At 44.7% G+C, this 72,089-nt stretch overlaps 1 protein-coding gene across 1 annotated transcript; it reads left to right on the top strand.

Moving 5' to 3' along the window:
- Positions 1 to 50,271: 50,271 nt before the first annotated feature.
- LOC124092698 (phospholipase A and acyltransferase 4) lies at positions 50,272 to 69,033 on the top strand (the record flags this gene model as incomplete). Its single annotated transcript, XM_046444509.1, has 4 exons — positions 50,272 to 50,343; positions 54,304 to 54,400; positions 67,167 to 67,435; positions 68,820 to 69,033. Coding segments are annotated over 4 exons (558 nt in total), but the record flags the coding sequence as incomplete, so codon positions are not given.
- Between the last annotated feature and the right edge of the window lie 3,056 nt (positions 69,034 to 72,089).

The raw sequence follows: 72,089 nt of genomic DNA, 5'->3' as shown, positions 1-72,089 counted from the left end.
ATGTTGGGTTAGTGTCCTTAGAAGAAGAAGAGGAAGAGCGACCAGAGCTGTCTTTCCCTCCCTCTGCCATGTGCAGCCTTACTGAAAAGTGGGCCAACTGCCTGCCAAGAAAAACGTCTCTGGACACCATGTCTGCCTCACCTTGATCTTGGATTTCCCAGCTGCTGTGGCTTCAATTTAGTTTGTCCCTTAGAAATCCATGTTGTAACACAATTCCCCTTAAGTGGTATTAATTTTAAGGATTAATCCATTCATGTGGTTAAATAATTACTAGATGAGTGGGTTGGTGGTCTAGAGGGTTGTCTCAGGATGGGTTTCCTATAAAAAGCCACCTTGGCTCTGTCTTAGGTGCTCCTTGTCTCTTTCTGTGTGATTCCTGCAATGCCTCAGGACTCTGCCAGCAGGAAATCCATCTCCAGGTGTAGACTGTTGACCTTGGACCACACCATGAGCCAAAACTTCTTTTCTTTATCACTTACCCAGTCTGTGGTGTTTCATTTTTAACAACAGAGAACAGACTAAAATACCAGCCTCCAGAGCTAAACTGTGCACAGTAGAAGTCTGTGGTTTAAGCCACACCAACTGCAGCCTGCTGTCACAGTCTGTGCTGGCACACACAGGCTCCTGGCCCTTCAACTTTTCTGCTTCCTTCCTCTTCAAGGTTATTTTTATTTAAGTGGTGTGAGGACACACACAGGACAGCAAGGAGACTGACCTGAATGACGGGTAAGAAGGGAAACCACCGGGTCAGCCAGGGCTGGTACCTCATGGGCTTGAGTTGTGTGGAAGAGTCTTGACCTTGAGTGTGACCCTGTCACTAGTGCCCACCTGCCTTCCTCTGGCCACTCTTGATGCAAACAGTGATTGGAGTCATTCCTTCCCTCTGCTCTCCATGTCTCGTTTCTGCCTGTCTCTTCCACCTCCTCAGAGCTCCTGCTTCCTCACCACATCTGCTGGCACTGCCTCTCGTCTCTGATCCCTCATTCCCCTCTGCTCTGCTTTCTGCCTCAGCTCAACACCACTGTTCTCTGCTACCTGCTCCCACACTAGTTCCTGGGAGTATCTGTTTGGCCAAGTGCGACACACAGCTTGGCCTGCCCATTGGCTGCCCTTTCATCACATGGCCCACTGGGCAAATCGGCTCTGCCCAATGGGGTCCATCACATAATTCCCACATGGCCACGAAGCAGTTTCACTTGCAGAGGATTGCAGGTCAGGCCAGGTCCGTGACTGAAGGTCCTGGTTCAGGTGCAGTGGAGAATGATATGTGGGGGCAATCCTGGCTCCAACTTTGGCCCCTCAAGAACTGCAGAGAGCTTGGATCTTGCACCAGAGGAGATCCATTGTCTGGAATTAGCAACTGGAGCTCACATTACTCATAAGATCTGATTCCCCCATATGACACTGTTATTTGTAAAATTTAAAAAAATGTGGGAATCAAACCTTTTACTAATTTTTTCATGGATAAATTGCCCATTTTCTTAGTATCAGGATTGGGCAGTGAGTAGCAAAGTGCTATGTCCTTTCCAGCCCATCTCCCATGGCCAGGCTTCTCTGTCTGTGCCTCTGGTGTGGGGGAAAGGAGACCAGCTCCTGTGACTACTGTGTTTGCAGAACCAGTTCTGTCGTTTTTTTCTTCTTTTTCTGCAGTTCTGGGGGTTGAATCCAGGGCCTTTCACATGCTAAGCAAGCACTCTGCTACTGAGTTATTAGTAAAACCATCTTTTAGAGCAATTTCCATCACACACACACACACACACACATACACACACACTTATTAAACAGGTGATCACCAAGAAGTCACTGGGCCACTCATGCATCCTGTCCTGAAAGCTGAATGAAGACACAGTCCTCTCTCCTTCTGGGTGCTGTATCCATATCTTACATGAAAGCTTCACTCAGTGCAAGATGCTGTCTTCAAAATCAGCATTGAGCAACTGGAAATCCAGTCAGAGGCTGGCCACAACAGGTGCATTCAGGTGCCAGTCCCAAAGGCACAGGCTCCAAAGGCCTCCCTCATGTTGCATCACCTCAGAGCTGGGCAGAGTCTCTACAATATTCTAGCCAATTCACATCTTATAAGTAGTAGTAATTTCACCTGGGAGAGGGAGGTGATTTCCAACCTCCAACTGTGCTGTGTATAGAGTCCTTAATTTTTCCAAGGAAAGTCCATCTCCAACATTCAATTTACTAACTGGAAAAACATCTGGTGAACAGATGTTGTTATCATCTGGATAAGCAATGCTCCCACCCCAAAGCTCCTGTGTCAATGCAGGGAAGACTAGATGATTAGATTGCGAAAGCTGTCTGTTCTCTTATTGTCTAATTTTTTGAGTTCTTTGTATACTCTGGATATTAGGGCTCTATCTGAAGTGTGAGGAGTAAAGATTTGTTCCCAGGATGTAGGCTCTCTATTTACCTCTCTTATTGTATCTTTTGCTGAGAAAAAACTTTTTAGTTTGAGTAAGTCCCATTTGTTGATTCTAGTTATTAACTTTTGTGCTATGGGTGTCCTATTGAGGAATTTGGAGCCCGACCCCACAGTATGTAGATCGTAGCCAACTTTCTCTTCTATCAGACGGCGTGTCTCTGATTTGATATCAAGCTCCTTGATCCATTTTGAATTCACTTTTGTGCATGGCGAGAGAAAGGGATTCAGTTTCATTTTGTTGCATATGGATTTCCAGTTTTCCCAGCACCATTTGTTGAAGATGCTATCCTTCCTCCATTGCATGCTTTTAGCCCCTTTATCAAATATAAGGTAGTTGTAGTTTTGTGGATTGGTTTCTGTGTCCTCTATTCTGTACCATTGGTCCCCCGCCTGTTTTGGTACCAGTACCATGCTGTTTTTGTTACTATTGCTCTGTAGTATAGTTTGAAGTCTGGTATCGCTATACCACCTGATTCACACTTCCTGCTTAGCATTGTTTTTGCTATTCTGGGTCTTTTGTTTTTCCATATGAATTTCATGATCGCTTTCTCTATTTCTACAAGAAATGCCGTTGGGATTTTGATTGGCATTGCATTAAACCTATAGAGAACTTTTGGTAATATCGCCATTTTGATGATGTTAGTTCTGCCTATCCATGAACAGGGTATATTTTTCCATCTTCTAAGATCTTCTTCTATTTCTCTCTTTAGGGTTCTGTAGTTTTCATTGTATAAGTCTTTCACCTCTTTTGTTAGGTTGATTCCCAAGTATTTTATTTTTTTTGAAGATATTGTGAATGGAGTGGTTGTCCTCATTTCCATTTCAGAGGATTTGTCGCTGATATACAGGAATGCCTTTGATTTATGCGTGTTGATTTTATATCCTGCCACTTTGCTGAATTCATTTATTAGCTCTAATAGTTTCTTTGTAGACCCTTTTGGGTCTGCTAGGTATAGAATCATGTCATCTGCAAATAGTGATAATTTAAGTTCTTCTTTTCCTATTTTTATGCCAATCAACAAATGGGCCAAGGACCTGAACAGACACTTCTCAGAGGAGGACATACAATCAATCAACAAGTACATGAAAAAATGCTCACCATCTCTAGCAGTCAGAGAAATGCAAATCAAAACCACCCTAAGATACCATCTCACTCCAGTTAGATTGGCAGCCATTATGAAGTCAAACAACAACAAGTGCTGGCGAGGATGTGGGGAAAAGGGTACACTTGTACATTGCTGGTGGGACTGCAAATTGGTGCAGCCAATTTGGAAAGCAGTATGGAGATTTCTTGGAAAGCTGGGAATGGAGCCACCATTTGACCCAGCTATTCCCCTTCTCGGTCTATTCCCTAAAGACCTAAAAAGAGCATGCTACAGGGACACTGGTACATCGATGTTCATAGCAGCAGAATTCACAATAGCTAGACTGTGGAACCACCTAGATGCCCTTCAATGGATGAATGGATAAAAAAAAATGTGGCATTTATACACAATGGAGTATTACTCTGCATTAAAAAATGACAAAATCATAGAATTTACAGGGAAATGGATGGCATTAGAGCAGATTATGCTAAGTGAAGCTAGCCAATCCCTAAAAAACAAATGCCAAATGTCTTCTTTGATATAAGGAGAGTAACTAAGAACAGAGTAGGGTCGAAGAGCATGAGAAGAAGATTAACATTAAACAGGGATGAGAGGTGGGAGGGAAAGGGAGAGAGAAGGGAAAATGCATGGAAATGGAAGGAGACCCTCAGAGTTATACAAAAGTACATACAAGAGGAATTGAGGGGAAGGGGAAAAATAATATAAGGGGGACAAACGAATGTCAGTAGAGGGAGCAGAGAGAGAAGAGGGGAGGGGAGGGGAGGGGAGGGGAGGGGGGATAGTAAAGGATAGGAAAGGCAGCAGAATACAACAGACACTAGTATGGCAATATGTAAATCAATGGATGTGTAACTGATGTGATTCTGCAATCTGTATATGGGGTAAAAATGGGAGCTCATAACCCACTTGAATCAAATTGTGAAATATGATATATCAAGAACTATGTAATGTTTTGAACAGCCAACAATAAAAAATTTAAAAAAAAAAAAAAGATTGCGAAAGCTGTCACTTCTTCCCACTATACCAGTATGAGTGGATGGACTGTGTTGTAGCCATAGGCAGGAGGGGTGAGGCTGGAGAGGGTGGGTCACTGGAGTCATGTGCTGGAAGACTTCTTCTTCCCTGCGGCCCGTCCTTCCTCTCTCTCTCGGCCTCCTGGCTGCCATGAATGGAGCAGAGCTCTTCCCCATGCCCTCTGCCATCGCGTTCTCCTCTTCATGGTTCCAGAGCAGAGGAGTCAGCCCACCCCGGGCTAAACCTCTGAACCATGAGCCACAGCAAACTTTCCCTCCTCTGAGTTGTTCTGACCAAGTATTTTGATCACAGTGACACAACGCTGACTAAGACAGAAGTTATTACCAAGAAGTGAGGTTGTCGCTGTAACCAGCATGACCATGTGGTCAGCAGCCTTCAGAACTGGTTCACAGGAGTTTGGGATAGTTTATAGATACAGGCTGGAAAAGCTTCAGAGTGTGGTAGAAAGACTCTGGTGGGAGCTCAGAAGACCCTCAGGAGGGACAGATGGATACATTTACAGACTCCGGAAAGTTGCTAGATTTAGATGCTCCTTTAACCCTGGGGGAGGGGTAGAGAGAAAGGAAAGGGACTGAGAACTGTTGCTGCAGTCTGGCTGGGCACAAATCACCAGCCACTCAAGCAGGAACAAACTTTATTTCTGAACTCCACCAGCACACTCCACACACGCTCCCTGGGAACTCTCCCGAACACCACCCACGCAGCTCCTCCAGGAACACACCACATACCAACCAGAACTCTCACCACCCAAACTTCACCAACCAACGCAAACTCTTCAGGAATTCCCTCAAGAGCTCAACCGTAATTCAACAGGAACACCACGAGAACTCAAATTCATCATCTTAATGGCTCTCTGGGGTCACCTCTCAACCACTACTCCTGGCAAAAATGCCATGCATCATACCGACTGGGCTGTGGCCCTCAGCATCTCCCCCCTTCTGTTTAATTAAACACCAAGCATGTGGCTTAGGGACCTTGCCTGTCTTAGGTTTTTCAATACTACATATGGTCCTTACCTGTCATCAGATGAGCTGACCTCAAGGCGTCAGCCTCCTGTCTTAGGTTGGTACCACTGCAATTGGATCTTACCCATCACTGACTACCGGTCCAGCATACAGCCATACTTCTGGATAGGCCTATGCACCAGTGGAGGGGTAAGGTTCTTTGCCTCACCTCTGTTGGCCCCCAAATTTTAGACCATCACAAGCAGAAGGGAGGAGGATGCAAAATGCCACGACACCAAGCCAAAAGACGGCTCCTTTGGAAAAATTGTACCACCGGTGACACCATCAGCAAAGATACTCCAGCACTACTACAATTCGCTGCACCAACAGATAGTTCACAATGCATACAAGTGATACATAGTCCAGGCAAGTTCTGCAAGCAGTTCAAAGCAGAGGAATCCATTAATGTGTCCATTTCTTCCCAAATGTAAAGTAAATCGACAGTAAGTAAATCGACACCTTGATTGAGCATCACTTGTTGAGTTACATTATTCATTGATGCATCAGTTTATATAGTTTGTTGTGATAGCTATTGCAGATGATGTAGTTTGGTTTTATCTTTGTCTTCACCGGCACTGGGATGAAGATAGGAATTCTGGCAATGATGGCTAAAAAAAAAAAAATTATGTAACATTCCAACAGGTACTAAGAAAACAATTTTCTGAACAATTTACATTATCCTGAACAGAATTATTAAATATAATGAAAAAGAAAGGTGAAAGTAAACAAACAGATTTGTTAACCTCCTTTTTTGTTCACATATTAAAACAATCCTCAACAGCAGTTTACCCAATTTAAATTAAACCATTTAAATCACATGAATAAAAAAATATTTGGATCCATTTTTTATGAGTGCTCCTCATATATGATATATGGACATACTCACATACAGACATACAACACAAAACAGAAGAGTGCACACATAGCACAATACTTACAACACATAACATAATAGTAAAGGCCTTGTAGCTTTTCACAGGTGAAATCTCCATTGCAATGTTTAAAAATTCCACAGTCAAAAAATAGAACTGATCAGAAAAACATTAATCTAGGTCTGTATGAGCTCAAAAAATAAAATGGAACTTCATGATGTGGGAAAAGGCAATAATAAAATATATATTGAAAAAAGCATCCTGGTTACCTCCTGGGTTTGACTCTTCTTTTGATACTCATCCTTCTTCCTATAACTTGCATATGGGTCTGAAGGTATTCCCACAAGTAAGCCCCAAGGTTTTTTTACATTTGAAATAGGCTCTAATGGTGTTCATTATTCATTAGCCTCCAGGTGTGGGAGAACCACTGTTGCAGATGTAAGGATATCAGCTGTTATGGATTTGAGCCAAGTCATCTTCTTTTTGGTCTGTAGAAATCGCTTTAGTTAGTCTCTCTGGAATCGAAATCAGCTGCTGTTCTCCCTGTGGAAACACACAAACAGACCTCCGACTCCAGACAATCATTGGGTCAGGACCTTTCCATTGTCCTGTTAGAATATCCTTCCAAAGTACCTTAGGCTTAGGTACATTTTTTGGACACATATGCCTTTCTGCAGCACTAAGCCCTGAAGAATCCAAATTTTAAAAGTTTAGAGTAAAAAGGGTTATTTTAAGTTTAGCTTTGGGGGATATATACCCCTTCCCAATTCCCTATTTTTGCTTTAATAAGTACATTTTAATAGTTTGATGAGCTCTTTCAACTATGCCTCGTCCCTGTGGATTGTATGGGATTCCTGTTATATGAGTAGTGCCAAATGATGAGCAAAATTGCTTAAAAGAGTTATAAGTATAACCAGGGCCATTATCTGTTTTTAACTGTTTTGGAACACCCACAGTGGCAAAATTTTATAAGCAATGAGCTATAATATCTTTAGTTTTTTCTCCGGCATGAAGGGATCCCATCAAAAATCCGGAAGAAGTATCAACTGTAACATGGAAATATTTTAATTTTCCAAATTCTGGCAAGTGTGTAACATCCATCTGCCAAATATGGTTAGGTATCAGTCCTCTAGATTTGACTCCAAGATTAACTTGTGGCAAAAAGGTCACACAATTTTGACATTGTTTTATTATTTATCTAGCTTGTTCCTTAGATATTTTAAAATGCTTTTTTAAAGTATTTGCATTGACATGGAAGGATTTATGAAAATTTGTAGCTTCTTCTAGCATAGAAAAAATATGTATGTCATGTGTAGTTTTATCTGCTAAATCATTGCCCAAACTAAGGGCTCCAGGCAAACCTGTATGTGCCCTGATATGTCCTATAAAGAATGGATCTTTTCTGTCCCAGATTAGATTTTGTATAGTGGAAAACAAAGAGAAAACAGTAGAGGAAGGGGAGATCCTACAAGCATCTTCAAGGGATACTATAGCATTAACTATATACTGACTATCAGAAAATAAATTAAATACAGAATCTTTAAACATCACAAAAGCTTGTAATACTGCATTAAGCTCTACCTTTTGAGCTGATTGTTTAGGTACTAAAAATGTAAAAGTTTGATCAGGGATACCTACTGCTGCTGCACCATTATTTGACCCATCAGTGAATATATTTGGAGCATTCATGATAGGGGTTTTTCTTGTCATTTTTGGAAAAAATACAGAATGCGAAGACCAAAAAGACAGCAAAGGATTAGATGGTAAGTAATTATCAAATGAAACATTAGATTTACACATGATTATTGCCCAAGTATTTAACTCATTAGCTAACTCATCAAATTGATCCATAGTATATGGAGTAAAAATTTTATTGGGAGAAATTCCAAACACTCCCTTTGCTGCTTTTATTCCTTTGAGTATCAATTGTCCTACAGCCTCAGGATACCTAGTAAGAATAGTGTTAGGAGAATAAGATAAATGTATCCATAATAATGGACCTTCATGCCAAAATACTCCTGTAGGAATATTTTTTGTTGGTAGTACAATAAATAATAAAGGCAAACTTATATCAATTCTATCCAAATGCATATTTTCCATATATGTTTCAATGATTTTTAATGCCTTTCTTGCTTCAGGCGTTAACATTCAGAGTAAATTTGGATCTGATGGACCTTTTAGGATATCAAATAAAGGTCCCAACTCTCCTGTTGGTATGCCTAGATAAGGCCTTATCCAATTTATGTCTCCTAATAACTTTTGAAAGTCATTAAGTGATTTGAGTTGATCTACTTGTATTTGAATTTTTGGTGGATGGACCATGGTTGAGGATAATAGAACTCCTAAATAATTAAATGGAAAATTTAATTGTACTTTATCTATTGCTATCTCTAGATTATAAGTTTTTAATAAGTTTGTAAGTGTGACATAACATTCTAGCAATGTGTTTTTATCTTTGTGTGCTAATAATACATCATCCATATAGTGAAATATTTGTAGTTCAGGATTTTGATTTCTAAGTGGCTGGATTGCTTTGTTAACATAGATTTGACACATAGTTGGGCTGTTAGCCATCCCTTGAGGGAGTACTTTCCATTCATATCTCTGATCAGGACCTTCATGATTCAGTGCAGGGATAGTAAATGCAAAACTTGGACTATCCTCAGGATGAATTGGAATTGAAAAAAAAACAATCTTTAATATCTATAACTTTTTGGCAAAGCACACAATTGAGGAATCCCCAATTGAGCAGGTCCCATAATAACCATCTCATTATTAATGGCTCTTAAATCTTGTAATAATCTCCATTTACCAGATTTCTTTTTAATGACAAAAATGGGAGTATTATGGGGAGATATGGAAGGTTGTATATGTCCCTCCGCTAATTGTTGTTTGACCAGGTCATGGGCTGCTTGTATCTTTTCTTTAGTCAGGGGCCACTGAAGAACCCATACTGGCTTTTCTGATTTCCAAGTAATTTTTATTGTCTCAGTGATCCCTTCTGAAAACCCAATCCATGTCTATATATTCCTTGATCTATTTGAATTGGTGCTGCTATACCTTGTTCTTGTTCTCCTAATCTTTTTTCTTTCCTAAAACCTTGTCTAGCCCTAATAGTGGGCGCATTTGGATTGATGTTATTTGTTAATGTCAAACCTAATTGTTCTAGGAAATCTCGTCCCCATAAATTTATAGGAAGATGATCCAATACATATGGCTGTATAGTTCCTTCACATCCTTCAGGATCCTTCCAATCTAATACCATTGCACTTCTATGGGGATTAGTCGCCACTCCTAGGCCTCGAAGTGTTTGAGTGGCTTGTTGTAATGGCCAATGTTTCGGCCATTCTTGACGAGATATGATGTTAAGGTCTGCACCTGTGTCCAGTAGCCCATTAAATTCATGTCCTTGAATATTTAGTTTTAGCATTGGGTGAGAATATAAATTTAAAGACAGCATAGCCCAATCTACACCTATGGAGCCTAATCCCCTGGAACCTCTTTCTATCGTACGGCTGGAAAATTTATCATGCAGGCTGGGTATTATTAATAACTGTGCTATTCTATCTCCTGGTGAAATTACTGATATACCTCTTGGAGAACTAGCTATAATTCTTATTTCACCTTCATAATCGGGATCAATTACCCCAGGACTTATCATAAGTCCTTTTAGAGTAGAAGAACTGTGTCCCAATAATAAGTCTACTGTTCCTTGGGAAGGAGGCCCTTTTACCCCTGTGGGAATGATTTGAACTCCCATCTCTGGAGTTAGTACTGCTCTGGCAAAGGCACAGATATCCAACCCTGTGCTCCCTCTGGTTTGTCTAGTGAGGGATCTGATGGACAATGTGTCCTGGGCACTACCCTGATGGTGTCGCTGGGTTCCTCCAGTGCCCCGTATATTTGTGGTCATGGGCCCTGGAGCATTGGGCCTCCCTGTCCATTTTTTGGCAATGGAGCCCGATGCTTTTCTCCATGATATTGTGGGTAAACACCTGGTCTTGTCCATCTTTTGAAAACGGAGTACCCTCTATGGTGGTTTGAGAACGGCATTCATTAACCCAATGTCTCCCTCTATGGCATCGTGGGCAAATATCCGGTATTCTACTCCTTTAATACCTAGCTTTGTTAAACCCTCCTCCTATGGGGCAACTCCTTTTAAAATGTCCTGTTTGTTCACAACTGTAGAATGTTTTTGGCCTGGCATCTAAAGCCTGTTGTACTGCAGCTGCCAAGACTTGCCCTTGTCCATTAATGTCTCTACATAATTTAACATATGTGTTTAAATATCCATGTTTCCATGGTCTAATGGCCTCCTTGCACCATCTGTTTGCTTGCTCAAAGGCTAGCTGTTTAATTAATGTCATTGCTTGTTCTGTGTCCCCAAAAACTCTTGTAGCTGTTTGAATAGCCTATGTAGGAATTCAACATAAGGTTCATTAGCTCCTTGTATTATCTTAGATAATGATCTTGTAAATCTCCATGTCCTTATAAAGTCTTCCATGCCCTAACTGCATCTGCAGCAATTTGTGAATATATAGCAGGATCATATTCAATTTGTTGCCGTTGACTCTCATAGATTTCTTTGAGGGTAACCGGCTACTGCATTTCGCCTAGCCGTCTCCATGCAAAATTCCTCATTGGCAACCTTCCATAACAAATATTGCTCTCCATTTAGCACAGCTTTACACCTGCTAGCCCAGTCTGCTGGCGTCATGTCCAAGTTGGTAATGGATTCGACCATGCTTACAGTGAAGGGTGCTTCGGGACCATAGGTTGTTACAGCCTCCTTTAACTGCTTCACTGTTTTGAAATCTAAAGCATGGTGAATTCACTGCCCTCCTGCCTGCTCAAGTACAGGTCATGCTAATCTTTGTGGTCCTGTCTCAGGATCCCATCTATCAACTACAGGGGTTGGGGGCCCCATAGCATATGTTGTCTCTATAGATGGAGCTGTTGGTTGGACACTTATGCCCTCTGGTGATAGAAAGGTGTTAGTAGCAGCCTCCTGTTGTAATTTTTTTCCCTGATAGTTCTTCCTCCTTTAAATTTTCTTCCTCCGTCTGACTAGCTCAAGAGACCTTCTCTTTTACTTGATCTAAAATGTCTTTCTCCATGGTCTGAACCTCTAACAATTTACTTAACACTCTTTCAGTTTGTTTTTTACTAATTTCTAATCTACTATAAAGATAACACAACCCAACAAGATAACACAAAACAAAACCAAAACAGAATGAAACAAAAATGGAACAAAAAATCATTGTATCAATTTTCCTATTTTCTTGAAATGTGTTTTCGTGGTATATCTCTATCTCTTCCTCAGGGCCGAACAACTTCAAACCTTGAGCCAACCATTTTTCCCAGTTTTCCTGAGAAAGTTCTAGGGATAGGCAGATTGAAACAAAAACAAAACAAACCAAAACAAGAACACATTGTTTTTTGAAATGGTCACCCATTCTCTCGCCTTCCCTCAGGGGCGAGCAATTTCACTTACCTCCGAGCTTCAGGCGTTCCCCACACGGGCCACCAAATGCCTCAGTCTGGCTGGGGACAAATCACGAGCCACTCAAGCCAAGAACAAACTTTATTTCTGAACTCCACCTGCACACTCCACACAAGCTCCCCGGGAACTCTCCCAAACGCCACCCACGCGGCTCTTCCAGGAACACACCACACACCAACCGAAACTCCCACCACCCGAACTTCTCCAACTAACTCGAACTCTTCAGGAATCCCCACGAGAGCTCAACCAGAACTCAACAGGAACTCTGCGAGAACTGAAAACTCATCATCTTAATGGCTCGCTGGCATCACCTCTCAACCACTACTTCTGGCAAAAATGCCATGCGTCATCCCGACTCGGCTGTGGACCTCAGCAAACTGTCATGGTGGAGTGCAAAGGTCAGGAGAACAGAGGACCTGGGGGAGGGGGACAGTGAGGTCCATCTCTACTGGAGGCTCCATAGCTGCTTCTAACATGAGATTTCTGTGGCTGCTTCAAGGAGTCACTGTTGCTTGGTGTCTGCTCCTCAAAGAAAGTCTACAGTTAATGGCATCAGTTTTTTCTGTGATCATGAGAAGTTCCACCTGCAAAATAAGTTCCTTCACCCTCCCAGGACCTGGAGGCCCAATTCACTGTCCTGGTCCCAGGGAATGAGGGCCTGGCCTCTTCTGCTCTCCCCTCCCTTCTGTTCACTACACACTTCTCAATCCTGGGGTCTCCATTTCCTGAATTACGGTCACTTCTCAGAGCTGGACTAGTCTGGGCTCATCCTGACAATGGGCCTATGGAATCCTCTGGAGTCAGCTCCTGGGTCAGGACGTTTGTTCCTGATATGGGGTGGGCAGCAGAGCATTTGTGCCTGCATTCCTGGGTCAGAGATCTGAGTCAGCCTGGGTCCTGTCTTCCAGTCTGGGTTTCACCTGAGCTTCTCACCTGAAGAGGGAGGACCAAGGCAGAAGCTGAGGGGAGACAGAGGAGGCCTCAGCCACAGGCAAGTGCACCTTGAGTCTCCTGTGCACTGCTCACAGGTGCAGTCTGGAAACTTCTACCTCAGCCCACCTCTGACCTGATCTCCAGTTCTTATCTACCTCTCTCCCTGGATATTTAATGGGGCACCTCAAACATCCCATAAGCTGTGTGAGTTCTTTTGTCTTTCCTTTCTCATTTCCCCTCCCTCGTGGCTAAAGGATGACCTAAACCTAGCAACTTTCCAGAATCCACGAACATGTCCATCTATCCCTTCAGAAATTCTCCATGTTTGGGGGATATCTGAATCAGAAAGGAGGAAAGTCACATTGACTGAGCACCTCTTGGGTGGTTAGGTCAAGTGCAAGCTCTGTGACCTTGAGAAAAGTGCAGGACCCTCAGAGCTCACTTCCTTCACCTCTAACAAGTGGCACTGAGCCATTTCAGGTGGTGCATCCTACTCAGAAGAGATGTCAGTCCCGACTGGAGAGCTTTAGGGAAGATGAGATGCAGGCCCCTGAAGGAAGAGGTTGTCAGAGTGGAGGTGGGGGTCAGACTTGTGGGGGTTCCCTTAGCATTTCCTTGCAGCCCTCCCCTTAGAGAAAATTTTGGCACCAACACATGGCTCCCTTTATGGACTCCCTCATGTTTTTCTCCCTGGGCAGCTCCTGCCAGCCTCCTTGAGACTCTTTCAGAGGGTAGAATGCTCAGTCCCTTTGCATGTCCCTCCTGCCCAAAAGGGCAAGAGGCTAATTTCCTCTGAAAATGTTGCCTGGTTTGGCAAGTTTCATTTAGGGAAGTTTATTCCATGGGCAGACAGTTGGCTCTGTGCTGAAGGAGGCAGTCTCTATAAGCCATCTTTACCTCTGAACAGCAGATGCTTTTCTAGTAACCATACTGAACCCTGGGAAAAGTTTTCCTGGAGAAAATAAAAGCTTAACAATCAGCACAACTGAAAGAGTAGAAAGAGTAGAAAGGACCACTCACTAGTGATATTAGAGTTAGTCACAAGATGTGAGTTGGCTAAAGATCTTATGTGTTAATTTTTATTACTGAACAATCATCTGAGAAAAATAATGTGGAGGAGGAAAGATTTATTCTGGCTCATGGTTTCAGTCTGTGGATACCTTGCTCCACTCCTGGGGTCTGAGTGAGCAGAACATCATGGCAGAAGCTTAGAGCAGGGGAAACCTCATCACTCATGGCACCCAGGAAGGAGAGAGGGACAGAGGGATGGCAGATGAATAGATATAAAAAGAAAGCAGAGGGTCCAGGGACAAGAAATGCCCTTTGAGGGAGCGCCCCACTGATCTACCTCCTTCAACCAGGTCTCATCTGCTGTGGTCTCTGTTGCCTCCCAGGAGTCCATTCAGTCACCACAGGATTAATCCATTGATGAAGTCAGAACCTCGTGACCTAATCACTTGCTCAAAGCTCCTCCTCTGAGCATAGCTGCATCAAGGTCCAAAACTTCAGCCCATGAGTTTGGGGGAGACACTTCATATCCAAATCATAGGATTGTGCCCCTAGCCCTCAAAGGCCCATATCCATCTCACAATTCAAAAGGCATTCATTTCATTTCTAAAAGTCACCAGAATCTCCACGATTCCAGCATTGCTCAAAAGTCCAAGTCCAAAGTCATCTAAGACCAAAAACAAACTCATATCTGTTACTCCCCTATAATAATAAAAATGTCACATACCTCTAACATACAACAGGTCAGAGTGGATACTCCCATTCCAAAAGGGAGGAATGGTAGCATAGGGGGAAGGGATGGTACCAAAGCAAGGTCAAAACCCAGCAGGGCAACATTAAACCCTGTGGCTCCAGGTTCAGCATCTGCAGCACACTGTGGGGAGGTGTGAACTGGAAAGGGCTTCAGCAGCTGCAGACCTTGCCTGCTACAGACCACATAGGCTCCCCCTTGGACTGGCCCTGCTCACTGCCTGCAGCTTTCCTAGCCAGATGTTCACATTCCTGGCATGTCAAATTTCTTGGGGACTGTTTTAGTCAGCTTTGTGTTGCTGTGACTGAAATATTTGACAAAAACAACTTAGAGGAGGAACAATTTCTTTTCCCTCATTCCTCAGAGGTTTAGTGCCTGGTGGCTGACTCCATTGCGCTGGGCCAAGGAGAGGCAGGACATCATGGCAAAGGGGTGTGGTGGAAGAGTGCTGCTCCATTCATGGCAGCCAGCAAGCAGAGAGAGCAGGGAGAAGGGGCTACAGGGAAGAGTAGCCCTTCCAAGGCACGCCCCCAGTGACCTACCTACTCACCATGCCCCTCCTGTCTTCAGTTACCACTCAGTTCATTTAAACTAGACTAGACTGATTAGGTTACAGCTCTCACAATCCAATCATTTCACCTCTGAACATTCCTGCTTGGATAGAGGAGCCTTTGAAGGACACCTTATATCAAACCATAGCATTTTACCCCAGTCCCCAAAGGTTGCATCCATCTCACAATGCAAAATGCATTTAGTCTACCTCCAAGAGCCCCAGAGTCCTATCAGTTCCATTGCCCCAAAGTCCAAGTTCAATGTCTCCTCTGAGACTGAAGGCAAACTGTTGGTTTTGAGCCCCGTAAAAAGTCAAAAGCAAGTTACGTATATCCAATATACAGAAGCACAGAGTAAGCATTCTCATTCCAAAGGGGAGGAATAGAGACACGGAAAGAAGGAATGGGACCAGAACAAGACTGAAGCCCAGCTGGGCTAACAGCCCCTCAGATGTGTGGTGGGATATGGTCTCTAAATGGCTTGGGCAAACCTGCCCCTTTGGCCTGCCTGGTGGCAGCCTCCGTGGGCTTTCTTTTAGCCTGGCATACCAAACTTCTTGGGGTTTGTTTAGTCGGCTTGGCTTTGCTGTGATAAACGTATCTGACACAAACAACTTAGAGGAGCAACAGCTAATTTTGGCTATTTCATGGTGTCTCCAAGGCATCATTTCTCAGCAGAAGCATCATTTCTCGGAAAACAGTCCATGTGTCTGTTAATCCCTGGCGTTTCCATTCCAGCTTTGGTTTCACTTTCAGAGCTTTGCCCATCAACCTCTCGGAGGCAGCCTGCTGTACTTTGCCTGGTTCCCAGGGCTTCCTTTGAAATCTCTGCGGAAACCTCCATGACCCCTTAACATGAGCATCTTGAACTCCTGCAGAAGCAGCACCACTTGCAAGAGCACACGAAAGGGAAAGAAGAAGAAATGGGGACAGACCTTAATGAATCAGCTCGGCTTAATCCAGCAGAGAGAGGAGTGGCACATTTTCAACAGAGAAAATGGCAACTGGTTACAACAGGGGTCTGAGTTCTACGGGGTTTAGTTCAACTTAATCATAGCAGAATACATCAGCGGGGCAGTCAGGGAAACCACAGTAGAACCAGAAATTGGTAGACCCAGAGTCCATTGTTTTTATCCTCTTCCTGGGCCCATTGTCCTCCCTTTTCCCTCTTGGGTTTGGGGGTTTTGGATTGGGTTTTTTTTTGGGGGGGGGGGGGGGTTTCATATCCTCCATTCCAGATTCTGAAAGGGGATAGTGAATAGGGGCATCGATGTCACATCTGGCTGCCTCCTGCTGAGAAGGGGCAAAGTCGGGGGACCCCCTTTCAGTGTTCTAGGTGAAAACACAGAGATCCTTTGGCTGAGGCTGAAGAGGGGTGTATATGGAAGGAGCCTCAAGTTCCTTGTAGGCTGAGACTCCTTGTTGTGGTTTCAGAGAGTCAGAGTGGGGGTGCAGAAAGGAATGGGTTTGACATGTTCCTGGGAGGCAGGCTGAGCTCAGTGGGTCACCTTACTAAAAAGCTGTTTCTGTATAAAATTAGGAATACAGGAAGAAAGATGAATATTAAGGGGGAGATAAGAGGGACTAACCAGGAGGTCCATCGATTGTCTCTGCTGCTCCAGGAGGTCCTGGGGCTGCTTAGTCTCATCTGTTACCAATCCTGGTCAGTTTACATAGAAGCAGCATGCTTCCCTGACAAGTTTTGTAGGGCAACAGATGCCAGGGAGTGCAATTATATAAAGCCACTACTGAGCCAGCCACCTCTTGGAGATCTTCAATAACTTGCTCTGATCACTTTTTATAGTAATGAATTGAGGTTCCAAATCTCGTGGCTCTGGTGCCGATCCCAGCCCACTGCTTTCCTTCTCTTCCTTGGACCCATTTTCCTCCCTTGTTCTCCCTGGGGATTGTTGTTTTCCATGTCCTACAACATGGATGATGCCAAGGTCTGCTGCCAGCTTGTGCAGTGGCTGAACTCCCTGGGATAGAGGCTGCAGCAGCCTCTGAGTGTCTGGGTGTCGGAATACAGTGAGACAACTTCCTAGCTCCACCCCAATGCAAGCAGGGTACCCCCCTGATTCCCTCTCAAAGGAATTTCCCTCTGTGAGAAACACACTCCCATGTCCACGCCCAAAGAATGGACTAAGAGACACCATAATGGCAAAAATCTAGGCTTTACCTTAATGACAGTCTTGCAATCAGATGCCTGGTACTCAGGGACTCTTTATCCCTAGAGCACAAGATGCCTCCCCCAGTTCCTCATTGACTCAGGGCCGTGGGGCGCACCATCTTCCTGAACATCACCTTGGTTTTGTGGTCTCCTACTGGGTTATTTAAAGAAATGCACCCTTAGTTGCCCCCACTGCCCTTTGTTCCCTTGTGGAGGGAAAACTCTCCAGGACTGAGGGCCTTGGCACGTGCAGTTTATCTCTGTTGTGAGCCCCTTGTAAAACTCAAAGGCAGGTTACACCCATCAGATACTCAGAGGCACAGAGTAAACCTTGTCATTCCAAAGGGGAGGAAGAGGGCACAGAAAAAAGGAACAAGACCAAAAAACACTGGACCCCTGACTGTTGATCAGGTTGGGTTCCTTCCTTTCCACCTCCTGGTTGTCAAGGAGCTATGAATCTTACACTCTGGTGTTAACTGTCACTTTCCACTCTGCTGTCCCCTCCAGCTGCCTTTCTCCATTCCAAGTCACTTTACACTGAAAGCTAAATACTGTATTCTGAAAAGGGACCACTGGGTTCTTATTTCACCACACCCTGGAGCCTGTAGTGAACTTGCAAATTCCTGAGATGCCTGTAGGAATCTTTCCTATTGTCTCTGTGTGAAGTATGTATGCCTATAATCTCTTTGACAACAACTTTCTTGACCCCAGTTTTACAAGCACTTTTTCGGTCAACCTGTAAGTTTTAAAAACCTCTCATCTCCACTGTTTGAAGTTCCTGAATCTCGCAGTGCACCTAGCTAACAGCTGCCAGCAGTATCCACGCCACTGCCTGAAGGCTGTGCTGCCTTGACATTGCCTCCACCAAAATAATTAGTCCATCAATTTTAAATTCAGCTTCATGCAAAGTTTCAAGACAAGGGCAATATGTAGGAAAAAAAAAATTTACCAGAATATAACACAAAAGGCCTCTAGCCCAATTCCCAATAGAATCCTTATTTCCCTCGTGAGCACAGTCTGCATTCCTATCAGTGTTCTGATCTTCTGAGTTCCACCAGGATCGTCCATGAATCTCTACTTACAACATTATAAAGCCTTTCCATCCTGCAACCCTAAACTTTTCCAAATTCTTCTGGCAATCTGCTCCAAAGATTTCCAAACCACCTGGTCAGGTAAGTCACAGCAACGACCTCACTTCTGTCTACCAATTTTTGTTTTACTCAGGTTTGTGTCACAGTGACCAAAGTATCTGACAAAAACAACTTAGAGGAGGAACAATTTATTTTGGCTCACAGATGCTGAAGCTAAAACAGAGACAGAAAAAGTGCTTGTAAAACTGGAGCCAAAAAAGTTATTGTCAAAGAGATTATGGGCAATAAAACCCCACAGTTCAGGGGTTTAGTCCATAGTGGGCCGACTCCATTGCTCTGGGCCCAAGGCAAGAAAGGATGTCATGGCAGAAGGTCATGTTGGGAGAGTGCTGCTCCATTCATGGCAGCCAGCAAGCAGAGCGAGCAAGGAGAAGGGGTCACAGGGGAGAGCGACCCCTGCAGGGCTACACCCAGGGACCCACCTACTCCACCATGCCCACCCCGTCCACACTTCCCATCCAGCTAGTTCATTCACACGAGGATGGGCTGATTAAGTGATAGTTCTCACAGTCCCATCCTTTCACCTCTGAATATTCCTGCAAGAACACAGGAACATGGGGGGACACCTCATATCCAAACCACAACAGGGTCTCTGTTTCAGCTTCAGCATCACACCCACGGCTACACACACCCTCCTCTCCAACTCTGGGGCTCACAGCCTGGCCTCCCAGGATTCCCTTTGAAATGCGGGTGGAAGCCTGCACAACCTCATGTCTTACATTTCTCATTTCTGCAAAAGAAGCACTAAATAGAAAACGCCAAGATTTGCCACAAGCAGGAGCAGTTGCTTACTGAGACAAGCCAAAGTTTCTCCATGGAATTTCCCCTTGGAGAATAAATAAAGCCAGCTACAGATGTGTTCTCTGCAGGAGGGTGCCATCAGGTATAATTTACATACAGTACAATTCCCCTTAATTTCAGTTTGCCTAGTATATATAATCATGTAATCACCACTTCCCCAAACAGTTCACACTCACCTCCTGAAAACCCCTGAGACATTTTATGTTCCCATGATTTTGCCTTTTCTAGAATATCATCTAATGGAATCATCTATTATGCAATTTTTTATGTATGGCTTCTATCCAAACAGGGATATTAAGAAGGGAATTGAAAGCAGAAGTTATTACTGATGAACATTACTGATGAAATTCCCACTGTTGGTTAAGGTCTCGAGGCTGGGTAAAGACATACTCTAGAGGGTAAGACGAAGATATGCATTAAAATATACTTCAGTCAGCCCGACATTACAGAAGTCATTTCTCTGTGTGTACATGTGTGTCTGTTCACGTTTTCTGGATAATATCTCATACCTTTAAACAAGGAAAACACATCTGTTACAGCTGCTGCAACTAGTTTAACTTGATAAAACTTGTAACAGTCCATGGCTCTTCTCTAAGATGTGTTCACCTTCAGCACAGACCAAATAGGAGAGATAAATGAGGGACCGGTGGAAATCACTACACTGCATCTTTCTTTTTTTTTTCTTTTTTTTTTTTTTTTTTTTTTTTGGCACTGGGGAATGAACCCAGGGGCACTTTACCACTGAGCCACATCCCCAGTCCTTCTATATATTTTATTTAGAGACAAGGTCTTGCTGAGTTGCTTAGGGCCTTGCTAAATTCCTGAGGTTGGCTTTAAACTTACAATCTTCCTGCCTCAGCCTCCCAAGCCCCTGGGATTACAGGAGTGTGCCATCAGGCCTGGCCACCCTACATTTTTCAAGTCCTTGATGGTAGCACTAATCTCTGCAATCTCTTTAGGGATGTGATACTAATTTTGATTTTATACTCCCCCCAAGGTAGAGGCTGCTCTCAAAGGCTTCATTTGGCCTTTCCCACCACAATAGCCCTCACTGCCCAGGTTAGATTTAGGGGGATACAAGACCCGCTCTGAGTTGGGAGTAAAACTAGGTTAAAACTCCATTAATCACCTGACTGCTATAAGCCCCTACTGAATAGAGGGCCACAGTGATGCTTTGGGTCTCTGAAATCAATGTCAGTTCAGAGCCAGTACATTCATTATTCCCCGAAAATTCCAATTATTTTTTCTTTTCCCTAAAACAGTTACCCTGGTAAAAGGCCATAGTGAAACAGACTGAAATTAAGAGCCCCTCTGAAATTCAGGGCAACTTCCTGATAACGATTTTCCTGCATCTTGTATGTCCCCATATTGAGAATGAAAGCTGGAGAGCTGCCCCCTCCCACTGGGGGAAGCCCAGGAAGTGAGTGGAGATGCCCCCCCACCCCTCCCCAGCCTGTCTAGCACTCTGGGCTTGGTAAATCTCAATATGCATGTTTTCTGCCTTTGGTCCCACTTTGCCACCTGTTCTCTTTTAAAAGCTTTCCAGAAGAATGAACCAGACACTAACTTTCCTATGTTCATAGATGACTACATGACCAGTGAAACTCCCTATCATGTCCAACCACTAGAACGGGAAGTTATACTCAATGCATGTATGATATGTCAAAATAAATCCTACTGCCATGTATAACTAAAGAACAAATTTAAAAACTCAAAAAAAAATAAAGAAAGAAAGAAGAAAAGAAAAAGTGATCTTCCAGCCAGGCACAGTGGTGCACACCTGCAATCCCAGCAGCTCAGGAGAATGAGGCAGGAGGATTGCGAATTGGCGAGGCATTAAGCAATTAGATGAGACCCTGTCTCTAAATAAAATACCAAATAGGGCTGGAATGTGGCTCAGTGGTTAAGTGCCCCTGAGTTCAATGCCTGATACCCCCCAAAAAAAGAAGTGATCTTCCTGAGCAATGTTGGAAGGAAATGGAATGTACAAAGCTGCTCCGTGAGCATCATAGGTCCAGGCGCTACTTCGCTTTCCAGATGCAGTAGGTAAAAGCTCAAGAATGTTCCATCACAGCATCTATAGAAGGTGGACAACTCCCCTCCTGCAAAGACCTCGGGACACACTGAACTCTGGAGCTTGTCTTTGGAAGGCTTTCCTGAAAAGCTCTTCCTCCATTGTCGTCCCTCCTCCTTCCCCCTCCTCCTCCTCCTCCTCCTCTCCTTCCTCCCCCCTCCTTTTTCCATTTCTTCTACTCCTTCTCCTCCTCCTCTTTCTCCTCTCTCTTCTCTTTCTTCTCCCTTTTCTCCTTCTCTTGTTCTTCATAGGAAAAAATAGCCTCTTAGTTCCATTTACATTATTCTTGATTTTTTTCCCATATTTTTATTGGTGCATTGTAGCTTTACCTAACTGTGGGATTTGTTGTCCCATCTCACACACACAACCTAACAATATAATTTGGTCGATATCATTTCCCAGTAGTTCCTCCTTCCCTTCCCTCCTCCATCCCCCTGGTCTCTCCTCTACTGATATCCTTCGATTTTCGTGAGAATGCCCTCTGTGTCTGGCACAGTTCGGGCGGCCAGAGACCACCATGTGGCAGGGAGCTGTGGGGGCACCAGGGAGCTGGGCCCGCTCATCAGGCAGCTGGAGGAGAAAGAGGAGGGGGATCTAGCAGTTCCCTAGTCTTGGAAGGTGAGTGATTTCCCTTGACAGCTGCCTCTGCTATTGACTGAGCTCCATCCCTGCTCCACCCAAAGGCCTTGTTCTCACTTCTTTCCCCAACGGCCTTCATCCTGCTTCATGAAGTAGAGTTAAACATCTGAACTCTAAATCTCCTCTTACAGATGTCCGGATTCACTGAAGTCCCAGGGAGCTCCATTGTGCAGTAGGAAAGGAACACACGGGAATTCAGCCATTAGTGAAAATCATACAGTACCTGGTGTTGCACCCCTCCCCTGACTCAGACAATGGCAAGGTCCTACTCAGGTGGATGGCACAAGGTGTCCATCCTCTGGAAGAGTGCAGCATGTTTCTGGGAATGGGCTGGTTTGTTTCTGTATTCCTGTTAATAAGTATAGTTGCGACTTCTCTTATGACCATTAAGTATGAAGGAAAAAACATGACTTTCCCAACTGATGCAACTACTTCTAGAGAATAGATCTGTTTGCTCTAAATGCAATGATTCAGCTGTGGAATGTAAATTGTTAATGTTTAATGAGAAACCCCCTGTAGGAAAAATAGTCAAGGAAGTTTTTGAGAAATTAAATTAAAATCTAGGGAAGAAAAATTAATGTTAAGAAGACAGATTAGTGCTTGATACTGGGCAACTTGTTCTTGTTCCTGTGCACAATGGTTTGGTGCCCTTACTCTTATTTGATTAAAATTAGTAGCCTCTCTTTTTAAGTTAACCACTTGCCATAACCTCGGTGCCGGTTCTAGTCAGTAAGACAAGCAAGAATAGTCAAAGTATAGGCCAATATTCTGGGACATTTCTAACTATTATTAAAAGCTAACTAAGCGGAAACAGCTCAAAGCAATATGGGAACTGAAAGGAAAAAGGCTTGCTTATGCATAAGCCAAGATACATTCTTCTTATCTAATTGTAGCTACGTAAAATTTTGTTTCCTTGAATAATGTTTCCTGTTTTGTAACCACAAAGTACTGTGAGCCTGCCAAAATGAAAAGTATATGTGATCAACTTCACAAGTAAAGATGGGGATTCAGCACCTTCACTTTGGTGTCTGTGTTGTTTCTCCACCCCCCCTTTCGCCGACTCCTCACCTCCTGAGACCCCCTGCCAGAGCTAGACTCTGACAACCTGGAATGTGGGTGTCATATCCTGTAGAAGGGAGGTATCTGCCCAAGGATGCAAGACATTGGCCACCCCAGTACCTACGTCCTGTCCCATGTCTTTATCCAAGCTGGGCACAGGCTGTAATTTGGACTTCCAACTGTGCACCGCTGACGGAATCCTGGCTGTGGGCTTAGAGACTCCAGGACAGAATGGATACCCCTCCCCCAGGCACTCCAGGTGGAGACTCCAGCTGGTTGGCAGGGCCCAGACCTGGTTTAACCATCCAATAATGATCCTAAAATGACAACCGTCTCTGGCTCTGCCTTGCCCTGGTGGCTGCCCCTTGGGCTGAAGTGCAGGAGGAGCTGGGCAGGAGTGTGGGCCCTGCGGATCCTCCATCCCTCTTCCCTGTTTTCCCTGCTCCATTCCAGGCCGGCTGTGGGCTGGATCCTGAAGACACGGGAAGGGAAGGCCCAGCACACCGGATCCCACTCCCTGGCGCTCACAGCTCACCCCGTGTTTGAACAGCCACTGAGAACTATGGCCCAACATGACCTTTGTCCCAGGACTTGGGACAAAGAGAGGGGCAGCTGAGTCAGGCCAGGCAGTGAGCGCAGCCTGCAGGCGAGGTGTCTGATGGGACAAGGCAGAGTCAGAGAGAATGTGGGGACATGGTCGGGGCAGGGAGAGTCAGATGTGCACAGCAGCAGAGGACAGAGGGGGCTCTGTGGTGGGGGAGGGCAAGTCACTCAGTGGGCCTGGTGGCAGAATCCAGGGAAGGTGAGGAGGAAGGATCTGAGGTTGCATGAAGCATGTGTCTCTGAGGCCAGAGGAAGTTCATGACCAGACGTGCCCATGGGAAGGCCATGTGGTTCTTGGGGACTGGATGTGTAGCACTGGGGACAGGACTTGGGGAGGCCACTCAGGAGGCCAGGGCAAGGGGTCATGGAGGCCACAATGGGGCTGACTTGCCCTACTCAGTGGATGAGAGATGGGTGAGAAAATGAACCAGGAAAAACTTGTAGAGTCCACATTGACTGGACTTCATGGCTTTCTGTTGTCATGAGAAGAAGGCAATGTGAGCCCTCATATCTGACTGCACAGTCCAGGTTCAGGGTCAGAGGAGGATTTGGCATCCACTGAGGACAGGCACGAAGAGGGGGAAAAACTGAAAGTCCTCCACTCCTAAAGCTGTAGTGCCCAGTAGGGGCATGGAGAGTGGAGTCTGCTAAGAGGATGGGCGAGTTGACCCCTCAGGGGAAGCAGGCAGAGAAGACCCAGTGTGGTCTTCCCAGCTGAGTGACCTTGGACAAGGCCCCTTCGTCTCTGCTCCTCAGTTTCCTATATTTGTTTCCCTGGGGCTGTTGTGAGGGCCACTGTTATCCCAAGACAAGGGGTTGGCTCCTTAAGTGGGGACAGATTCCTCAGTGGTAGGAGCCCAATGGTCCCACAAGACCCCCTCTAATGTCCATCAGGATGCTGCCAGGTCCTGTTTCACAAGTGGGCACGTCCCTGGGGCATGCCTCAGGCAGATGGGGGCAGGGAGGGAGGAGGATGAGTTGTGTGGTCAGGAGGAGCCTGGGCAGGAGGGCGGAGGAGGGCCTGAGTCAGTCTGTGAAGAACAGAGAGCCCAGGCTCACCTCTCCAGTGCTGCCCCCATCCTCAGCAAAGGTGCTGGAATGTGGGGCCTCATGTCGGGACACACTGCGCCTCTGCATGCACGTCTGTGTCCTCTGTGCACACGCGACACACACACCCAGACAACCTCCTCCCTCAACCTCCTCCCTCCCATTGCAGGCTTCCATGCACCAGTTCCCCGCGGAGCAGAGGCTGGCAAAGTGACAGAGGGTCTGGGGAATCCGCAGGCACAGAAACTTGGGAAGGGTCTCCCTTCTTAGAAGAATGAATTCTAAATGCAAACATCAGCCTTGATAGTAGATACAAATAGACAAACACGTTTCTCACCAGGAGATGAACCTGCAAGGGGCCCCCGGGCCCAGTTCAGCTGGGGTCTCTGCTGTTGCCTGGGAGCCTGTCTGCTCTGTCTGGTTTTATTCTACTGCAGTCCTTCAGTGATCCCCAGCCTTGAGACATGATTGAGATTTGGCACCTTGGCTGTCTGGATCGGGCCATCCATGTGGGAAACGGTTACGTGATCCATCTGTCTGCTCCACGTTAGGACTGTTGAAAAGGAAATTTCCAAAGTGTTTCTTAGTTAATGAGAAAAATCTGGTTAACAGGAGGAGCATGAAGGGAATAGATGTGTGTTCAGCCAATGAAAAGAGAAGAGTGCTGGAACAATCCTGCTCAACATGAAGCAGGCTGGTTTCTGTACTAAAAAGAGCAGCAGTTCCTTAACCTTGGATGTGCCCTTATCACTAAACATTTGTATTGCCTTTGGACAAAAATCATTGTCATCAGTATCAGAATAAGACATTTCCATGTTTTCTACAAATTATCATCTACTTTGAAAGAGTTGTAAAACTGTAGGAATTGGTCATAGTAAATAAACCAAATTTATTTCAGGCCGATGACCCCAGAGGCCTTGTAAGACAAAGCATACCCGTGAGGACAATTGGTCCTATTTTATGTCTTACTTCCAGGGAGTGGATAGTTTTCTCTCAAAGAGATGAATTTTAACTGCAATACTCCAGCGTTGATAGTAGATATAAACAGACACAAGCACCTCAGTCCTTGTTCTCATTAGCTACTTTCCCTCTCCACCTGGACACCCGTACTGACCTGAGAATGGACTTTGTACTCCATCACTTAACAGCTCTTCTGTGCTCCTATCTGTGTGCCCAGAACTAAGCCAGGTCTTTAGATGGAATGTATTTATTTATTTATTTATTTGTATTGGTGATTGAGCCCTAGGGCACTTTCCACTGAGCTACACCCCCAGTCTTTCTAACTACTGAGACAGGGTCTCACAACTTGCAATCCTCCTGCCTCAGCCTCCCAAGTCACTGGAATTGCAGGTGCACATCACTGCACCTGACTTGGACAGAATATATTTAGATAAAGTTCAATGTTTGGCTCAGTGCGTAGAAGGAGCCTGCCCTGTGGGGCTTGAGAGAAGCAATTTTACATCCTGGTCCTAGGACTTATCATATCACAGAAAAGTCTAATAATCTATCTCTAGACGTGATGCTGGTTCTCTGTAATGAAGACGATAATATTTCCCAAAGGGTAGAATGAGCATTAAACTAGAAAACATATAAAACAGACCTGTAGAGTATCTAAGCTTGATAGGTACTAATAAAATCTAAATCACAAAAGTGTATAAAAAGTGATCCCTTTCTAAATCACAAAAATGTATAAATATAAACAAGCTTATTTCTGTATATTTATAACATTATTTTGTATAATATCTAGTTTTTAACAAACTAAATGCCCATAGAAGGGATCGATCAGATTCTGTACCTGTTTATAATGCAATACAGTGACAGCGTCACCCAGGACAGCCATCCACAATCACATTCCTGCATGTGCAGTATTCACGTCACATCTTGTCAAGCAAAAAGAACAGAGGTTAACCTGTGATCCCTCCAACGCTCTCTGTGGAAGGTTAACACAGAGCTCAGCAGTTGTCACCTCCTCTGCCTTTTTTCTCTGCCCTCAAGCTCCTGCCTTTCCCATGTTCCCAGGTATGTTCCCCAGGATGGGTTCCTCCAGCGTCTTCATGTTCGTCAGGGGTCAGGCTGTGGTGACGAAGGAGACCCTGCAGGACGCAACTTGGGGCTGCCTCTACCAGGTCAACAACCACCTGGACCATAAGTACAGACCTCTGCCTGTGGATGTGATTGTCCGTTCCACAGAGAAGACGGTTGGTGACAAGAGGACATATACAGTTATTTGTGATAACAAAAAGAGATTCATCATTGATCTGAGGTACGGCAGGGTCCACCGCATGTTGGTAAGGTCTCCTTTGGGGAGTCCTCTCCTCTCTGTAGTTCTTCTTGGTGTGGGATTACAGGTGGGGATTTGGGGAACTACCAGGGGAGTCCTCGTGGTATTTCTCATATAATACAATACAATACTGCTACAGGATTAATACTACAGTATTAGCAGGATCGTCACATTTAGACTGCAGTACTGATGACATTTCCACAGTCTGCATATGGGGACCTGGTCCTCATGAAGTTCAGGCAACATGTCCAACATCAGATGAGGAGTGAACTCAGGTGGGTCACATGCCTAATGATCACCTTTCATTCTAGAAAAGTCTTCCAAAGGATTATCTGCATTGCACAGTGGGTGGGAAACTGGCTTTAAAACTCTCTGTAGCCAGTTTAGGTTCTAACACTGCCACGGGCCAGCTGGGACACCCTGACAGAGTCACTTTACACAATTTAGACTCAGTTGTCTTATCCAGAATAAGGGACAGTTGGCCCTGATTCTTCAAAACCACGAGGTTATTTTGAAAATTAGATGAGAGGAAAGTAGGTGAAAACTGGGAAACTCCTGCACTCAAGCTGTTTTACGTACCTGCTCCTCCTCTAACCCTGGGCTGAGCAGGGCCCTGTATCTATCTTATCCCCGTTTTATGAAGGCTCAGAGGGCACATGAGCTACACCCATCTCCTCCTGGTTCTCCTCACCTAGGCCTGCACACTCTGCCTGGTGCCACCTGACCATGGTAGTCACCGGGCTCCTGCTCCCTAGTTTGGAGTGTCCCCACCACCTCCTCTGCCCTCTATCATCTCCTAAATGGGCCCCATCTTTTAGACAACCCCCCCTCAGCTGGCCAGTCACTAATTTTCACCAGGGGCTGAGCTGCTGAGGATTCGTGGCTTGGAGAGCTAGCCTAGGGCTGATCACTCATGGTAAGGGGTCCAGACACACCCCAGATTCTTCAAGGCCTAAAGCAGAGATCCTCACCAGGGCTGCGCCTCAGATTCTCCTGAGGTGCTTTCACAAAATCTCTATCAGCAGAGCCAGTTCCAGAGAACTTCTATGAGAATCTGCAATATAAATTGGTAAGAATGTATCATTTCATGCCCAAGCCTGAGAATGAAGAGTGCACGGATACTGGGCAAAGTGTCCAGGGCCTGGTCTTACGGAGGGGAATGGAGCTGTGGAGGATGGTGCCCTACAGAGTCCCAGGGCACAGGCTTCCTCTGATGGGGCCCAGCCCATTCCGCATGCCTGCTGCCAGGGAGGCCTCACATCAGTATCTCCTGCCAGATCCTCCAGGGAGCAGAGAGATTGAGCACTGGTGTTCACAGGCCAGCAGGAGGCCCTCCCCAGGTCCAGGTGATGCATGGTGGGTGTCTGAGACTGTCAGAGGATCCCCTTCTGCTATGCCCACAGTTTGGGGATGAAAATGTGCTCCAGTTTCTGGCCAATGAAAGGTGGGAGCAAGTCAGCCCTGGGAGGAAGGATTTGATTTCCTGAGAAGGGAGACAAATGGTGGGAAACATCTTGCTCTCTTTCTTGTGGACACTACTAGGTGAAATATGCCACTTGAGGCTGCTGTGGCCGTAGTGGCCCATGCAGTGTAACACTGTAGACATGGGGTCAGTGTGACCTAAAGAGCCTGGGTCTTTGGTGATGAGCTGCTAACTGAGCCTGGCCCATCAAATTCCTGTCCTCCTCTTAAAGAGACAGCAAAGGTCCAGGCCGCTGAAGCTGCTCTTAGTTTACTTCTGTTTTTATGCAAACGCCTCCTGCCTGCCCCAAGATCTTTCCAGAGAGAATCCCAGGCTGCCAATCCTAGTCCAAAGTAACTCGTAGAGGCAGGAGGATGCTGTCTTTATGGCATAGAGGAAGTGGAACAGGGGAGGGGAGGAGTGGGAAGAGGAAGTACTGGGGACTGGAATGGCATAAGTTATATCCCATGCGTATTTGGTTACGTTCAAAGAAACCCCAATATTATGCACAATTATAATGCATTAAGAAAACATTTTTTAAAAAAATCAAATTTAAATTTTAAATATAAATAAAATAACAACAATAGTAATGAAATGGTTAGAACCAGAGAGTCTGAGGCACTCCCCAGATTGACCCTTCTGGGAGCCCTGCTGTGTCCTGGTCCATGATCAGCTTTTGTCAGAATGGAGAAGGAGCTGAGCAGTGAGTCCTAAACCCAATCCTACTATCCCCAAATAGATCTGAAACCCAGATGGGCTCAGGGAGGGGACAGTCAGGGTAGAACAGCACCTCCCCAGGTGACGTGTGCCCAGAGGCGGAGGTGCCGCAGGCCTGGGGATCTGGAGGAGGGCCAGCTGGCCACCTGGGGCAGGAGGCTCCTCAGCGGAGGGATGTCTCCACGGAGCACGGTTTGTGCTGTGGAGAAAGGTCCTGGGACGGTGTGTGAAGACAGAGAGAAGATGATGGGAAAGATGTAGGGGTTAGAAGACCTGAGGCGAGAGAAACAGGTAGCTTGGTAAGAGCAGAACAGGAGGAGTGCAGAGGGGTGAGGGTAAGGGGGTGAGGGAGGAAGGGCCCGATGGCGAGGATGGATCATGGTCAGAAATTTCCTGTGGATGGTGCCCCTGGATGATGGAGAACCTGGATAAGGAGTGGTTGGGACAGGAGGGAGGGAGGCCAGCAGGGGCTGTGTTGTAGCAGAAGTGGCCCTTGTTAGTGGAAGGTGAGATGGGATGAGCTAACAGATCCAGGAGAAGCTTCTTGAGCCAGATGGAGGGGACTTGGGCATTGAATGCAGGTGGGAAAGAGAAGGAGGGTGACAGAGGAGCACAGGAATTGATGGAAGAGTGGAGGCTGACTGCTGGAGGCGAGGTCTGTGCACTGAGAACAGGAAGGGAACAGGAAGAGGAGAGAGGGAATGGGAAGAGGAGAGAGGGCAGAAGGCAGGCTCCAAGGCATGGGCAGGGAAGGGAACCTGCAGTGGCACCCTCCATCCTGGGAGGAGAGTGACTACGTAGAGAAGCAGTGACCACAGCATGGCTAGTAAGGTCTGCTCTCTGGTTGAGGGAGAGAAGGACAGCAGTGGCCTGGAGTGTGAGAAAATAGTGACGCAGGTGTTTGGGAGAGTGGTTGAGGACTGGTTAGTTCACTTGTGTTCGGGGCTGGGGGTTGATGGCCAACTCTAGGAATTGCGTATCCCTTTGATGGTGGGGAGGCTCTCCAGGGTCAGCAATTCCTCCATTTCAAAACCTTGGAATAGGAAATAAAAGATAAACACAGTTAATACACAACTATGAGGCGTGAGGGCCAGCATAAATAGAGGGTTCAACAGTCAACAATTTCAGCCCACGTTTGGTGAGTTTCTCCATCATAGACGGTGCCTCTTGCATATTCCACTGTGCTGATCTTTCATGCGGGGTCACATGCCATTAGAACATTTGTAAAAATGCAATCACGTGCACATACCTAAATGCATGGCACCAAAGCTATGAAACACACACTAGGAGCAAACCCTGTCTCCTGTGCCCCTCCAAAGGGTCCTTGGATAGTGACAGCGAAGCTGGTACTCTCACCAGTCACTCAAAGTCTCTTCCCTTTGAGGTACCACCAGTTACCACAGGGTATTTCAGAAGCTCCCCAAAGGGTTTCTGATGTTTTTTAGAACTCTGTCTACACTGTCTGTGGTTTTTCTGTTGCAGTCCCATGAAGACCCACAACCTGGAGACCTGATTGAGAACTGACTGCATTTTCTATAGACACTGGGCTGTCTATGTAGCAGGTGGTTATGTGGTCCATGTCAGCAAGACAGGTACATACGAATTATTTGTTTAAACGCTAGCTTTGAGGAGAGTGAACAAATGTGCAATTCATTACTGAGCTTATGAGCTTCTATTTCCCTTCAAGTTATAATACCCCAGATTTTTATTCACTGAAGAATGACAATTCTGTGGACCATCTCTTATGTGTCCAGGATGACACCAGGTGACAGGAAGTAAGAAAATACTAAGAACATTCTCACTTGCAATTGAGGCATAAAGTTTTCTGCATAATAGCACAGAAATAGCCAGGCTTTTGAAGTTGTTTCAAATTCTTGCCTTACAACTTCTGGTTCTTGGATATGTTACCTTTTCTGGATCAAAATTGTAACTATAAAATGGAGATCGACTTTTTTTTTAATACCAGGATTTGAACCCAGGGACACTTGACCACTGAGCCACATCCTTAGCCTTTTTTATATTTTATTTCAAGACAAGGTCTTGCTGAGTTGCTATGTGCCTCACTAAGTTGCTGAGGCTGGCTTTTAACTCATGATCCTCCTGTCTCAGCCTCCAAGGCATTCGGATTGCAGATGCACACCACTGCGCCTGGCTGGAGATAGACTTTGTAACCCGGAAGGTAACTTTTCAAAAACTTGTCTGAGTGAGATCTGTGCCCAAAGACTCATAAGGAGTAAAGTAAGCATTTGTTTAAAGCCATTGACTAAAATAAAGAACAAGTATAAACAACTTAAATGTCTAATGAGTGAGGATTTGTAAAATAAATGAAGGTATCTTGATATAGTTGTGTACTGTAGTAACCATTATGCTTGTAACAAGGCCTCACAGTTGTTGCTATGGAAACATATTCTGAACATACCATGATGTATTTAGGTGATAGATGTTGTTCATCAAATAATTGTGCACATGTTATATTTAATAGGAAACAAGAGTGGAAGACAAGTTTAGGAAAGGATGGTCACACTCAGAGGCTAATAGCAATCTTTTTGTTCATTCTCCTTCCCCACTGTGTTAGTCAGCTTTCTGATACTATAAAATACCTGAGGTAATCAACTGATAAAGAGAAAAGGTTTAGTTTTTGGTTCACAGTTTTGGAGACCCTTGATCAACAGGCCCAGCTGCTTTGGGGCCTATGTCAAAGGAGTACATTATGGAAGTATGTGACAGAGCAAAAGTGCTCATTCAGTGGTCAGGAAGTAAAAAAAAAAAAAAGAGAGAGAGAGAGAGGCAGAGGAAGAGACTGGGAGCCTGTTATCCTTTTTGAAGGAACATTCTCAATGACCTACAGACCTTCCATTAGGCTCCATCTCTAAAAGCACCATCACCTCCCACTAGTACCTCTTCAAGGAGCAAGCCTCCAAGACGTATTTGAGAAACAGCTAAGATCAAAATTACAGCATTCTGTCCCTGGTTCCCAAAAGGTTTGTGAGCATCCCTCAATGCAAAATGCCTTAGTCCAACCCAAAGAGATTCCAAAATCTCAGCTACTCCACATTGTGCAAAAGTCCAAGCATAAAGTCTCCTGAGACTCAAGGCAAACTCAGCTCTGAACCTCTGTAAAATTAAAATAAAACAAGCCTCCTACTTCTAGAGCCAACGGTGGCACAGGCACAAGGAATGCATTCCATTCCTAAAGGGAGGGCTGAGGACAGGGAGGAGAGACCAGACCAGAACAAGACAGAAAGCATCAGGGGAAACTTTTACTCCTGTAGCTGCTTGTCGGGCAGCCAGAGCCCACTGCAGTGGGCATGAGGACTCCCAAGGCTCGGGCAGCCCCACCCCTAGGGCTCTGCTGGTTGCAGCCCTCATGGCCACTCTCCTGGGCTGCTTTGTAGGCTGCCTGTGGCTTCCCTGGCAGGTGGTCCTCATTGCAGGCATGTCTTTCTCCTTGGGATCTCCCTTGAGGCTCAGCTCCACTCTCGCTGCTCCCCACATTTCCCCGGTAGGGGCTGCGTGCGGGAACACTGATCTATGCACTGCCTGGTCTCCTCCCTGTCCTTGGAAATCTTGGTGGGAGCCTGCATGACCCCGTGTTTCAGTCAGATTTCAAATGCTGTGACAAAATACCTGAGCAAGTCAACATTAAAGGAGGAGTGGTCTATTTCGGCTCACAGGTGCAGAGGTTTCAGTCCACATTTGTTGTTTCCATTGATTTGGGGGCAGAGCATCATGGTGGGGACTGTGTGATGGAGCAAAGCTGCTCACATCATGGTGGCTGGGAAGCAAATAGAGCAGAGGAGGCCAAGGTCCCAATATCCCCCTCAAGGACATGCCCTCAATGACCAAACAGACTTCTCCAAGGCCCCTCTCTCAAAGGTACCACCACCTCTCAATAGCACCTCCTTGTGGACCAAGACTGCAGAACACGGGCCTTTGAGGACATTGAGATCCAGGTTAGCACCCTCCTTTTCCTCCTTACACACTGAGCTTGACATCACCTTGAGGAACATCTTTCTGTGATCCCAGGTCAGTCTGCCTCATCTGAATCTTGGAGTAAGAGACAACATGAAAATCTGAAATGTGAGCTTCTGAAGGAGGTGGCAGAGATAGACTGTTACGTTGTCAACAACTACTTGGACAAGTCCCGACCACAGCCTGTCCGTGAGATCATGAGTTTGGCGTAGCGGAGAGTTGGTGAATCATATCACTACAACCTTTTATTTTAAAACTGTGAACACTTTGTCGCTGAATTGAGATACAGCAAGCACTTCCAGCAAGCAGGTAAGACCCCCCGTGGGGTGATTGTCTTTGGAGCTGTTTACAGAGAGGTGAAAGTAACTGCTGGCAAACACCAGAGGTTCCTCCTGACATCTCTTATGTGGATTCCGAGGGTCAGACATTTAAATGGTGGGTTGTGGGTCAAGTGCATGGAGTACTGCATACATGGCATATGTTAAGGGCGTCTGAGTGGCAGGCCACCCACCTCATGCTAGGCACCTGAGCGGCAGGCCGCTTAGCCTGTAGGCACAGTCCTGGGTGTGAGGCCATGTGTTGCAGTCCCTGCACTTGCTCCATGGCCCACTCCTCGACTGGTCGCTGCAAGGACAGTGAGCAGAAATTGCATTGGTGGCTGCCTGTAATCTGCCTAGCTACTGCCTGAGTATATATGCATGGTAACTGCACAGTAAAGTCAGACCTGCTTCCTGCTTGGTCTCCGGAGGTCTTGATTAGCGACTCCACAGCCACACTCTCCTCTACCCTGTTCCATGGACCTCCTCACTGGACGAAAGAGAGCCCCACAGTGGGCCTCGATCACATAGAGAATATCATTCACTTGATGTATACATGGGGATACTGAGACCCAGAGGGTCCTGATAACTTGTCCAAAGTAACCAAAGCTAAGAGGTCACTTCAGAATTTGAGCCTCTTTTTTTTTTGTCCTCAAAATCAGTGCCACACCCACTGACTCCCATTGTTTTCTCTTTTCTGTATTTTGGGTGGTGGAAATCCTTTCTCAGGATGACTCAGCGTGGTCCAGGGGATGCTCACTGCCCTGCGGATCAGGCAAGACTGTCTCAGATTCTGGCCTTGTGCTGACCAGCTAGCAGATCTTCTAAGCGATCACCTTACTGGCTGAGATTTGTTTTTCTCAGGTAGGAAGCGGGCAAGAGGCTTTGTCTTGTCCACTTAATAGTTCATTGTGAGGATGAAAGGAGTGGAAAATAGCTGTGAAGACTGGGAAGCTCTGCTCACATGGGAGCTGATGTCACAAGCAGTTGCTCCTCCCACAACCCTGCAGGGTAGTCAGGGCAGGTATTTCTTATCTTCATCCTAAAGAAGATGAAGTTGAAGCCAAGGCCATGTGACTTCTCCAGTCTCATGATTTACTTAAAGCTCATCAGCTGAGGCCTCATCACTTCGAGGCTGGCATACTCCACACACTCCCAGCTGCCTCTGATGTGCACCAGCACCCTCATTCTCAAACTGGGACAGCACCTCCTCATCCAGCCCTGTGTGCTCTCAGCCACCTAGATTTCTTCCAAATTCTGAGCCAACTGCAGCTTGAGAACACCAGAGTTCAAATCACAAATTCTCTTCTAACCTCTGGCTGCTTTCAGACAGGTGGAGCCCCATTCTGGGTCAGGTACTCTGGGTGCAGAATGGTGGACTAGAGAATGGATCTATGAGATCCCGACTCACCCTGACCACAAGAGATCCTTTGCTACTGAGCCCAACTGTGAGGCAGCTCCTGAGAAGTCCTCTGGGATGTCATGGAGAGTCTGAGTTGAACCCAGATCCAGAGAAGCTTCTTTATTCCAAGGGATATTTCCACTATTTGATTGTACACTTATGGATCATTGAAAAGGAAGCAAGAACTATTAACTGACCACTCACTGAGCTCTTTCAACTTCACATCCTTGAAAAAGACTCCAATATCTAAGATTCAATTTCTTCTTTAGTTCACCAGGGCTGAGATGACATAAGATAACTTAGAATAATCCCTGACCCATAGCAGATGCTCAATAAATTTGTTCAATGCATTTTATTTCTGTCTCACTTTAGTTTATTCTTGAGATGGATAGAGGACTAGGACTCCTGGGTAATTCCAACATCTACATGAGTCCAACATCCCTGACAGAAGGACACCTTCCACCAATCTCCAGTGCCCTCTACTGGTCGGCTCTTTTTTATAAAGGATGTTCACTTGTAACAAAGAGTCTAGGCTTCACCTACCTATGACCAGTATGTGAAGTTGCAGTCACTTTATATTCCCAAGCATAGGGGAATCGTGTTGGCCCTGTTTGATTCCAGTAAGTTATTTTACTCCACAGGGCTCCTTGCTATTTTCCTGCACGCTTTGACTGTGCTTTCAGAAATGGCAAGACCCCTGTGGTCTTCCAGACTCATCCCACAGGCTGCTATGATGGTGCCTTTACCACCAGCAACCTTCCCAGAGAGCACCCAACCCAGATAGGGTAATCCACCAGAGGGGTCACTGTGGCCACTACCATTGTGGCTCTGGGAGAGAGGCGATATCTATACTTTGCTCATTACCCCAAAGAGGCGGCAAGCTGGTTCCTTAAGTCCCATAACATAGCACAACCAGATCTAAGTTAATAAAGGGAATTTAACAGAAGCTCTGAATTACCAGGAAGGAAAAACAACTAAGGGAACATGTTACTTTTGCTACCACTGAATGTAAGTGTGCTCTGAATCCCAGGCCCAGCCCAGATTAGCCTGTTTTGAATCCTGAAGGATGAACCTTGCATTATCCCTGCTCTGCCCACATATCCAAGGGCTCAGCTCACCTTTCACAATGCCAGTGCTTTCTACCACGGCTGCTTCACCAGAGTCATAGCTCCATATCGCTTGGCCACATGGAGAGGAAGACCTCCCCTCTTTCAGGACAACCCATGTCCCAGAACCTTACCTGCGCCAAGGCCATTTTCCTAGAGCACCTACAATGTGAATACCTATTTTCTTCATTGGAACACTGGGTCCTTTTCTCAAAAAAAAAAATTCTCTTCACTCTAGGATTAGGTCAAAGCTCTCAGGACTCCAGGTACCTCCCTTATTTGTAGCACTTATCATGTGTGTGACTTAATTTGGCTTGTGTTTTTGTGATTTGCATCTACTCCTCCTACAAGATTTGTTGTTCCCTGAGGTCAGCTACCTTTTTCTCATTATTGTGGCCCAGAATCTAATCTACTGTCTCACATATAAAGTTATTCTAGTTAAAAGCAACTAGAAGGGGCTGGGGTTGTGGCTCAGCGGTAGAGCATTGCCTAGCATGTGCAAGGCCCTGGGTTTGATCCTCAGCACCACATACAAATAAAGGTACTGTGTGCAACTATAACTAATAAATAAATAAATATTTTTTAAAAGCACATAGAAAGGTTGGACATATCTACAACTGAGCTTAATTTTAAAAAAAGGAAAGAACCAAGGGCCAGGAATGAAGACAAAACTTTAAGTCAAAGTAGTGGGCTTAGGAGCTGGACCCTGGGTATCAGAAAGTGATGGAGATGGGGGGATATTTGTCTAGAAATTGACTCTGAAAGTTTGGAATTAGGATTTGAGGAAGGAAAACCAGCTGTAGACAATGAGAATTATGGAAAGAGAACAAAGATCTCTAAATAAAGCTGGGTTCCCCCTATTAAAAAAGGGGGAAGACAAAAATCCTCACAAGATGGATTTCTCTTCTTCATTGTATACTTCTGTGTGTGTGTGTGTCTGTGTGTGTGTGTGCGTGTGCGTGTGTGTGTTTATTCTAGGATTTCTCTGGTTTTTTGGTATTTCAGTAGGGACCTCAAGGAATGGAACCAGAGGTCCCTTTCCGATTGTTCCTCCTTGTTGTTGGTTTGGGGTTTTTGTCTCCTACATTCTTTGAGTTGGAGTAATATTAAGGCTCAAGTGGGGCTAGATGGAGGGGGGCAGTGAGATTCACTGTTGCTTCATTGAGATGTACTTCTCAGCAGCAGGATCACTACTCTGTGATCTCATAGTGTGTTGATCTCTTCCTGTTCCTCCCAGAGGGAGGGGAAGGCAGGAATACCATTAATGTCCGCGACTGCCGTACAGCCTTAATATAAATGTCTGGTGTCTACTTTGACATTTAAAACACTAACTGCCACCAATATAGGAATGGTGGGGTCAGTTTTTGACAATAGTACCAACAATAAAAAGAAATTGTGAACTAGATCAGGCTTTTTAACAGGTGTGTACTATGTTGCCTGCTGTGTTAAAAACCACAACTTGAATGAGGCAGCAGTCACATAATCTATAAGATTTTTATTATTTGGTGGGTTTACAGTTTCTAAAGACAAAACAGGGTAGGACGGTAAGAGAAAGTTTGAAGTATTTGAAAAATTGATCAGAGAAGAGACCGGAGATAGGAAACAGGCGTCAAGGAACGTAAAGAAGGAATAAGAAGTTAACTGAAAGTAATGGAAAAAAGAAAAGAGGAGGCAATAGGAGATTTGGGCTGTTACTGGGGGAAGAGAGTGAAGGAGGGGAGGTGTGAGGGCCCAGAATCTAGGTATGAATGAACCAGCAAACGTCAGATGGAAACAAGATGAGCTCTCACATAACTGCACCCCATCTCAGTCTAATCTAGGCCAAATAATGAACCCATGCAAGAGAGAGCTACTGATGGGTAAATTATATGAATATACATTCAAACTCATCTGCACAGTGAGAGCATACACAACCACACATGTACACTCCCATACACACACACACACAATGATGCATAATGAAGAAAGTGAAGAATAATACAATATGATAAAATGATGTTTGAAAAAAGTTAAAATTTATATAGAGTTTTTAAAAAAGTGAGAGAGTGAGGGGGAAAGGAAGAAAAAAAGAAAAAGAAAAAAATCTTGATGAGAGAAGAGAGGGCTTATTTCCACTGAGGTGGTCAAATCTGTTGGCAGAGATAGATTTTTATTCTTTTTTACCCCCCACATTTTGGATTATCATTTTGGATTATCATTCTTTATCTTTGTTTTGGGCCGTGTGCTTTTGGACACTGTCCCGTGTTCCTTGACTGGCTGCCAGATGAGATAGGCGCTCTCAGCTTCCAGTCTCCCAATACTGGGTGGCATAGACTGGGAAGTGCTGATGAATTGCATAATCCCGCAGCAGGGTGACGCAGAGTTCTAGATTGGAGAACCCAGTTGTTGGTGTTTGGACTTCTGTAGGGTTTGGAATTCTGTTGGTGGGTACTTGAGATTTGGGGCACTCCTCCTGTTGGTATAGAGCTTCCTATCTCTGCTGGGCTTCTGGGCCTCTGGGACTTCTGGGAAAGATCCACTTTTCTAGCACAGTGACTAAGTCTCCAGCAGGTTCTACTTCTCCTCTGTGGATGTGCCTTCCCAGTGTCCACCCTGATGTGCAGATGCCCTTGCACGGCCTCAATGAGCATCTTCACAATAGCTCTTGTGGGGTGCCAACTATTATAGGATTTTTCTCCCTTGGGATCCAGAGGCTGAATGGTCCAAGTAAAAGGTTATTTGTACTGTTTTAGTCTCTCTGATTCAGACACCCTCTGGGAATTTTAAGCTGCTGTTCACTTTCCTTGTGAGTTCCTATTTATGAGTTACACCAGCTGAACAGAGACAGCTTTCAGCACCTGGGAACCTTTTCCTCACCTGCTGGCATGTCCACAAAGCTGCACCCATGGAGGGCTCACCATGCCCATGGCACATTTTCTCCCCAGCCGACTGCTTTGGATTTGTTTTCACTGAAGCATTTTCCCCACCAACCCTATGTCCATTAAAATCACCCTTCCTCTGCAAACCCCAAGTTCCCCTGGGTCCACCTTTCTTCGGTTTTCATTTCTTTATCCACCAGCCACACATCTCTTCTGTCTGAGCTCCCTGCCAGCCACAGTTGGCACATCTCTAAGGTATTATTTCTTATGCTCAACTTTCTGTAGCTCTATAAATTTTTTTTAAACTTTACAGCTCAGTATTTTGTTCCAGTGAGTTTCCTTTGTTACTCATCTCACTGAGGAGCAGTTTTCCTGGCTTCGTATGTCTGGTGTTGAGGACCTGTTGGGTCATTCTTCCTCTCTCTACTCCACCATCCTGACTTTAGCAGATTTATTTTCTTGACAACACTTTTTCTTGTCATTCTTTTTAATATCAGTCCCTCTGGAAGAAGGATAGGTGTGTACCTTTGTGATTTTCATTTGCATTCATTTGATCAGAAATGATATTGAACTCCTTTTTATATCATCTCCTATGAAGTCACGTGTGGAGAGCCATTCTCACACGTGACTGGGCGACTCCTGGTTTGGGTCTGAGGCGCTCCGACTAATCTGTGTCGGAGCTTTCCCAGCCCTCTCCTGTCCGTGTGGGGGTGTGACTGACCACTGACCCCGGGGGCCAATCACTGACCCTGACCTTGGAGTGTGGCCCCCCTCAACCTTCACTGGATGGAATTCTCCCCTGAATTTCTTGTTCCCCAATAAAAGGCTACTCCCTGGCATGCTCTCTCTCTCTCTCTCTCTCCTGCTAGCCCTGAGTAATCCTTGCTGCCCTACGGTTGGGTGGTTCGAGGTTGGAGCCAGAGAGGGGAGCCGTCTCGGACCTGGTCATAGAAAAAGGTAACTGAGTCTGTGTGTTTTATTTCGATCTCGCTATCTAACTTTTATGCCAAGAACCTCATTAATGAAACCATTGCGCTGGCCCCATGGTGGAATTGGCGCCCACTACGGGGGCATTCTAGATTAGCTAGATTGAGTGGGAGCGTGCTATAAAGATAAAGATAAAGGAAGTGGTGACAATATAGAGTCACAAAAGTACTTGGAGATATTGAAGGAAAGAGACGTTAAATTAATTAAAATGGGAAATTCAACTTCTAAGGATAAGGAAATGTATCTAACTATTTTAGACAGTATAATTAATCAGAAAGGAAAACAGATAAAGAAAACTCAGTTATTACAATTCTTAAAGATTGTAGGTGAATATTGTCCTTGGTTTTGTGAACAAGAGTCTCCAAATTTATTTACTTGGGAGAAATTAGGAAGAAAGTTACAAAAGGTTTATCTTTCTAATGAATTACCTGGAGGCATAGAAAGTATTCAGAAAACTTGGACGGCTCTGGAAGTTTGTCTTTTTGAGTATATGGGCCAGAGTTCATGGCCCCCTGAAGACCTGTTAAAAGGCATGCAGAGAACTATTAGGTCTATTCAAATGGAAAATCCGCCTGAAGCTAAGTTAATTCCCTTTCCCTTGAGCCGCTTAAAAACAAAGGTACTAGGGGCCAAACCGAAGGTTAAAAATGTGACTTTAAACTTGCAGGATCAGGCTAGCCCACAGGGAGATTATAGGGAGGAACATCATAGACAAGAAACCTCCGCAGTCCTAGAAAGCCCTCCGGAAGAGGTAGAGGATCTTCCTGGGGAGGAAAATCCAGAAGAGATTCTTAGAGGGGCACAGAGTTCTTCTCCACCACGTGGCTTAGAAGCCCAATTTCAAAATGGCGAAAGCGCAGAGTCTGACCATGACTCACAGTCTGAGGGAGAAGAATCAGACGTTAAAATTCAGGACTTACAGAGAAATCTTAACAGGCTGCGTTTAACACCACCTGCCCAGGCTATTCGAATTCGGCCAGTACCTGCTAAAAGGACAAAATTTAACAGGTACGCTGGAGTAACAATGACTTTTCTTACCCCGTTCCAGCGAGGTATTAAGAAAGCACAGGAAGATGGGGAGGAAACTAGCGGTTTTCAACTTTTTCCAGTTTTTGAGCAAGTTAATGAACAAGATCAGAGGGTTAGAGTTCATGCTGTAATCCCATTTAAAACCATTAAGGAACTAAAAAGTGCATGTGAGACGTATGGTCCGAATTCGCCTTTTGTACAGAGCCTGATAGAAAATATTTGCTCGAAGCCCCTTCCTCCTAGTGATTGGATTTCTTTAGCCAGATCTTGTTTGAGTGGGGGAGATTTCTTGCTCTGGCATACTTATTGGACTGATTTTTGTACTGAACAGGCAGAAAAGAATAGAAGACAAAATTTAGAAACGCTAGTAGAAATGTTTTTAGGAACAGGTGAATTTACTGATTTAGAAAGACAGTTAAATTATGAATTTGTAGTATACAATCAAATAACTGATTGTGCGAAATGTGCCTGGAGGCAGATTGTCTCTAAAGACCAATCCAATTTAGTTCTTACCAAAATCAGGCAGGGTGCAAGTGAACCTTACTCAGATTTCGTAGCCCAATTGTACCAGGCTACAAATAGGTAGATCAGGACCTGGGGGTGAGTGAGTTTATTGTTAGGCAATTGGCATTTGAAAATGCAAATAAGTATTGTCAGGACGTTCTTAGGCCGCACGGTAAAAAAGGGATGGTTTCTGAGTTTATCCGCTTATGTTCTGGCATAGACTGTACCCATTTGCAGACAGTAGCTCTAGCTGCGGCACTAAAAGAAACCTTAAGGCCACAAGATTTAGTACGAAAGCCCCGCGGGAGATGCTACGTTTGCGGGAAAAGTAACCATAATGCGCGTGAGTGTCGCATGCGAAATTTTAAGTTCAGGGCTCCATCTACTGGTGATAATAGATATTGGAGGACTCAATCCCACGTGGCGGATCAAGATGGCGTGGATGAGCCCGCCTTCTTGTCATCATTTCTGCCTGGCCGAAACACAAACTTCCAGTCGGCCCCTCCCCCGGCCGAGAATGAGGAAGTAGGTGATGGTCGCGCAATGTGACATCATCGCGCCGACCATGGGGGCTGCCATCTTTAATTTTACCAGAGCGAAACAGTTTCTGTACAAACCCCTAATGATTTTCAAGGCTTTTAAGAGATATTAATTGGCTGAAGCCATCCTTAAAACTAACTACTTCTGAGTTAAGTCCTTTATTTCAGATATTACAAGGAAATCCTTCTCCAACCTCTCCACGTCAGCTAACCTTAGAGGCTAGAACAGCTTTAAGGAGAGTTGAACATGCAATTAAAAATGCACAGCTTACTAGAGTTGATCCTAAAGAAATAGTGTATTTATTAATATTTCCAACTGAGCATTCCCCAACAGGAGCCATATGGCAAAGATTAGGAGTTATTGAGTGGATTTATTTTATATAAGGTCAGTTGAGGAAGTTAATCAGAGGTATTTTCCTGGAAATGATAAGGAGACCCTTCAGGAAGAGTATCTGTTTACAAACCAGTCTCCACAACAAAGATTAGTAAATGCTCCAAGCCAAAATTTTTACTAGGGGCCCTGAGTACTTCCCCGATCCCTAAGACAGCCGAAAAAATCACCTGGCTCACAGAGGAGCCTATATGGATTTCTCAGTGGCCCATCTCAGGGGAAAAGCTTAAAATAATTCATAGGTTAGTTGAGGAACAACTTCAGGCTGGTCATATTGAACCAACGCTTAGTCCTTGGAACACACCTATTTTTGTTATTAAGAAAAAGACAGGAAATTGGAGATTGCTACAGGACTTAAGGGTGATAAATCATGCAATTCGACCTATGGGATCATTACAGCCAGGACTTCCCTCCCCCACAGCCATCCCTTTAGACTATAGCTTGATGGTAAAAGATTTAAAGGACTGTTTTTTCTCTATAAGGTTACATCCTGGAGATTGTGAGAGATTTGCCTTCACTGTCCCAGCAATTAATTTTAAGGAACCTGTTAAAAGATATTGCTGGAAAGTACTCCCACAGGGAATGCGTAATAGTCCTACCCTGTGCCAAAAATATGTAGACCAGGCGATAGATCCCATAAGAAATAGCTTTCCTGATGCATATATTATTCATTTTATGGATGATATATTATTGGCTCATGCTAATCCAGAGGTACTTTCAGAAATTTTTACTCAGAGACTTCGCTTACAGCAATGGGTTTATGCATTGCTCCTCAAAAAATTCAAAAGGTGCCTCCTTTTCAATATCTAGGTCAGATAATTCAAGGATGTACAATCCGTCCTCAAAATCTTCAGATAAGAGTTAAGGAGTTACATACCCTTAATGATTTTCAAAAGCTATTAGGAGATATGAATTGGCTGAGGCCATCCTTAAAACTAACTACTTCTGAGTTAAGTCCTTTATTTCAGATATTACAAGGAAATCCTTCTCCAACCTCTCCACGTCAGCTAACCTTAGAGGCTAGAACAGCTTTAAGGAGAGTTGAACATGCAATTAAAAATGCACAGCTTACTAGAGTTGATCCTAAAGAAATAGTGTATTTATTAATATTTCCAACTGAACATACCCCAACAGGAGCCATATGGCAAAGATTAGGAATTATTGAGTGGATTTATTTATCCCACTTGCCTCAAAAAACATTAATTCCTTTTCATGATTCTATAGCTCAATTAGTAATTAAGGGCAGAACTAGGATATTACAATTAATTGGATCTGAGCCTGATATCATAATTATTCCATTTTCTGTTCAACAGACTAATTGGCTTTTTCAAACTTCTAGCTCATGGCAGATAGCCTTTGCTGATTTTCCTGGCCAGATAGATAGCCATTATCCTCGTGATAAGATTATACAATTTGCATCATTAACGTCACTTTTTTTTCCAAAGGTTGTACATGCACATCCTATAGATGAAGCTTTATCGGTGTTCTCTGATGGGTCGAGCTCAGGTAAAGCAGGTTTTTATAGTCGTGTTCACACAGAGGTAATGCAAACTTCATATACTTCTGCCCAAAGAGCAGAGCTTCAAGCTCTGATTTGTGCCTTAAATTACTTTTCAAATGAGCCTATTAATATTTATTCTGACAGCTTATATGCAGTCGGAGTTACTAAAAATATTGAAACTTCAGTTATTGGGTATACTTCATCACAGGAGTTATTTGAATTATTTCATAATTTACAAAAGACAGTGCTAATGCGAAAATACCCATATTTCATAGGACACATACAAGCTCATACTAATCTTCCAGGACCTTTAATTTCAGGTAATGACAAAATTGATAAATTAGTAGCTTTTTGTCAACAGATGTCTTCATATGACTGTGCACTAGCTTCCCATTCCTTACATCATCAAAATGCTTCCAGCTTACGTAAAAAATTTAATATTACTACTCTACAAGCTTGTCAGATTGTAAGCCAATGCCCTAAATGTGTTATTCACACTCCATCTCTGCCATCAGGGGTAAATCCCCGTGGTTTAAAACCAAATCAAATATGGCAAATGGATGTAACTCATATTCCTCAATTTGGTAAGCAATGTTATGTGCATGTCATAGTGGACACTTATTCTAGATTTATTTTTGCCACAGCACGTACTAAGGAAAATACTCAACATGTAATTTCTCATTGCCTAGCAGCTTTTTCTGTGTTAGGGTGCCCTATGCAGATTAAAACAGATAATGCTCCAGCTTATGTAAGCTCTTCTTTTCAACAATTTTGCCAAGAGTTTAAAATTAATCATAAAACAGGAATTCCTTATAACCCCCAAGGTCAAGCCATTGTGGAACGAGCTCATTTATCTATTAAGCTTCAATTACAAAAATTAAAAGGGGGGAATAGGGTTATGACTCCCCAAAATAGCCTTAATCATGCCTTGTTTGTTTTAAATTTTTTAAACTGTGACGCAGAAGGTCACACTGCTGCTGAGAGGCAAATGTCTCCCTCAGTAACAGGCCCTTTAGGCAGAGTTTTGTGGAAAGATTTACAGACCGGTCAGTGGAAAGGCCCAGATCCAGTGATTATGTGGGGCAGAGGTCATGCTTGTATATTTCCAGAAGGTGCTTTTCGTCCTATTTGGGTGCCTGAACGTGCTATCAGACATGGAAGAGATAGAACCCAGATTCAAGCATCTGAGGATCGACCCGGAGGAGCCCCTATCCAAAAGGAGGAGATATCGGAAAAGGATGAAGAAAGACCAGATTGACCCAGCCGAAAAGCTGATTTCATGGGAAGATGTGAAGAAGCTAACAACCCAGGCTTCCCGAATACTTCGACACCTAGGAGAGAACAGGACCCCAGTGATGATGGTAGCAACAGTAATTGCCCTGCTGGGCTGTCAGGTAAAGGGGGATCAAGTAGACACTTACTGGACATATTTCCCAGATCCACCCCTGGTACACCCAGATGTGTGGACTGGAGAATCCATTCCAGTATTTACTAATGACTCATTCATGATGGGAGGATTTACAGATACTCATATTACTCCCAATCATGTGACTAGATTTAATTATTCTGGCTACAGTGCCCAATTACCCTTGTGTTGGTCACACGATAAACATGCTGGCTGTCTGAAAGTATCATTCGAGGAAAAGACAGTGATTGGTAGACCTAGACTGACAAATAATTCTATTTATGGGGACTTAAGACCTTATACTAGATCAGTGATTAAGATGGGACTTTCCCATAACAAGCCAGTCATTTCTGCAAAACCTCCGCGGATACACCACTGTCCAAATAGTTCTACAATTGAGATTGGCACCTTTCCTAGATGGATGGATTGTGTAAATACCTTTCCTGTACAACATAAGGTGTCTAAAGATAGTGGGTATATTTTAGACTGGTCTCCAAAAATTGATAAGAGACAATTATGAAGAAATTCTGCTATGACACCTGCAGGATTTGTTAGTAATATTTTAACTTATAGTGAAGGTGGTGTTCAAAAGGATGTTTGGCGTTTAATTGCTGCCTCAGAATTCTTACATTTCACAGACAAACCTTTACCAAAATTTATTGGCAAGAACTGTAAAGAGGGATCTTGCTATGGCTTACGAGCCTGTGTCCAATCTCCTTATGTTTTAATTATTGGAAATGTAAAAGTTAAATGGATAGATGACAGATATATTGTTACTTGTAATAAATGTAACCTAACCAATTGTATTACTAGGTATAATGGAGGAAAAGGAGTGCTGATACTACATCAGCCCTCTTTCGTTTTATTGCCTGCTAATATTTCAGAGCCATGGTATGCTGATACTGGTTTACAAGTCTTGCAGCAAATTCATGCCCAGTTGGCAAGACCTAAACGTGCTATTGGAGTTATAATTGTTGGTGTTTTGGCGCTAGTCTCCTTTATTGCCTCAACTGTCTCTGTGTCTCTGACATTGTCTCAGAATATTCAGCATGCAAAATTTCTTAATAATTTAGCTCAAAATACTTCCAAGGCTCTGCGTAATCAAGTAAATATTGATGAAAGGATTGAGACTAAATTAAACGCCTTAGAGGCGACTGTTATAGACATAGGTAATGAACTTTCAGCCTTAAAATTTAAAGAAAGGCTTAAATGCCATGCTAATTATAAGTATGTGTGTGTTACAGCTGCCAAGTACAATGCTTCTCTCTGGGATTGGGAGAAGGTTAAAAACCATTTGTTAGGTATTTGGCAAAATAGTAATAATAGCTTGGATATTCTGGAACTTCATCACCATATCCAAGACATTCAAAATAATAGAGCTGATTTTTCAGATCCTTCTTCTTTGGCTAACCAAATATTGAAGGAGTTGAATGGATTCAACCCTGGAAACATTCTTAAACACTCAGCCTGGTACATTATTGGATTATTCTCTTTGCTGTTAATTCTCTTTTGTGTTGTAATTATAGGATGGCGAGTCTTCAGAACAAGAATACAGAAACTCCAAAGAGTGAACCACCGCCTCATTTTTAAGAAAAGAAAGGGGGGATATGTGGAGAGCCATTCTCACACGTGACTGGGCAACTCCCGGTTTGGGTCTGAGGCGCTCTGACTAATCTGTGTCGGAGCTTTCCCACCCTCTCCTGATGAGAGAACCCATCCGTGTGGGGGTGTGACTGACCACTGACCCCCGGGGCCAATCACTGACCCTCAGCTTGGATTGCGGGCCCCCCTCAACCTTCATTGGATGGAATTCTCCCCTGAATTTCTTGTTCCCCAATAAAAGGCTACTCCCTGGCGTGCTCGCTCTCTCTCTCTCCTGCTAGCCCTGAGTAATCCTTGCTGCCCTACGGTTGGGTGGTTCAAGGTTGGAGCCAGAGAGGGGAGCCGTCTCGGACCTGGTCATAGAAAAAGGTAACTGAGTCTGTGTGTTTATTTCGATCTCGCTATCTAACTTTTATGCCAAGAACCTCATTAATGAAACCAATGCGCTGGCCGCATGGTGGAGTCACGAGATCAAACTTGTCCAATTTCAAAATCAGAGACTAATGTGCACTCAGAATCTTCATCCAGATTCTCCATTCACAGATGCTGGAGAAGTTAAAATTTGACTTGCTGGACACTTGTTCTGTAATTATTCTAATAGTGCATTGGCCCTTATGCTTCTGCTTTTTCTTCATGACCTTTACCATAACATTTTTTCCTTCCTCCTAATAGTGCCCATGTCTGCCATAGCTAAGAATTTTCGGGAACTTCAAAGAAACAAGGTCAGCCTTAACCGGTTCTGACTGCATCCTGTATTTATTTTTTGTTCAGGACTGATTTGATAAACCCGGGTTCAAAGTGGAACTCAAATGAAGGCTAGGCTGTCTCTAATCTGGAAATTTCAGTAGGATACCTGCAGTTGGTGTTCCAAGATTCATTCAGCATAGTTCTGGACTAGTTCTCTTGTTTATAAAGATGGTAAAGGAGAACCCCAGGATTTCTCTGAGATTTGGCCTTTATTTATTTTTCTTATCTTTATTATTTTTTAAATGTTTTAGCTGTAGATGGACACAATATTTTTATTATTTTTTTATTTTTATGTGGTGCTAAGGATCAAACCCCGTGCCTCACACATGCGGAGTAAGCTCTCTATCACTGAGCCACAATCCCAGCCGTTCTTATTATTTTTAAATTGCTCTATCATGATTAAGCATACAGTGGGACTCACTGCTGCATATTCACACATGCGCACAGCATCATTTGGTCTGTTTCATCCCCCACACCCCCACACCTTCCCTTTCCTCCCTTCCCCCCTCCCCTGTTCCCTCCCACTACTCGAGTGTTCTCTGTTTCATTTTCATGAGGTCCCTGCCCTTTCCTGTTTTCTCCCTAGCTTCCACATGAGTAAACACAGGACCCTTGACTTTCTGAGACTGGCTTATCTCCCTTAGCCTGTTGTTCTCAGTCTCAGCAACTTAATGAGGGAGGCCCTAAGCCACTGGATTTGGCCTCTATACCACTGCTGCCTCTTTTTCTGCTGTGACTACTGTATTTTTTTGTATTTCAAAGCAGAAGTAAAAGGACATCCTTGCCTTATTCCCAGTATTAAAGGGAAGACATTCAGCCTTTTTTCATTAGGTATGATGCTAATGGCACATTTTATGTGAGTTCTCTTTACCTCCATTCTTGTTTTTTGGATAGTTTTTGTCCGTTTGTTTGGGGGATTTTTGGTTTTGATTTTTGTTTTTTATTTTTGTTTTTTTGTACTGCAAATTGAACCCAGGGGCACTTAACCACTAAGCCCCATCCCCAGATCTTTATTATATTTTATTTAGAGACAGGGTCTCACTGAGTCGCTTAGGGCTTCACTAAGTTGCCAAGGCTGGCTTTGAACTTGTGATCCTCCTGCCTCAGCCTCCAGAGCCACTGGGATTACAGGTGTGCACCACTGAGCTCTGCTGGATAGTTTTTTTGTTTGTTTGTTTATTTGGTTTTTGTTTTTTTTTTTAACTTTGAATCCAGGTGTTGAACTTTGACAAATGCTTTTTCTTCACTAATTGATATGATTAAGTGGGTTTTCTTTTTCTTCTTTAGCCTACTATGTAGATTACATTGTCTCATTTTTTAATATTGAATTAAGCTTGTATCTCTGAATTAAGACTCATTATATCATGATATAAAATTGTGCGTATGTGTGTGCTGGGGATTGAAATCAGGGATGCTTTAACACTTTGTTACATCCCAGTTCTTTTTATTTTTTACTTTGAGACGGGGTCTCGCTAAGTTGCTTAGGGCCTTGCCAACTTGTTGAGGCTGCCCTTGATTTTGTGATCCTTCGGCCTCAGCCTCCCAAGTTGCTGGGCTTACAGGCCTGTGCTATCATGCCCAGCTTCTTTTTGTATGTTTATATTGTTGATTTTCATTTGAAAATAATGTGTTAAGGATTTTTGCATAATATTTATGAGTGATGTTGGTGTATAGTTTTGTCTTTTTGTGTTGTAAATGTCTGATTTTGTTATCAGGGTAATGTTGGCTTCATAAGATAAAGGAAGGGTGTCTCCCTCTCTTCTACTTTCTGGAAGTGATTATGACGGAAAGTATTGATTCTTCTTTTAAATTGGTTTCTTCTTCTCTCTCTTTTCTGTTCTACAAAATCCCCTATCCCAGCCTCTCAGAGGCAGAAAAGTCTCAGAGAGCATGGCATCACTTATTTGGATGCAAGGAGAATCAGATCATTAACACAGAAAAAAAAAAAACTGGTTTTTTTGTTTGTTTGTTTGTTTTTACTTCAAAAAGAAGTATTCTTAAAAGGTGAGTTTAGTCCCTCTGTGGCAGCAGGACTGAGGGAAAGTCAGTTTCTTCCCTGGGCCTCAGTTCCCCAACTGTGTGGTAAAGGCGGGGTTGGCCCTTCCCCTGGTGAGCACCCACACATGGCGGTGCTCCCTGGAGGGTGGTCCTGGGGTGGACAGGTGCCATGCAGGAAGGCAGGCCTCTCACTTGCCCTCTTCCTCCAAAATTTGCATCAGATGTTCTGACTCACTCACTGTTACAACTGGACAAATGAATCATTCACCTTTTCAGAGACTCATATCACCCCCAGGAAGTGTTCACACACCACCCTCCAGGGACTGGGAAGCTTTCTTGTTTATATTATTGTGCTGGTCCCTTGGTTTGGGGGCATTTCTCTTCTTCTTTTTAAAATAATTACCTCTTTCCCTCCAACTTGCGATGACCCTGACATCTTAACAAGAACTGGGGTGTCCGGGCAGGGCAGGCAGGGAGCTGTGGCCACTCGAGGGAGTTTTCTTGTAGGCCCATGAGGTGCAAATCAGGTCTTTCTGGTTATGGGGGCCTCGAGCTCACTTAGAGGCCTTGCTACTCGAGGTTTCTGGGGAGGGTTCACACTGGCCAAATCTGAAACTGTGTTGACCGGTTCCCGCCATCTGTACCCTGACTCTCTTGTGTTTCTGAACACCTGCTTCCCTCTCCTCCTGTTTCCTTCTGCTGACTGCTCTGGGGTTCGCTGGTCCACACGGGCTTCGGCCTTGGGCTGAATCACACCTCTGCTTTCCAGGTCTCCAGCTTGCAGACGGTAGGTAAGATCATGGGACTTCTCAGCCTCCATAATGGTACAAGCCAATTTTTCATGATGAATTTTCTCTCTCTCCCTCTTTCCGCATACACACACATATGCACACACACACACACACTCACAATTCATCATGTCACTCTCTAATATATACCAAAGTCTGTGTGTCCTCTCTACCTGCACCATTTCGCCTGTTTCTCTGGAGGACTTTGGCTAATACAGTCGTGTCTGGCAGCCAAGCTGTTCAAGGGAATGCAGGGCATGCTTTGACCCAGAGGACCCCACCTTCATTCCACCTGCTTTGATTTTTCCTGTGGATGTACCCACGGCTAGTCACTGTCCAACTCTTCCAGCCAGATATTTTTCGGGGTTCAGCTTCTGAATGACTTTGGAAAATGCACCTTGCTTTACACTGTTGCCCTTCTCCCACCTAATACCCTGTCCCCTCATGGTTGTGGATTATCTATTGTGGCCTTTGTGAAGTACCTCATCCATGTCCCTCATCAGCTTTGGGCTTGGTACTGGGACATTCGGACAATGACCAGTCAATGACCACATCTAGGTGGGAGTTTCAGATGAAATGGTGTGGCTGCACTCTGCTTCCTCCCCGTGTGCCCTTTGCCACGTTGTGTCCCAGGATGTGTCTCAGGCCATTCCTTTAACCTGCCTGGAGCCCAGAGGACAAACACAGGTGGTACACACCTGAACTTGACCTCTGCCCAAAGCCCAAACCTAGAGAGCCCAGAAGAATCGCAACTGACACATGCCCTCGTGCTATGTGAGTCAGAAATGAATCTCTTTGTTTGAAGTCCTGGAGATTTCAGGTTTGCCTGTTACCACAGCAAAAGCTGACTCAATAATCAGGGTGACAGTTGGGAGACATTGCGCTGACTTCACAGCAGCCCCTCCCCTGGTTGGGGATGGCAAGGCGAGAGAGGATTTTGGCTACTTAGGGGACAATATTTCTCTTCCTGTTTCTGGGCCAACTGATCGTACACTGTTAGTTCTCAGGCTGTGGCCATTTCTCGATGCCTGGCCAGTAAACAATTAACTCTGAGCAGAGCAGAAAGAACTGAAACTGAAACTCTCAGAGTTCACGCAAATGCATGTGCAGGTGGCTTCAGAATGGCTATGGTAAGTGGTTCTACAGTGAGTCGACTGCCCCCTGGAAAGACAATCCAGTTTGCTGGTCTCAGTGATGAGTACTAGCTTTGAATACACACATACATTCACACACACACACACTCACACGCATGCACACACACATATTTATTTATTATGTAATATGATAATTATATGTGTTTTATATAATAATTATATATAAAATATATAGATGTTATTTATATATTTTTCACACTAGGGATTGAACCCAGGGGCACTCTACCAGTGAGCTACATACCCAGCACTTTATATTTTTTACTATTTTGAGGTAGGGTCTTGCTAAGTTTCCAAGGCTGGCCTCAAACTCGAGATCCTCCTGCCTCAGCCTCCTGAGTCACTGGGATTACAGAGGTGCACCACCACATGCAGCTGTACTAGTTTTGATTTTGAAGTCTTGGATAACAATTCTGCTATTACATAAAAGTGAATTTTCCATGAGAGGCAATGAGTTCTTTTCCAGTGGACATCTCTGTTCTGTGTCCATGGGGCTTGATTATGGTCTTGGGCTGGGAGTGTGAGGGGAGACAGGTCCCTGCTCTAGAAGGCCCGTATCTGGCTTGGGGCCCTGGGCTCACACTCAGGCCACATTCAGCCTCGATTCTGGGCTCTAGCTGGTGAGCTAATCCTTACCTCACCTCCAGCTGCTGCTGGGATTAGGGTTTGGATCCTTCCAAGTCGCAGACATCATCCCCTCTGTCCCTCCTCTTCCCTTCACGGTCCTTTCCCCCCAGGTCAAGATGCTTCTTGCTTCACCCCTGTGCTCCGTGAGGTATGGAGTCCTAGCAACCTCGGTTTTCTGTGTCAGGGAAGTTCTAGGCAGGGCTTAATTCATCTCCGTGGGGTTCAGCTGAGTTCGTAGTTATTGGGAATGGACAGATCCTGGAAGGCCCCTGTCTTTATCCAGAGTAAGGGAGGTTCTGACCCAGTGGCCACACCCTGCCCTCTTTCCTCACCCAAGCAGAGGCCCACACTGGAATTCCAGCTCCACATCCTGTCCACAATGCCCCGGCCATGTCCTTGAACATTTTGAAGATGGAATGAAAAACCCCTCCTTCTTCCCAGATGGAGGCTCTCTGGCCTTGCTGTGGCCTGAGTGACGTGGCCACTTAGGCTGAGAAGCAGGAGGAGCTGGACAGGGGTCTGGCCCTGCTGATCCTCCACCTTCTCCTGTGCTTATTTCCTTTGCCCCATTCCAGGCCTGGCCTTTGGCTAGATCCTGGTGTTGACGGGAAGGAGGGGTGAGCACACAGGACCTGCTCCTGAGCTCAGAGGGCAGAGGGCACTCACACAGGTAGAGGGAACTGTGGCCCAGCCTGGTCCTTGCAGGGGGAGGGGAGGTTCCACGGCCTGGTGCCCAGAGAGCCAGGCTGGGCAGGTTGTGGGAGTGAGACCCAGACATGCTCAGCAGCAGAGGCCAGAGCGGGTGCTGTGATGAAGGGGAGGACAAGTCACTCAGTGGTCCTGGGGTTGGGCAGAGCCAAGGGAAGGTGAGGATGGTGAGGAAGTGCCCATCAGGAAGGCCTGCAGGCTGCCTGCAGTGGGCATCAGGTACCCTGACGTGAGAGGAAGTTCATGACCAGACGTGCCCACAGGCAGGCCCCTGTGGTTCTTGGGACTGGATGTGTAATGACAGGGACAGGAGATGGGGAGGCCAGTCAGAAGGCTGGGGTGAGAGGTCACAGAGGCTGGAATAGGAGATGGGCGTGGAAATGAATCAGAAGAAACTTCTGGAGTCTGCATTGGATGGACCTTGTGACTTTAAATTGGCTTGAAAAAGAGGGCAAAGTTGACCCCTCATCTCTGAATGGATGGAAGAGGGTTTGTCATCCACTGACGACAGGCTCCAAGTGGGAGAAAAGCTGAAATTTTCTCAAATTTTGAAGCTGCAGTGCCCAAGGTGGTGGGGGTGAGCGGAGAGAGGGAGGAGGAAGTGAGGAAGGCAGAGGGGAGTCAGGACACCGGGGAAGCAGACAGAGAAGGTAGAGAAGAGCACAGTCTTCCCCCTGATGATCTTGGGCAAGGCCCTCCTCCTCTCTGTTCCTCAGTTTCCTCATCTGTTCAATGGGATTCTTTGCCCTCCCTGGGTAGAGGGAACTGTGGCCCAACCTGGTGCTTGCAGGGAGAGGGGAGGTTGTGGGATCACAGTTATCCTAGGCTGAGAGGTCTTCTCCTTGCCTGGAGACAACCCCTCAGTGCTGGGAGTCAAATGGCCCCATAAGACCCCACTGTAAGGCTCCAAACCCATGAGGCTGTTGGTACTTTCATCTCACAGGTGGCATCTGTGAGGGCTAGGTGTCAGGTTGGAGGGAGGATGAGGTGCCTGATATTATCATGGAGGAGCACAGGACAGGAGGACGGATGAGGGCCTGAGAGTCCACCTGCAAAGGGCAGAGAGCTTGAGCCTCACCTTTGCAGTATTCCTCCCTCATCAGCAAAGGTGCTGCTACGTTTAACAGTACGTGGGCACTCTTAGGAGCACAGGTACAACACACCTGCACGTGCACATCTGCGTCCTCAGTGCACACACACTTGACACCCACCCAGACAAAACTCCCTCTCCCAATCCACAAGGGCATGTTCCAGGCTTCCACAGTGAAGGTCCCCCATGGAGGGGAGGGAGCCCTACAAAGTGGCAGTGGGGCTGTGGATACCAAGGGACACAGGGGCTCTTTCCTCCACACGTTCTCACCAGGTGACCAACAGGAGGAAGGAGGAGCCCCCTGGCTGAGCTTCTGCTCCCCAGTGGAAGGTTCCCCAGGTGCCTGGAAGCCTGTCTAACTTTCTCTGGCTTTTCTCTTTCAGCCCAAACCTGGAGATTTGATTGAGATTTTTCGGTTTGGCTATCAGCACTGGGTCGTCTATGTTGGAAATGGTTATGTGGTCCATCTGACTACCCCAAGTAAGTCCAGTTGAAAATGCAATTTCCAGAATACTTTGGAATAACACAATGAGAACCACTGAAAGGCAGATGAGCAAGGGAAATGAGAGTGGGGACACCCATTCCAGGGGAATGCTAGGCGAGGTTGTGCATGTGTATGTCCCGTGGGGTAGGAGCAGTGGATTCCCTCGGTCCTGCCAGAACAGGAAAGGAGCCGTTGGCTCCTTCAGTGAAATGGGTTTTCTAAGTATAGGATTATGTCATCTGCAAACAGTGATAATTTGACTTCTTCCTTTCCTATTTTTCTCCCTTTTATTTCCTTTTCTTGCCTAATTGCTATGGAAATTAGTACTTGTACCATGTTAAGTAGAGGTGGTAAGAGCAGACATCCTTGATTTGTTCCAGATTTTAAAGGAAACATTTTCAGTTTTACCCCATTTACTATGATGCTGGGCTGTGGTTTTCTATCTTATTCCTTTAAGATTCAGGGTAAGGCCCTTCAATTCCTACTCACCCCAGTGTTTTTATCATGAATGGGTACTGAATTTTGTCAAAGGTTCTCTATCTATAAAGATGGCTATGTGATTTTTGTCCTTAATTCTATTTGTGTCATGAATTAATTTGTTCATTTGCATATGTTCAAACATCCTTGCATCTCTGGATGACTCCAACTTGATTGTGGTATACAATCTTCTTCATGTGTTTTGGAATGTGGTTTGCTAATATTTTATCAAAGATTTTTGGATCTAAATCTTTTAGGGATATTGGCCTATAGTTTTCTTCCTTTGATGTGTCCTTATCTGGTTTGGGCATTGGGGTGATATTGGTTACATAGAATGACTTTGGAAGTGTTCCACCCCTTTCTATGTCATGAGATAATGTGAGAAGTATTGACATTTGTTCTTCTTTAATGGTGTGCTATTCAGCTGAGAATCCATCTGATCCTAGACTTTTCTATGATGAAAGACTTTTTATTACTACTTATAACTCATTGCTTGTTATTATTTTTTAATTTGTTATTTTGAGTTATATATAACAGTAGAATGTATTTTGACCTATCATACATACATGGAGTATAACTTTCCCATTATTGTGGTTATACAAGATGTCGAGTTACACTGGTCATGTATTCATGTATGAACATAGGAAAGTTATGTCCAATTCATTCTACTGTCTTTCCCATTCCCACCCTCTCCCTCTTTTCCACTCCACCCATCCAATCCTGTGACCCTCCACTCCTCCCCCCCTCCCTCCTCCTCTTGTGAGTCATCATCCACATATTAAAGAGATCATTTGACCTTTGATTTTGAGGGATTGGTTTATTTTACTTAGCACAATAATCTCCAGTCCCATTTATTTACTGGCCAAGTGTCATAATTTCATTCTTCTTTATGGCAAAGTAATATTCCATTGTATATGCATACCACATATTTTCTTTATCCATACATCTGTTGAAGGGCACCTAGGTTGGTTCCATAGCTTAGCTATTGTTTCATTGCTTGTTATTGGTCTGTTTAAGTTTTCTTCTTGATTCAATTTTGACAGGTCATACTTGTTTAAAAGAAACAAGAGGTAATTCTAATTACCTCACCTCTGATATGACCTCACATTTTTCTCTAGAAGCTTTTCAAATTGTATCCTTTCTCTGTATGTTAAGCATTTTAATTATAATGTGTCATGGAGAGTTCTTTTTTGATTCTGTCTATCTACAGTTCTGAATGATTCCTGCATCTACACGTCTATCTTATTCCTAAGGTTTAGAAACATTTCTGCTATTATTTATTTCACTGAAATGTGTCTTAATGCCATTAGCCTCTATCTCCAGGACCTCTTTAGTTTCAATGACTCATAAATTTGGTCTCTTAATGTTGGCCGAGTTCTCCTAATCAGGCTGTTGGTGGTTGTTTATTGTCTTGTCTCCAGTACTGCCTGAATGGCCCAGCTGAGAGCCTGTCTCCTGTGTGGTCTACTCTATTAGAAACTTTCACCTGGATGTTGTGTTTGATGCATTGTGTTTTTCATTTCCAAAGTTTCTGCTTGGCTTTTTTTCAGTATCTCTATTTCTTTTCTGTACTTCTCATTCATATCCTGCATTGACTTCCTTAACTCATTTAGTTGTTTTTCTGTGTCCTCTTGGGATTCATTGATCATTTTTATAACCATCCTTTTTAATTCTTGGTCTGGTATTTCATCTACTTCAATAACGTTAGAGTCAGTTGCTGGTGAATTGTGAACTTTAGGAGATGTCATGTTGGGGTGTTTTTTTTTTCAAATTTCATGTATTCTCATGTCTATCCTAATGTTGGTCTCTTAATGTTGGATTTTGTGCATCTGTGGAGACACACAGTCTTCTCTTGGCAAAGTATTCTGGAATATCAGGGTTGGGTTTTGTGGATTTTTCAACCTATTTCCAAGTGGGTTTTGTAGTATGGCTTCCCTACTATTCCTCTGGCGATGATTAGTATACTTTGACGTGTGCATTGTGTCAGAACCAGAGGGTCCCACTTTCCTGGTAGGTGTCACAAGAGTGGGGTCCTTCTTGTAGATCTAGCAATTGTGTTGTGTACAACAGGGTAGGTGGGTGCACCCTCTGGGACTTTTCCTATTCACTTAACAATTCTGTGTATCCTACAGGGACAAAGGAGTGGTGTAGACTGGGGCCCCTTGTAGGTGTGGTGTCCACAGTGTTTGTGCTATTCCTTTTTTGCTGAGGAGTGGACATCCATGAGTGGGAACAGAGAGCCCCCCCCAACCAGATATTCCTCCTTGGGGCCTGGCTTGGGGGTTTTTGTTCACCTCTTCCTTGTATTAAAGTATCACTGAAACTTGCACGTGGTTATTTTGTGTGCATCATCTCTTCACTGGGTTTTGGGTTTTGTACTGTCCCCATAGTGTCCCAGCGCCTCACAGAAAAGGCAGAAACAAACAACAGCAAACAGTGAACAATACAGAGCATTAAAATAACTGAATAAATACCTAGTGCTTACTATGCCAGCCACAACAGCAATTACCCAGAAACAGAAACAGCAGGGTGAGCCGTTGCCAACAGCAACAACAAGGAGCAGCCATGAACTAGATCTGACATTAAACAAAGAGCAGGCGTCCACCACCCCATCCACAGAACCAATAAGCACGACAGGAGTGGTGGGGGGAGGGATTAAATAAACCCAATAGTTCCCTGGGTGTGATGGTGCACGCCTGTAATCCCTGCAGCTCAAGAGCCTGAGGCAGGAGGATCGTGAGTTCAAAGCCAGGCTCAGCAACTGTGGGGCGTAAGCAACTCAGTGAGACTCTGTCTCTAAATAAAATACAAAATAGAACTGAGGATGTGGCTCGGTGGTCCAGTGCCCCTGAGTTCAATCCCCAGTTCACCCACCCACCCCCCCAAAAAACCCAATAGTTCTAAAGGATGGTAAATACAGGTCATTAAGAGAAAAGAAATAGGGCTGGGGATGTGGCTCAAGTGGTAGCGCTCTTGCCTGGCATGCGTGCGGCCCAGGTTCGATCCTCAGCACCACATACAAACAAAGATGTTGTGTCCGCCGAAAACTAAAAAATAAATATTAAAAATTCTCTCTCTCTCTCTTAAAAAAAATTTTAAAAAGAGAAAAGAAATATGAGAGGGAGGCAGAAGAAATCTAGAATATTCAAAATGTGAACAGGGACAGCAAAAGCGATGCAGCGAGTGATGGCGATAAAGAAGGAGGAGGAGAAGTGAAAGAAGAAAACAAAATAGAGAGGAAGAGAACAAAAAGAAAAGAATTAATTGGCTGTTAGAGGAAGATGAACGCAAAGAAAGGAAAACAATTTAAAAAAAAAAACAAAATAAACAAAACCCCCCAAACCTCAAAACACAAAGAAAACTTACAAACAAAAAAATGTTAAAAATGAGAAAAAAAGAAACAAGTATATTTGTGTGTGTTTATCCATGAACCAATCAGCATAACACACTCACACTCTCTCACACACACACACACACACACACACACACAGAAGAGAATGAAAAATGAAAGAATTGTCTCCACTGGAGTGGTCAAACTGTCAGCAAGGATGGTGTCCCCTGGCTACACACAATTGCCCTTCTTTGCATTTCTTGTTGCTGTACAGACCCCTTGGAGAGAGAGGAGGGGCTGGGAACTCCTCTTTTTGTGCTTCTCGCTGAGCTGCCTGCTGGAGCGGCCTCCACTACAGCTGCTGAAACAGCGCTCAGCTTCCCTTCTCACCAGTAGGGGGCAGGATGGAGGGGAAAGGACTGATGATTGGAGTTTTGTCCCGCAGACCAGGTCCACGCACTCGCAGGGTGGGGCTGCTGCAGAGCGCTACAGGGGAAGTTGCAGTGACTGGGGTTCAGCTCTAACCCAGCTTTGTGGCTTTGTTGGTGGTCTTTGCTGTGGAGAGATTAGATCAACACGCCACTAGAGCTGGGCAGATGCTGATGGTGGCTGGGGCTTCCAGAGAATTCTCCTAGTGGAGTGGGGAAGAAACCCTCCACAGGTCTGCACACCCCACCACCCATGAATGTGGGCTTCCCAGGCTCAGTCCCTGAGTGCAATCACTCACCTATTCTGTTTCCTGAGCCTCTTCCTCTGGTCACTCGGAGGGAAAGCAAGTTGCAGTCCTTTTCGTATCTCTGCGCGAATCCCCTGAGTACAACCTTCTCCGTGTCTGCCTTAGTCACATTCTGCTAGTACACCCTGGGCCACCCAGCAGGCTCCTGCCAGGTCAGCAGGGATATTTGCTAGCATCTCCCAGGATCCTTAGCAAGTTGCCATGCGGCTGCCTCGAGAGGGCTCTTTGCCTCTGTTGTCCATTTGCCACTTGAGAAACAGAGCACATTTCCAACACCAGGTCGGACTGCTTTTCCGTTCTACAGGTTCTTCTGTGCTGGATTTGTCCCCTGGGTCTCTCTCTCTCTCTCTGTTGTCCCTCTCCTCTGCAGTGACCCAGTTCTGCTGCCACTTCCACAACCAGCTTGGCTCCACTGTACTTGTTCTCGTCCTTTGTTCAATGAACCTAAATTTCTGGGTCTCTAAGAGGCTCCGACTGTCTGGGAGTCAATTCCAGTGAATTCCTTCTTTCACCCAACTTGCTGAGAAGCGGCATTCCCACTGCTGGATCCCGAGCCCCCGAGCAACTGGAACTGCAGCCTTCCTCTAATCTGCCACCTTGAGTTTTGCTGATGACTTATTTAACTCTTGGAATAGATGCAGCTGGATAGCAAAGCCCGTTAAGAGGAGAAATCAGGAGGCAGATGTAAGATAGTTGGTGAAAGAAAAAAATCAGATGCTGGAATAAGACTGCCAAATGAAGTGCAGACTGGCTCCTGATCTCAAGGGCAATGCCACCATAACCACAGCTATTCTATTTTCACGATATTTGCATGCACAGGCCTCGTTGCCTCACTCTCAGAACAATATATTGCCATCTTATCAGCTTTTCGCAAGAGATCACCTCCCTGAGCAAAGTTATAAAAATGCCTGAATTGATGGTAAATGGTAAATCGATTAATCCAGATAACACTTTAGAGGAATGGTAAGACAGCACTTGGGAGTAGGGACACAGACTGCTTCCCAGGCTGTGGATACCTTTCAAAGAGGATTTTCTTTAGAGGATTCTGAGTGCAAACATCAGGCTCAAAATGGAAATGGAAGGAGGGGAGGAGCATGCCTAATCATTAGGCTTATTAGCGGCTATCTCTAAAAAATCAGGACACACCTTAGGACGGACTTTGGACTCCATCCAGAGCTCTTCTGTGATCCTAGGTGCCCAGAACTGTACTAGGTCATTAGACAGAAGACACTGGCACCAAGAATTCCCTAAAGTCAGAGCTCAGCCCAGGGGAAGGAACCCGACCTCTAGGGCTTGGGAGAAGCGATTTCACATCCTGATTCTAATACTTTCCTTAGCACAGAAAAATCTGATAATTTCTCTCTGGGTCCAATAGTGCTTGTTAAATGGAGATCATATTTTCCATTGAAAATCAAAAAGGAGATTCAATCTAGTCGGGTATGAAAAACCAGCACAGCATCATATCTGGCAAATGGTGACTAGTGAAACCAACTTGCTCTCCTTCTGAACACACAAGCATACAAAGATGACCAAATAAGAAACACTTCATCACCATCACTTGTAATAGTCAAATACCTACATGACCAGCAAGAGGGTCCACCATGCGGCCTGCGCAATGGTTTCATTAATGAGGTTCTTGGCATAAAGTTAGCTAGAAGAGATCGAAATAAAACACACAGACTCAGTTACCTTATTTGTATTGCCAGGTCCGAGATGGCTCCCCTCTCTGGCTCCAACCTCTAACCGCCCAGCAGGGCAGCAAGGATTACTCAGGGCTAGCAGGAGAGAGAGAGAGTGGACACGCCAGGGAGTAGCCTTTTATTGGGGAACAAGAAATTCAGGGGATAATTCCATCCAATGAAGGTTGAGGGGGGACTGCACTCCAAGGTCAGGGTCAGTGATTGGGCCCCCGGGGTCAGTGGTCAGTCACACCCCCACATGGACGGGTTCTCTCATCAGGAGAGGGCCGGGAAAATTCCGACACAGCCAGAAGCCACAGACCCAAACCGGGAGTCACCCAGTCACGCGTGAGGATGGCTTCCCACATATTCCCCCTTTCTATTCTTAAAAATGAGGCGGCGGTTCACTCTTTGGAGTTTCTGTATTCTTGTTCCGAAGACTCGCCATCCTATAATTACAACACAAAAGAGAATTAACAGCAAAGAGAATAATCCAATAATGTACCAGGCCGAGTGTTTAAGAATATTTCCAGGGTTGAATCCATTCAACTCCTTTAATATTTGGTTTGCCAGAGAAGAAGGATCTGAAAAATCAGCTCTATTATTTTGAATGTCTTGGATATGGTGATGAAGTTCCAGAATATCTTGGATATGGTGATGAAGTTCCAGAATATCCAAGCTATTATTACTATTTTGCCAAATACCTAACAAATGGTTTTTAACCTTCTCCCAGTCCCAGAGAGAAGCATTGTACTTGGCAGCTGTAACAGACACATATTTATAATTTGCATGGCATTTAAGCCTTTCTTTAAATTTTAAAGCTGAAAGTTCATTACCTATGTCTATAACAGTCGCCTCTAAGGCGTTTAATTTAGTCTCAATCCTTTCATCAATATTTACTTGATTACGCAGAGCTTTGGAAGTATTTTGAGCTAAATTATTAAGAAATTTTGCATGCTGAATATTCTGAGACAATGTCAGAGACGCAGAGACAGTTGAGGCAATAAAGGAGACTAGCGCCAAAACACCAACAATTATAACTCCAATAGCACGTTTAGGTCTTGCTAACTGGGCATGAATTTGCTGCAAGACTTGTAAACCAGTATCAGCATACCATGGCTCTGAAATATTAGCAGGCAATAAAACCAAAGAGGGCTGATGAAGTATCAGCACTCCTTTTCCTCCATTATACCTAGTAATACAATTGGTTAGGTTGCATTTATTACAAGTAACAATATATCTGTCATCTATCCATTTAACTTTTACATTTCCAATAATTAAAACATAAAGAGATTGGACACGGGCACGTAAGCCATAGCAAGATCCCTCTTTACAGTTCTTGCCAACAAATTTTGGTAAAGGTTTGTCTGTGAAATGTAAGAATTCTGAGGCAGCAATTAAACGCCAAATATCTTTCTGAACACCTCCTTTACTATAAGTCAAAATATTACTAACAAATCCTGCAGGTGTCATAGCAGAATTTCTTCGTAATTGTCTTTTATCAATTTTTGGAGACCAGTCTAAAATATACCCACTATCTTTAGACACCTTATGTTGTACACGAAAGGTATTTACACAATCCATCCATCTAGGAAAGGTGCCAATCTCAATTGTAGAACTATTTGGACAGTGGGGTATCCGTGGAGGTTTTGCAGAAATGACTGGCTTGTTATGGGAAAGTCCCATCTTAATTACTGATCTAGTATAAGGTCTTAAGTCCCCATAAATAGAATTATTTGTCAGTCTAGGTCTACCAATCGCTGTCTTTTCTTCTAATGATACTTTCAGACAGCCAGCATGTTTATCGTGTGACCAACACAAGGTAATTGGGTACTGTAGCCAGAATAATTAAATCTAGTCACATGATTGGGAGTAATATGAGTATCTGTAAATCCTCCCATCATGAATGAGTCATTAGTAAATACTGGAATAGATTCTCCAGTCCACACAGCTGGGTGTACCTGGGGTGGATCTGGGAAATATGTCCAGTAAGTGTCTACTTGATCCCCCTTTACCTGACAGCCCAGCAGGGCAATTACTGTTGCTACCATCATCACTGGGGTCCTGTTCTCTCCTAGGTGTCGAAGTATTCGGGAAGCCTGGGTTGTTAGCTTCTTCACGTCTTCCCATGAAATCAGCTTTTCGGCTGGGTCAATCTGGTCTTTCTTCATCCTTTTCCGATATCTCATCCTTCTGGATAGGGGCTCCTATTTTGGGGAGTCATAAACCTATTCCCCCCTTTTAATTTTTGTAATTGAAGCTTAATAGATAAATGAGCTTGTTCCACAATGGCTTGGCCTTGAGGGTTATAAGGAATTTCTGTTTTATGATTAATTTTAAACTCTTGGCAAAATTGTTGAAAAGAAGAGCTTACATAAGCTGGAGCATTATCTGTTTTAATCTGCATAGGGCACCCTAAAACAGAAAAAGCTGCTAAGCAATGAGAAATTACATGTTGAGTATTTTCCTTAGTACGTGCTGTGGCAAAAATAAATCTAGAATAAGTGTCCACTATGACATGCACATAACATTGTTTACCAAATTGAGGAATATGAGTTACATCCATTTGCTGTATTTGATTTGGTTTTAATCCACGGGGATTTACCCCTGATGGCAGAGATGGAGTGTGAATAACACACTTAGGGCATTGACTTACAATCTGTCGAGCTTGTTCTCTAGTAATATTAAATTTTTTACGTAAGCTAGAAGCATTTTGATGATGCAAGGAATGGGAAGCTAGTGCACAGTCATATGAAGACATCTGTTGACAAAAAGTTACTAATTTATCAATCTTGTTATTACCTGAAACTAAGGGTCCTGGAAGATTAGTATGAGCCCGTATGTGCCCTATGAAACATGGGTACTTTGGCATTAGCACTGTCTTTTGTAAATTATGAAATAACTCAAATAACTCTTGTGATGAAGTATACCCAATAACTGAAGTTTCAATATTTTTAGTAACTCCGACTGCATATAAGCTGTCAGAATAAATATTAATAGGCTCATTTGAAAAGTAATTTAAGGCACAAATCAGAGCTTGAAGCTCTGCTCTTTGGGCAGAAGTATAAGAAGTTTGTATTACCTCTGTGTGAACACGACTATAAAAACCTGCTTTACCTGAGTTAGAACCATCCATGAACACTGATAAAGCTTCATCTATAGGATGTGCATGTACAATCTTTGGAAAAATAAGTGACGTTAATGATGCAAATTGTATAATCTTATCACGAGGATAATGGCTATCTATCTGGCCAGGAAAATCAGCAAAAGCTATCTGCCATGAGCTAGAAGTTTGAAAAAGCCAATTAGTCTGTTGAATAGAAAATGGAATAATTATGATATCAGGCTCAGATCCAATTAATTGTAAAATCTTAGTTCTACCTTTAATTACTAATTGAGCTATAGAATCATGAAAAGGAATTAATGTCTTTTGAGGAGAGTGGGATAAATAAATCCACTCAATAACTCCTAATCTTTGCCATATGGCTCCTGTTGGGGTATGCTCAGTTGGAAATATTAATAAGTACACTATTTCTTTAGGATCAACTCTAGTAAGCTGTGCATTTTTAATTGCATGTTCAACTCTCCTTAAAGCCATTCTAGCCTCTAAGGTTAGCTGACGTGGAGAGGTTGGAGAAGGATTTCCTTGTAATATCTGAAATAGAGGACTTAATTTAGAAGTAGTTAGTTTTAAGGATGGCTTCAGCCAATTAACATCTCTTAAAAGCCTTGAAAATTATTAGGGGTTTGTACGGAAACTGTTTTGCTCCAGTAAAATTAAAGATGGCGGCCCCCATGGTCGGCGCGATGACGTCACATTGCGCGACCACCTACTTCCTCATTCTCGCCCCGGGGGCGGGCCGACCGGAAGTTTGTGTTCAGCCAGGCGGAAATGATGACAAGAAGGCGGGCTCATCTGCGCCATCTTGATCTACCACATGGGGCTGATCCCTGTGATATCTATTATCGCCAGTAGATGGAGCCCTGAACTTAAAATTGCACATGCCACACTCCCGCGCAAAATGATTATTTCTCCCGCAAATGTAACATTTTCCGCGAGGTTTTCGTACTAAATCCTGTGGTTTCAAAGTTTCTTTTATTGCTGCAGCTAGGGCCACCGTTTGTAAATGAGTAGAGTCTATGTCAGAACATAGGCTAATAAACTCGGAAACTGTCCCTTTTTTACCGTGCTAAGAATATCCTGACCGTATTTATTTGCGTTTTCGAATGCCAATTGCCTAACAATGAACTCACTCGCTCCCGAGTCCCCGATTGACCTGTTTGCAGCCTGGTACAACCGGGCTACGAAATCTGAGTAAGGTTCACTCGCACCTTGCCTGATTTTGGTAAGAACTAAATTGGATTGGTCCTTGGGGACAATCTGCCTCCAGGCACGTTTTGCACAATCAGTTATTTGATTGTATACTACAAAATCATAATTTAACTGTCTTTCTAGGTCAGTAAATTCACCTGTCCCTAGAAACATTTCTACTGGCATTTCTATATCCTGTCTTTTGTTCTTTTCTGCCTGTTCAGTACAAAAATCAGTCCAATAAGTCCTCCAGAGTAAGAAATCACCCCCGCTCAGACAAGATCTGGCTAAAGAAATCCAATCGCTAGGAGGAAGGAGTTGTGAGCAAATATTTTCTATCAGGCTCTGTACAAAAGGCGAATTTTGACCATACGTCTCACATGCACTTTTTAGTTCCTTAATGGTTTTAAATGGGATTACAGCATGAACTCTAACCCTCTGATCTTGCTCATTAACTTGCTCAAAAACTGGAAAAAGGTGAAAACCGCTAGTATCCTCCCCATCTTCCTGTGCTTTCTTAATACCTCACTGGAACGGGGTAAGAAAAGTCATTGTTACTCCAGCGTACCTGTTAAATTTTGTCCTTTTAGCAGGTACCGGCCGAATTCCAATAGCCTGGGCAGGCGGTGTTAAACGCAGCCTGTTAAGATTTCTCTGTAAGTCCTGAATTTCAATGTCTGATTCTTCTCCCTCAGATTGCGAGTCATGGTCAGACTCTGCACTATCGCCATTTTGAATTTGGGTTTCTAAACCACGTGGCGGAGAAGAACTCTGAGCCCCTCTAGGAATCTCTTCCGGATTTTCCTCTGCAGGAAGATCCTCTACCTCTTCCAGAGGGCTTTCTAAGATCTCGGAGGTTTGTCCTCTATGATATCCGTCCCTAGAATATCCCTGCGGGCTAGTCTGGTCTTGTAAGTTTAAAGTCACATTCCTAATCTTCGGTTTGGCCCCTAGCATCTCTGTTTTTAAATGGCTTAAGGGAAAAGGAATTAACTTAGCCTCAGGCGGATTTTCCATTTGAATAGACTTAATAGCCCTTTGCAAGCCTTTTAACAGGTCTTCAGGGGGCCACGAACTTTGACCCATATACTCAAAAAGGCAAACTTCTAGAGCCGTCCAAGTTTTCTGAATACTTTCTATGCCTCCAGGTAGTTCATTAGAAAAATAAACCTTTTGTAACTTTCTTCCTAATTTCTCCCAAGTAAATAAATTTGGAGACTCTTGTTCACAAAACCAAGGACAATATTCACCTACAATCTTTAAGAATTGTAATAACTGAGCTTTCTTTATCTGTTTTCCTTTCTGATTAATTATACTGTCTAAAATAGTCAGATACATTTCCTTATCCGTAGAAGTTGAATTTCCCATTTTAATTAATTTAACGTCTCTTTCCTTCAATAGCTCCAGGTACTTTTGTGACTCTAAATTGTCACCACTTCCTTTATCTTTATCTTTATAGCCCGCTCCCACTCAATCTAACTAATCTAGAATGCCCCCCTCGTGGGCGCCAATTCCACCATGCGGCCTGCGCAATTGTTTCATTAATGAGGTTCTTGGCATAAAGTTAGCTAGAAGAGATCGAAATAAAACACACAGACTCAGTTACCTTATTTCTATTGCCAGGTCCGAGACGGCTCCCCTCTCTGGCTCCAACCTCTAACCGCCCAGCAGGGCAGCAAGGATTACTCAGGGCTAGCAGGAGAGAGAGAGAGTGGACACGCCAGGGAGTAGCCTTTTATTGGGGAACAAGAAATTCAGGGGATAATTCCATCCAATGAAGGTTGAGAGGGGAATGCACTCCAAGGTCAGGGTCAGTGATTGGGCCCCCGGGGTCAGTGGTTAGTCACACCCCCACACTGACGGGTTCTCTCATCAGGAGAGGGCCGGGAAAATTCCGACACAGCCAGAAGCCTCAGACCCAAACCGGGAGTCACCCAGTCACGCGTGAGGATGGCTTCCCACAAGAGGGGATGGACATACAAAGGATGCACTTGCTCATGTAGAATACCGTGGCCACCACTGACAATCACAACGTCCACTGACTTGAGGAAATTCTCATGTCTTATTAACATAAAAACAGCAAAATCTGTGGGTCCTTCACTCACATTGGTGAAATGATAAACCAAAAGCTCAACAGCAGATTCCTTCTGTCCTTTCTTGTCTTACGCGCATCTCTCTGTGCCTCACTTCCCTCTTCAGCTCCCAATGAGCATGTCTCTGATTGCAGGTAAGAACCCTACAGGTGGCTCCTCCAGCCCCTTCTCTGTCCAGGGAGGCAAGGCAATGGTGAAACGGGAGCAGCTAGAGGATGTGGCACGGGGCTGTTCCTATCAGATCAACAACTACTTGGATGACATGTACCAACCACTGTCTGCAGAAAAAATCATCAGTTATGCTGAGAAGCTGATTGGCAAGGAGATATGGTACAACGTTCTGGGCTGGAACTGTGAGCACTTTGTCACCCATCTGAGATATGGCAAGTCCCACAGTGAGCAGGTAAGACTCTGTGTGGGTGATCTGTCTATTTTGGAGGGGGCGGGTGCTTGGGTAGGGCTGAGTGGGCTTTGTAGCCAGAGGGGAGAATCACCATGAGTGATGTAAACATGTTCTTTTCGAGACCTGTGGGCTGGGAGTCAGGATGTCTGTTCTCAAACCCCAGATCTGCTGCTAATCCACAGGGGGTCTTTAGGGAGGTCACCTCCCCCTCTTGGCCTCAGTTTCCCATGTGCAGAGGAAAGGATGGATCAAGGACTTCAGAGGGCCTGGCCAGCTCTGGTGTGGGCTTCTTCACCTCTGAGAGACACCCCAGAAATAGCTCCTAAAGCCCTGTGAACCCATAGGAGAGTCTGGGGATACCCAGAAGCATGACATTTTTATTGAGCTCCCAAATAGCACTCAGGCAAGCGGCATTCAAGCCTCATGGATCTGCAGCAAGAGCTAGGGAACATTTTTACAATAAGATCTGTGTCCAGCTGCCATTCCTTACCCCTCCACAGCCCTTCAACTTTGTTGCCCTTAGACACATTGCTAAGGAGCGGCAGACTGGATTCAAACCCCAGCTGTTTGTAACTGGAGTGCTGCCTCTTATTGCCACATTATGGCACCTCCAGGACCCCAGGCCTGACTCATGGGGTGGATGGGAGGCCTTCATGTGACGGATATGAAGGCAGGAGGAGCAGATCTGGGAGGTAAACCAAGAGTTTTATGTGGTGACAGGATGCTTGAAGTGTCCCATGGACATCCAGGTGGAGCTGTGGAGAGGAGTCAGAGGTTAGGACTGAGGTGAGCCGAGGCAGAAGTTTCCCGGCTGCACTTGTGAACAGTGCACCGCTGGTGTCTGAGGTTTCCTCTGTCTCTCTTCAGCTCCTACCTTGGTCCTCTCTCTGCAGGGGTAAAGCTCAGGTAGAGCCCAGACTAGAAAACTGGCTCCAGTCTGACCCCAGATCTCTGACCCCAGGAAGCCAGACACAAATGCTCTTGCTGTCTGCCTCAAATCAGGAACAAATGTCCTGATCCAGGAAACTGACTCACCAGGGTTCCATAGGCCCATTATCAGGATGAACCCAGATAGGCCCAACACGAAGAAGTAGCCATAATTCAGGAAATGGAGACCTCAGGACTGAGTGATCTGGGCTGACCAGGGGAAGGGAGAGAAGAAGATGAGGTGGGTCCCCCTCCCCTGGGAGACAGGACAGTGAGTAGGGCCTCAGGAAGACAGGACAATGACTGGGACCTCCAGGTCTTTGGGGAGGGTAAAGGAGGATGCTACAAGAGCTGTTTGCTTTGCAGGTGGAACTTCTCATAATGGGGACAGAATAGCCCTCTGTTATTCAGGATCCTGAGCACAGCTGAAGAGGAATTTTTTTTTTTTTTCCTTGAGGAGCAGACACCAAGAAACAGTGAAAACTTGAAGCAGCCACAGAAATCTTGTGCCAGAAGTGACTGTGGAGACTCCAGTCGAGACGGACCTCACCACCCACCAGCTCCTCTGATCTCCTGATCCCCGCTGTCTGCATGGCAGCCCTTAGCCCCTCCCCTTTCTCGCTAGCCCTCCCTCATGGCTAAAGGAGAATCAATAAATGTGTTTATCCTTCTGTGCTGTGTGATGTCTGAAAACCAGAAAGGAGGAAAGTAACTGACTGAGCACCTGTTGGGTGGTTCCAGCAACTTCCAGCTTTGTAACCTTGGGGAAAGTGCTCGACCTCGGGGCTGACTTCCTTCCTCTGTAATATGGGACAATGAGCTGCTTGGGGAGCATCCTACTCAACAGCTGGGTAGTATGGTTTGAAGGGTTTTAGCAAAGGCGAGGGAGGCACAGTGGCCTGTGCCCATCCTGAAGGAGGGATGGTCAGAGTGGAAGCAAGAGATCAGAGGTGGGGGGTCCCCTCAGCGTTTCCTCTTACCCTCAGGGCAGATGTTGGCACCCACAGGTTGCCCCCTTTATACATTCCCTTTTAGTTTTTCTCTCTGGGCAGGACCAGTCAGGCTCTTTCCTTGAGACTTTTCTAGAAGATAGCATGCTCAGTCTCTGTGCACATTTCCCAAGTGCCTGAAAAATAAAAATAAAAAGGATTGAGGCTAATTGCCCCCTGAAATCTCCTCAGGAGGGGCACTGTGCTGAATAGGGTGGTTACTGTATTTACCTCTGATCACCAGATATTTTTCTAGTGAGCACACTGAATATTGGGGATGAGTTTTTCTTGGAAATATTAAGGACTTGATAACCAGCATAATCAGAGACTAGAAATGACCACTCAGTGATGGTTTTAGTGTTAGTATTGGGACGTGCTTTGGCTAAAATTGTCGGGGTTTTTAGCCCCCGATCCCTCCTGACCTGCAGGAGAGATTGGGGGAGCACGCCCCGACCAGGACGGGCCAAGAAAGGTAAAGGTCGACTGGCCGCCATACCCAGCCCTCCTTCGCCAGAGGACAATCAGATGCGCCAGGGAGAACAGTCAAAGCATGATCTCATTTATTGAGAAAACACACACAGCTAATATAATGTACAGGAGCCAATCAGGGTAAAGGTCAGCAGGGTGGGGAGAATTTACTTCTACACCCATCCTACAGGCAGTAATGGGAGACATGAGGGCAGAAGAGGTGGTCCGATTCTTCATCACAGCCCACGGCAATGCCTTCTGGCTAATCACCAGGCGTTATCTTAGCCACCTGTGGCCCCAGGACTGGGAAGCGGGTAGCAGCCAGCAAGTTAGGTTTCCTCTTTTCTGATGCAACATGTCCCACGTTACATCATGCCCTACATAAAATATTTTAGAGACCTGTGTCATCATTATTGCTGTGACAAATACCTGAAGAAAATAATTTAGGTAGGGAAGATTTATTTTGGCTCCTGGTTTCAGATGTCCAGTCCTTGGCCAGTTTACCCCGTTGCTTTTGACCTGAAGTGAGGCAGAACATCGTGGTAGAGTAAATCTGTCAGCTGAGGGCCATGAGAAGAGAGAGAGAGATGAGTGCACACAGAGGGACAAGAAAACCCTAAATAGCCTTCCAGGTTATGCCCCACATTAGATCCCACATTCTACTATTTCCACCACCTTCCCGAAGTCCATTCAACTATCAATGGAGTAAAATTCATTGATGAAGTCAAAGGCCTCATGATCCAATCACTTCCCAAAAGTTCCACCTCTAAATATTGATGCATTGGGAACCAAGCCTTTAACCCATGAATCTTTTGGTGACACTTCATATCCAAATTAGAAGGTTCTTCCCCTGTCCCTGAAAGGCTCATATTCATCTAACAATGCATAATGCATCCATTTCATTTCCAAGTGTCACCGAATACTCAACAGTATATACTCCAGCACTATTCAAAAGTCCAAGTCCAAAGTCTCCTCTGAGACCAAAGGCAACTCATAACTGTGATCCCCTATAAAATCAAAAAGAAAGTTATATACTTCCAACATAGAATGGCACTGTTAGACCAGGACGCAAGAAAAGACCACTGACTCCAATTAAAATCAAATTAAAGCAAGCTTATTATTTCGGCCGGCTGAGCTGCCTCTCCCACCCAAAACCGCGGGAATAAGACAGCAGCAGCATCTTTCCTGCAGCCCAGCTTTATAGCCCAGAAAGTTACACAAGGGAGTTACAGATAACAGAACTCTGATGAGCATAACACTAATGGTAGTTTACATTTTTGCTGGCCCGGACATCAGAATTTATGAAGGTCATTAGAGCCTCAGAAAGGGTTGTTATCTGGCCAGGGAAGGCCAAGATTTGTGAGAAGTCACTAAAGTTTCAGAGAGGGCTGCTATCTGGTCAGAGAGCCAGGCATGGGTGAGTTCAAGGCAGGGGCAGGCATTCCAAGCAGGTTCAGAATTTGCAGTAATTTTTAGTAAAGCCAAAATTATCTTTTCATGGCTTTGTGGCGAGATGGCTCCCAATTTTAAGAAAAGATCAGGTTGGGTCTATCAGCACTCTGTGTAAGAATAGGGCTCTAAAAATAAGAGATGTTACCAAAGAAAGATTGAAACTCTGTAGGGCAAACATTAAATCCTATAGCTCCATGACCAGCATTGGTGAGATGTGAATTCCAAGAGACTTGGCTTCTACTGCAGCCAACATGGCCTCTCTCTTGGACTGACTCTGCCCACTGCCTGCAGATGTTCCACATTTCTGGCATATACAGCTTCCTGTGGTCTCTGTTGCAGCATCAACTTCACTTCCACAGCTTCACATATCCCCCTTTCCACTGCCAAACCTCCCAAACTTTCCTTTCAAATCTGGGTGGAAGCCTCCATTACCCTATAATTCTTCATGCCTGCAAAATGGGTGCCACATTGAAGGTGCCAACACTTGCCACCAGCAGGAGCAGTAGCTGGGGCCCTTAGACCATGGCTGCAGAAACCTCTGAATTCCTGGATGGCTGATCATGGTGAAATGAATCCCGGGAAAACAACTTCCAAGGTAGCCCTGTGGGAGCAGTGCACCATGAACTCTCTTCCTAAAGCAAAGTCTTTCAAATGAGTTTGTGCTTTTACACCTTTGAGCTGGATGGGTAGGCTCTTCAGGATTCCTGAGATGCCCTCAAGGCATCTTTCCTATTATCTGGGTGCAATAGTGTTAATCTCTTGGGTAATCAGACCTTCCTTGGCCATGATTTTTTACATGCACTTTTCTGGCCAAACTG

The sequence above is a fragment of the Marmota monax genome, unplaced genomic scaffold (assembly GCF_021218885.2).
Source record: "Marmota monax isolate L192 unplaced genomic scaffold, Marmota_monax_Labrador192_F-V1.1 WCK01_AAM20220418_F8-fsc00038, whole genome shotgun sequence".
NCBI classification, from domain to species: domain Eukaryota; kingdom Metazoa; phylum Chordata; class Mammalia; order Rodentia; family Sciuridae; genus Marmota; species Marmota monax.
The sequence above is the reverse complement of the archived record's forward strand: the minus strand, read 5'-3'. Positions and strand labels throughout refer to the sequence as shown.